General features: G+C 43.0%; 1 protein-coding gene across 2 annotated transcripts; it reads right to left on the bottom strand.

Moving 5' to 3' along the window:
* Positions 1 to 22,840: 22,840 nt before the first annotated feature.
* On the bottom strand, positions 22,841 to 51,149 carry KIF5B (kinesin family member 5B). Of its 2 annotated transcripts, none has more exons than XM_026048738.1 (26): positions 50,804 to 51,149; positions 44,174 to 44,261; positions 42,453 to 42,526; positions 41,875 to 41,979; positions 41,416 to 41,464; positions 41,054 to 41,109; positions 40,882 to 40,969; positions 39,372 to 39,496; positions 37,798 to 37,902; positions 37,526 to 37,671; positions 35,746 to 35,894; positions 34,239 to 34,432; positions 33,444 to 33,512; positions 32,192 to 32,398; positions 30,757 to 30,900; positions 30,287 to 30,475; positions 29,787 to 29,904; positions 29,337 to 29,398; positions 29,142 to 29,251; positions 28,668 to 28,769; positions 27,725 to 27,785; positions 27,559 to 27,630; positions 27,284 to 27,388; positions 26,559 to 26,775; positions 26,053 to 26,182; positions 22,841 to 25,085 (listed from the first exon to the last, which is right to left on the bottom strand). In XM_026048738.1, the coding sequence occupies exons 1-26, from the start codon at positions 50,927 to 50,929 to the stop codon at positions 25,079 to 25,081; spliced, it is 2,898 nt and encodes a 965-aa protein (XP_025904523.1). In that variant the 5' UTR covers positions 50,930 to 51,149; the 3' UTR covers positions 22,841 to 25,078. The 2 variants fall into 2 exon arrangements, with proteins under 2 accessions (XP_025904523.1, XP_025904524.1); XM_026048739.1 differs by having other exon boundaries at positions 30,287 to 30,472.
* Positions 51,150 to 72,089: the final 20,940 nt, after the last annotated feature.

The following is a 72,089-nucleotide window of genomic DNA, read 5'->3' as shown; positions in this document are numbered from 1 at the left end:
CCAAAGTGAAGCTCATTAACTACCTGTTAAGCGAAATTATGCGTCTCCTCTCTCTTTTTGAGCATAGTCTAGTTCTAAAATGTAGCACTTCTGTGTTGAGCATGAAAGCAGTTCACTGAGTCATGGCACAAAATTTAAAATAGGGGAAGGTACCCAGTGCTTTCCTGCTAGAATCACTAAAGCGAATAATAGGTGAAGGAGGAAATTTCTTTGCGCTACCTTGATGTTAAGACCTTCCCTTAGCACGGAAATACAAAGCTGAAACTTTGTCAAACCAGTCRGCTCTGCACAACTAGTTTTGTCTTGATTTAGGCAATGGCTTCTTCGAGCAGACAAAACATACAAATGCACAATTAATCCTTTAAGTCTCTTTCCTGGAGTAAATCTATTAAAAAAGAAAAAAAAAAGGTATTGACATTCAAAAGACTTCAACGTAAATGTCTCTTTGTAGCCTGGAGAATTAAGGAATTTGCCAATCTGTGTAGTTTCTAAATAGCTTCTTTTTTCTAAAGAAGGAATAATTATGTTTTTGTATTACAGATAAGCAGAAACAGAAGAAATACCAAGATAGTACATGTCTGTGCAAAAGGAATAAAATTAACCCTCTTGTGTTAAATGAAATTCTATTCACATTCAAGTTCCTTTTTTAATAAGGCACAAAGTCCAGTGTTAAAGGAACATGAGGTTGTTTCCAGTTCCCCAAATCATCCGAGTTCAAGATTCTCTCCAGCCCAGGGGCCCAGGGTGGCTGAGCTACCAATGTAGACACGTGGACCAGGCCTTTTGGGGGCAGGTTTCARAACAGGATTTCACCACTCTGATGAGCTTTGCTAATCCCATTCCCCAGCGGAGGGTTCACGGGGCTCTCAGCAAGTCCCGTGGGCTCTCAACACAACGCTGCCCACAGTTGCCCTCTGTTTCTCAGAAACAGCAGCAGTACATCATGTGGATAGAACGAACAGGCAAAGCTGAAAGCTCATCTTGCCTGGGTTTGGGTGTCTATTAGGATGTGTCTAGTCTAAGTTCCCTTTATAAACCACRGCGACCTGTTCATTACACTAGAAGGAGTCTGGAGATCTCCTCACCTTCAAGTCGGCGCCTACGTGTGCTCAGAGCAGGTGCCCTCTAGATGCTGCCCATGTAGTTAGCAGTGGCAAACGCTGCTGTGGAAATCGGTGAATGCCCCAAGTTTGCATCTTTGAAGACAATCAGACCAATTCATGAGAGTCTGGAGTGAAGGCCGTGAGCTACAAAGACACTGCTAGCTCAGTAAAAGCTGCAGATCAGCGAGGCCTGGGGCAATGTGCTGTAGAAGAGTCCCTGTATTCTTCACATGTTCTAATACCCCATTCTTACACCCTTAGCTTAGTGACGGTTTTGAGGGTGAAGGGGTTTGGCTGGCAGATGTGGCCAGTTTGCCTGGGGGCCAGAGTGCAGCCCTAGACTGTTTCATTCCCTGGTACAGACACAGCTTTAGGGTCCGGAGCTGTATATGTCACCGGACAAGATGCCATGAAGAGCAGAGTGGCTCTCCTCTCTCACTGGGAATAGATGTAAGCTGGAAATCAGGCTTTCAAACCATCATAGACACAGGAATTGAAATKGCTGGTGATAGCAAGGATGAAAAAAAATATATATCTATTTTTAACATTCAGCGTATCAGCCCATGAAAGCAACTATTTGACGTGGTGGTTAGAAGTAGTTGAGTGGTRCAGACCATCTCCTGAGAGGCTCCTAGCCAGGTTCTTTCTCCTGTTTGTAGCTGCAAGGGTAACAGCAAGGGTACCATTTCTCTCTGTAAATATGTAAGAGGGTAAACCCAAAGGGGAAAAAAAACACTGAGAAAAGTTTTTGTATTGAAGCAAAATGGATGTAGGTTGACCTTTAAATAAATAAATAAATAAATAAATAAATAAATAAATAAATAAATAAATAAATAAGTGTTCCTTGCTGTCAGGAGGGTGGAGGTTTTAAACGGCCTCCGGCTGGCTCGGGAAAGGCCCTTGGATGTAGGGGAAATGCTGCTGTTCTCCCGAGGCGGGTGCCGGGGTGCCCGGCGGCTGCGCCCTGCTCACAGGAGCCGCGCGGGCCGCCAAGCAAAGCGGTGGCTCTCGCAGCTGATCCCTGCCCGCGATCGGGTTCCCCTGCCCGTGGCCATGTTTAATTTACTAGYGTAGATGTCACCTCTTATTCTGGCTTCTCCACTTCCTTTGCACCCTTATAGCTCCTGCTTTATCTCCTGCCTGTTTAATTCTCTGCTTGGTAAAAGATAAACCCAACCTGTGCCAGCACATACAGAAAGAGGCAGGTACCAGGTTATGACATTTCCATGACTTTTCCATTTCTTTCTTTCAATTCTGTGTTTTGCTTCTGACAAAATAGTTATTTCCAGTCCCTGAGTGGGCTGGTATGAAGGAAACTATGTGCTGGCTCTGATCCTTAGTTATTTCAGCATTTCACAGCCATTCCCAAAGAGTCGCTGGAGTTCAGGCRCAAACCCTTTCAACTCCGTCGCTCCTTCCTCAAATAGGGATTATCACCAGGAATCCAGGTCCTTATTCTGTCTTGTGTTTGCTTTCCTGCAAGTTTCTCTGCTGCTTTTCCTTGCTGGTTAGGCTTGTCCATTTGTTTTCCACTGGAAATGGAAAAGAAACCACGTATCTCACTGCTCCGAGGCTGGAGTAGCCGTAAGTGATGCAGCCAACACTGCCCTTGGCTCTGTTGTCTCCGCTGGTTCTAGCCAGCAGTGAGGCACTCTGGTTTATCACTAGAGAGCAAACCATGAAAGAAAGTCATGCAAAGAGATGACCTGGGCTTTAGCCTTTATTATTATTATTATTATTATTATTATTATTATTAGATGTGATTTGCCATTAGAAAGAATAGAGTATTGTATTATTTTGACAGAGCAGTGCTAGTTTTGAGTCCTAGGCTGATGAGTAAGATGTGGGCTAGATCACAGCTTTATGGGTGCTGTGGTACAAAGAAGTGGGGAAAAGAAAGACTGATCCTCTTCGGCAGAGCCCCTTCCTGAGCCTTCTCCCCCTGCCTTGGGGCTTCTCAGCGCTGTACAGGCTGCAAGGGCCTGGACAGCATGAGAGGCAGTGAGAGGCACAAATTCCATATAACACAACTATTATTAAATCCCCAGACTTACTCACTTGTTATTAAGCCACAGATTTATGTAATTGTAAACTTTACTTTTTGAAAAATAGATTTTCTTTTAATAATCCCTAAACTTCTCTGCAGCTATTAATGGCAAATGCTCTTGAGCATTTTAGGTCAGGAAAGAGGCCTGTGCCTGCTTTGAACCCCATGAAATACAAAAAAAATGTCCCAAATGTGGTCATTTTTAGCCAGTTCTAATTAGCTCAGTGCCTAATTAACAAGTCTAGAAGCACCGTGCATAGCAGGTCATGACTTGAGCAAGGCACCACGTGCAAGCGCCGTGCCCGGCCTCACACGGGTGACGGGAGGATCCATCCTTCAGCAGAGGAACCTGGTGACGGAGCCGCGCAGCGTCGGGTGCCGGTTTCGATCCTGACAAAACCCTGTCCTACAGGGGAGGAGCCCGCGGCTGCAGGGAGCCGCCGAGCAGAGATAAAAGCTGTTCACAGCAAACCAAGTTTTCATTACAGGGAAGTAACAGCCCTTAGTATGTAAAGCGCAACTGATAAACAAATACCTCGAAGGTGCTTCCAGTTATGAAATAAGAACTGCACCTTAGGGATGAATAAACTGCAATGAGGCCAAGGGAGAGGTGTTCCCTGGCTTGGTGTTTTGGTCTCACTTTGTTTACAGTTAATGAAAAGGGGGAGAAGGCTGGTAGGCTTCCTGCCAAGGCAAGAAAAGGAAGGGGGGAAAGAAAACTAAAAACAAAACTAGCCTTCAATGTGGGTCAAAACAAATTCAGCTGTGATAGTTTCTATGCCAAAACAAAGACCTTGTAGTTCAGTTGAAATGAAGCAGAAACAGGATTTTAAATCCTGTTTACCGTCTCCCTCAGATTAGCATCCCAGCCATGAGACCAAAGCGGCCACCTTCAGTCTCACCCACTTTTTGAGAAGTCTCAGCCCACTTTTGGTTTGTCAAAATTATATGAAGTCGTTCAAAGACTCAGATACTTCTTAGCTTCAAATCCCCGGCTGCGACGGACGATATCTGAAGCTCGGTCCCTCCGGCATCGAATATTTAGTTATTAATGCAGAGTGAAACAGCAGCAACAGGAGAGACTGCAGGCACCCCCAAATATTTAATGGTGTGATGGGTAGTGTGTGAGGTGCTGAGAAGGAGATGATGTGGCATGAGTCCCCAAGTGGACACTGAACCCATCTTTCACATTCAGAGTGAGTCTTCAAAGAGAGACCAAACCTTCTCTGTCATTTACAAATGCTTTGGGAATGAATGAAACCATATTTTTTGGTGCTTTTACTATTGGGAAATCCTCCATACTTATTTGTTTAAAGAAGAGAGTTTAAGTGCATTAGTAACCACGTGTTATCACTAGTGAAACCGAGCATTTGTCCCCTGGTCAGAAGATGTCCCTGGTGTTTGTCCCCTGGTCAGAAGATGAAGCCCAAGATAGTCAGTCCTGAAGTGGGTTCTCCAGTTGTCATTGGCACAGGGTTCTGTGCTGGCTCTCACCTCCCTGAGCTGCCTTCTCTTCACTCAGTAATGAAACAAATGCAGAAGCAGCAACCTTGGCCACATGCTCCATCCATGCCACAAACAGGATGTCCCTGTAGGTGCTGAACACACAAGAAGTCAAAAATAATCACGAAACAAGTTGTTGCTGTGGATTYCTACAAGCTGTCATGTCAACAGAAATCAAACAGGTCTGTTAGCACAGCGAGGTGGGGGGAAAATAGCAAAAAATATTGTATTGTAGCAGATACAGGTCTTCAACTATTGCCCTTTCAATTATATAATTAGTAAGATCTGAATCATATGGCCACCAAAACCAATTATTTTGCTTAGCCCTTTCATGTGATTGTTCTAAGTAAAGGCAATACAATAAGGGAAGAAAAGTCTTTTCTTACAGGAATATCTCAGTGTTATTCCATGTACTTTTCTGTTTGCTTTGTTTTGAGTAAGAATTACTCACTTTTTCTTACACCTTTATTTTGCCTATTTTTAAGGGACTGAAAAAAAATAAAATGCTTTATTTTATGGGCAAGGCCAGTACAAGAAAACAGGAGAAGAAGAAATAGAATATCATGTTAAAGAGAAGGCAGATCAGGAGTTTCATGATTACTCTGTCTCAAAAGCAGCAAATTAAAAAAAAAAAAAAAAGTGAGGGAGGGGATATTCAATGATACCAAAATGTTATAAATTAGAAACTGAGAAGCACAGCTTGAACTAGTGGCCAAAATCTTTCACTGAGCTCAAGAGAGACAAAACAAAAGGAGCTTTGGACAGGTAGCCCTGGTACAACAGTGGTTATAAACTGTCAGGTTTTACCACATAAACCAGTCAGCAGTGCTTTCCCTCGGTGAAAAGAAACCCAGAGCAGGTGTCTTTCTTACTACATCTCCAAAACAACTTGAAAATTTTTGACTTTTAGAGAAGGAATATTGATGCAGACCGATCCAGATCTGCCATTACGGGACTGTATTTATGTGGGTTTCTGTAATCCCCAAAATAATTTTGAGGCTCTTGACAGCTGTTTGACATCTTGACAAATGCAGGGTCTTTTCTAGCCGCCTGGATGCAAGTGATCTATAATTCATTGGCTGCCTSTCCCTTCCCTGCTCCTGCTTCCCTGGGCACTGGGGGGACTGGGGCTGGAGGCGGCCACCCCACCAGCGCTCAGGCCCTCCCGTCACACACGCACACCCACTGTGGGTTGTTGCCACCTGCTGGAAACCGGGGCGGAATAACCGAGAGCCTGGATTCTGGGAACAGTCAGGGGTGCTGAGGGTSCTAAGAGCGGGTATTAACCCCTGCRGGCATCGCTGCTGCAGGCTGCGTGTCTGCTGGTGGCACCGGCCCGCGGGAGCCGGCGGCCGCGGGCGGATCGCGCGGGAAGCCCAGCGCCACGGACAGGATCGGCGCCCGGCAGGGCTGTCACGCAGCCCACGGGCCTCYGCAGGCCCTTTTCTTTCTTCAAGTACAGTTCTTGACACATCATCTGRTTAGATGTACGAAGAGCTGTTCATTTTTTTCTCTCCCAGTGGTTAATCCCCCAAACAAGTGAGAAAAAAGTCATTTAAACCCCTCTCAGCCAGCGGATATTCTATCAGCAATAAGATCTTTGACATCTTACAAGAACATTTAAAAGCCCTCCTGAATTAGGGATGCTCCGCAGTGTCCGGAGCTCCTCCTGGCTTCCTCCAGCCTCTGACACGCCATGAAAAGCCCCACAGGACACTGTGTGATCCAGGCAGGTCACTGACTACCAGCACACACCTAGAAGAAGCTTTTAGACTTTCATGTTGTGTATCTTTTTGCTGAAGCTCAACTGATATCACTCCCAAAGGAAAGTTAATTAGTCTTTTAATGTGAGATGAAATGACAGCTCCAATTTGCAGGGTTACTTCTTTTTTTTTCCTCATTATATGCTACAGTCATTTAATTTCCCTCACTGTATGCTACAGTCATTTAATTTCCCACAGAAACTTGTTTTTATAGAGATATGCAGATTGCTTTTCTGTTGCTTTCCTAGATCTTCATTTACTTTTTTTTTTTTACAGTTCTAAAAAAAACCTTCTAATTGGTTTGTCAGATAGCAGAAGGCTATGGCAAGGTACGCAAGGAGGTAATCATCTTGACCAAGGAAAACAGAATTCAGGCGGAGATGATTAAAATTACTGCATAAACCTATGGTGTATCATGAAGGCTTAGTTCATATTATAGACGAAGACATATTTCACAGTTTTATCTGTAAGAACTAAGCCCTTGTGATGCACCATAGGCTTGTCCAGTAAGTAATACTTCCCCTGGAATATTTTTAATCAAAAGTTCACATATTTAAATAGCCCCATTTTAGTTTCCTGAGTGCTTGGCTTAGTGTCAGTGCTGGGAAATCTAGGGAATTGCTAGACCACAGCCAGTGTGCAGCTAAGCCTTCTAGGCTGAGCAAATCTGATGCTCATTTGTCTCCAGGTAAATCACAGTCTGACAAGCTGGTCTGCTGGTTACTGTTTTGCTGTAAATTCTGCATTTTTAAAAAAATTATACTGCAATTACATAGCAAGAGGAAGACAAATGAGCTTGTTAAAATCAGTACTCCCAAAAGCAGAAGAAGCCTTTAATTTGTTCAAGATCTTGTTTCCACTTATAACTGAAGGCTACTAAAACTTCCCTGTAAGTATAAACTGATTTTAATCCTTKTAAGCAGGCACTGAAAACTGATTCTTGCAGGGGCTTCTGCAGGAGGTTGGCACTGAGGTTGCAGGATCTCACACTGTGATGCAGTAAAAGGGGGATCCCAGGCTGACAAGATAGTACCGGACATCTCCGCAGCGGAGATGCTGYGACGAAGAAACACGTGGCAAAGTGATCAGAGCTGCTGGGGGGACCCAGCTTCCCACTCGTCTCCTTTCCTTCCCGTAAACCTCCAGCTACAGAAACAACTAAAAGCACCGGGACCGAGTGGCAGCGTCGGCCTTGCTCTGCTCGCTTCAAGGGCCACTTTGCTGGAGAGTTTCACTGGTTTTTAGCAAGAAGAAATCAAGTAAGGGAGYGCAAACGCAAGAAGTCTACGTGTCAGGGCCCATTTAGAGCTATGGGGTGTTTTTTTGGAGGGAAATTATTGGTTTTAGAAATGCTTTAGGGTAGGAGGTAAGAGAGTGAAAGCAGCGCAGTGATTCTCGCCGTTTTCTCTGTGTTTTGCTCGATGCGGAGGCCGTCACGGAGCAGCGTTGGCACCCCCGGCTGCCCCTCTCTCCTGCCCCGGGCACAGAGGGTCCCACGCGCTGCCGTGGGGGCCGGAGTCACCTGCACTGAACCCCACTGCAGCTCACTGGGGTTCAGGTAGCCAAGGACCCTTCACGGGTTTGCGTTTCAGAACATGAAAGATTTTATATAGCACGGTAGGGATTTTTCAGTCTAGTCTAATCCAGGCCAATGCCATGCCATAATCTCCTAATTGTGCAGTGGGATCRGGCTGCCTAATCCTTAATTAGATCTTTGCTTGGAAAAGGTTTTATCTCACTAGCATCACGGGCTCTATGTGCCCAGGGAGCTTCACAATTCCTGGTAGTAGTTAACTGCTGGGCCTGAGTAGTTTCTTCAAGCCAAGGAGAAAATTCAAATGAAATTGTAAATTCTGTGCCAACCTGAACCTGSCATGTATCTGCCAAAGCTTTTCATGGAGATTGGCCCACTTCCCATGCTAATTACTCATTTCATTTGTGAAATGAAGAGAAAAACATCCATTACAGCAGAGCAGGAGTGATGTATATACGTTTATATATTTATTTTAAAGCAGTGGGTAGTAGAAAGGGGTATTGAACATAACTATTCCGTCCACAGAGACAACACACCAGGAGACTGCAAAGCACCAGGGACTGCTGGTTTTGATACTTCCCTGTTGTCATATATGCAGGTTTATGCTGAAGACTGTGGAGCAGTGAAGTCAAGGCATCCTGTCCTAAATATCCTGTCCTAAACAGTCATCGATGGTCACCTCAGGACAAGCACAACAGGGGAGCAAGCACAGCCCAGCTACGTACAACACTGCAAAAACAGCATCACACAACCCACCTCTCTGCAGGATGTCTCTCTCCAAAGCGCATAAAGCCTAATTAATAAATAAAGGCACTGAGGAAATGATAGTTACCAATGTAAAGGTACATTGGCACCRTGTCAAATTATTTGACATGAAATAATTTATCAAGGAAAGATGTTCTTGGCTTAGCCTCTACACACAGGTCGTCCTGCAAGTCCACGCTACATGTCAAGGTGGCTTCAGCACAAGCTGAATCACCCYTGCTGTTGCTCAGGCCACTTTACCTGACCACTCAGATACCCCAAGCACTTGTATTCCCTAAAACTGGGAAAAGCAAACACAGGGAACCAGCATCCTTCTTGGATCCCAAACATTCCACAGTGCTGCTCTAGCTGCCGTGTAAGGAGCAGAGAACAGGGGCAGCATGACCAGCCGGGCAGTGTTCTGCTGCACGATGCTTTAGCAATGGAAAATGTTATTGGTAGATGGGTCACACACTCAGTCACGGCACAAATAGCTCAGCTGTGAGATAGACACTCTGGATGTGCGAAAGGGAAGATAGCAAAGCTATGAGTAAACAGCACATAACTGCATGGTTTCAGTTTGCCCAAATAGCCGGGCAGCAGGTGAGGGCTGCCAGATTTGGCAAAACGCCTTATTTGACTCAGCCGTCAAGACAAGATGCTGCTGTGCAGATCTCATGCGCCGAAACCCTCCGGCATGACAGGCTTCAGAGCACAAGAGGTTCTTCCCGCTTGGTCTCCTCTCAGGCTGCTGTCAGGGGACACCCTCCCGAGTCACACATGTGTGACATTAGTCCGTCCTTCCAGTGACCGCAGCGGAGGGAAGCGGCACCGTCGCTGTCGCAGGGCTCTCGTGTTGGTCGGTGCCTCAGAGCCCGGTGTCCTCCTCTCCTCCAGTGTCTCCTCAGAGGCRGGAGAGGCTCACGATGGAGGGAGGGACGTCTGGGGGTTGTGCAGGAGATTTCAAGTAAGAAAAGCTTGGTGCAGGAGGAGCTTTAGCATTCACTGAGAGATTTTTGGGGGGAGAGAGCAGCTCTGGGGTTACCTTGTCACCCACAAATGGCTTCAATATGGAAAAATTGCAATCTCTTTGGAGAAGATTGCGAGAGTTCCCRAGAGATGCAAACAGTCATGCTGGTGGGAGGAATGCATTAATGGCAGAGAGGATTAACAACTGCTCAGGGACAATTTGTACAAGGTGAGTGCCATTTTTGGTAAAACAATTGCCCTAAAATGCTGGAATTCTTATTTACCATCAGATTGCTGCCATTGCTGACTGATACTTGRCACGTGAAAAGGGATTAATTGTGTATTTCAAATCAGAAGTTGTGACTAATGACTATTATTCTGACAAGTGCTTCTGCACTTCCTTGTGCTCACACGCGTAGGATTGATGGGTGTTAGTCAGATATTTGATCTGTTGAAGTCAGTCTTTCAGATATAAAATTACATCTTAAAAAATCTTAAGTAAAGGTAGTGTCACCAAGCAGGCCAAGGGTCAACTGGAGGTACCTTCCCATGCCATGATATAAAAGCAAAATTTGTGCCTAGTTTTGTCAAGTGGGAATAGTGCATTTGACCTCCTTATTTGTAAACGTAGTATTTTTTCTGGCCTCACATTTGACCTGAAGGTTAATCTAGTGAAACACTGTTATGAATAATACTTCTCCAAACAATTTAATTTCGTAACTTCTGAAGAGTTCAGAGAGCCTCGGGGGCCGCCGGCGCTCCCAGCTCCGGCCCTTTCCACTGAGTCACAGATTCTTTTTACGCTCTGGTGCTGCAGGCTCCTCCCTGCCCAAACASCCTCTGCAAACGTCCTCCATCATCCCTGGAGTTACTTAATCATGGGGCAATTAAGGGTATGGCTCTTCTCACAGGTCACTGTCATAAGGAGTGAAGAGAGCTCTAAAAGGGCTCGTAAAGCAAGAAAAACGTCCCAAAATCACAGTGTCAAGTCTGGTACATCCTTGTTTTACTTCAGGAACGGTGGTGTTTGCCAAGGCCCTTCCACCCGCGACCCAGGCCTCTGGGTTAGTCTAAACATGCCCATCGCTGCCACTGGAATCCATCAACATCCTGATTAAAGCTCAGGCTGTAGCTGCTGCTCACAAGCATCAAGGACGTGACTCACCGCGGAGCGAGTGAGCAAGCTGTCTCGCTCYGCAGTTCGCTCCAAAACACAATGCCCCTTCCTGCTTCAGGTGTTGTTTTCTTTAATATTCCCTTTCCTTCAGGCAAACGCAGGCCTCCTGTCCAAGGGGACATAGGGGTGGCCTTGGACACCGCTCAGCTCACGGCAGCCGAATCCTGCAGAGGGAAGCGAGACACTCAACTTGCCTCGGGGCTCCCAGGAAAGCAGGAAGAAAGCAGCTTAACAAGTAGACTCAATGCAAGGTACTTTAGTGTAAAGGCAGTCCCACTCCCCACATGCGCTCTCTCAACATCTTAATTAATTATTAAGGTTAATTATTTAATACTAATTAATAAAAGATAGTCTATCTCTTCGAATAACATTATGAGACTTTCAGAAAAGCATTCCATACCCCCATTTGTGACCTGTACACAGAGAAGTCTGGCCTCTGTGGAGCATTTCATAAACCACACAAAATAAAAATGTTGCTGCTTTATTCCCAAGGAGCCATTTTCTAGGTTTCGAACAGGAGTTTCCCAATATTCATTTGTCTGCTTTGCATTTTTAAAAGACAGTTTAAAAGTTCTAGTGTTAAAAGTAGCACTACAGAAATGAACTGCACAGGGTCTCTCGGGGACTCTAGGGCAGTCCCTGTGACAGCATTGCTCGCTCATTAGCACACTCACTCTTCACGTAAAATGAGGTTTTGGAGGGGAACGTGCTCCACATCACACCCCGCAGGAGTATTCAGAGGGCAGGAGGGACCTGCAGCTGCTTGGAAAGCGTTAGTGTCTGCAGARTGAGTCAATGCCTGGTGACATATATTTTTCCAAGAAAATCAGAGTATAGGATAAGATCTTCCACGTTCCTGATGCTCTGGGGGTGCTTGCGCTGTAGGAGCAGTGATGGCCAAGAACTCGGCACCCCCGTCCCCAGGGTGGCCGGCCAGCCCCGTGGTGCTGGTGTCACCCACCGGGYACCACGGCTGCCGGCTGCTCCTGGGGGACACGTGAGCGGGACGTGGTGCCGGATGGACCCTCCGCATGGCCAGAGCTGGGGCTCCCCACGGAGCTGGGAGCGGGCGCCAGGCCGGACCTCCGCCCACCCAGGCTGTGCCTCGGGGAGGCCGTGTTAAACGAGCTGCCCTCTGGCCCCGGGCACTGCTCCCAGGCTGCGCCCGGCTGCTTTGTGCAGCCAAAGCCCTTGCGGGGCTGGCAGGAGCCGGGGCTGCTGCTCCCTCCCCAGCACCCGCGGGGTCCTGACGTGGGTGCCCGTCGGGCAGGACGGGTCCCGCTGCAGGCTCGGACCACACGCGCAGGGTCCAACACCTCTGCCTGACACAAAACTCATGTCGTAGACTGAATTGGGTCATTGCATCCACAGAGCATCCCTCATCCTGCTGCTGTATCAAGGGATCAGCAACATAGAGCGATCTACTGGAACTGGAAATCCAAACATACATACATACACACACACACACCTACATATATATACACACAAACATAAAACACATGTATCAAAATGGGATAAATGCTGCTTACAACGTGTAGTGCTGTGAGTAGCTTGAGTTATTAAAGATAGCAGCTAGCTTCTTTCTGATCTTAATGAATGTTTCTTAATGAATGCATCTTGGATACAAACGCAGCGAGTCATGGAAGGATTATGTGCAGAACTTGAAACTGCCATCCCTATTAGACGCATTCCCCCACGCTCTCTCCTCTATCCTTCATTTTCAGCTCCAGGCCAAGAAAACAATCCTGCTGCCCAGTACTACCCTCCGGCAAGGAGAAGATTTGCACCTCGCCACAAGATCAAATACCAGTGCAGCCAGTGTGAAGCAGCCCCTAATAGGCTCTGCAATAGGGATGGGAGGTCCCAGCCCCTTTTCGTGCAAGGATTTAAACACTTCTGTCCAAATATTCTTTCTAACTATCTAATCCCATATTTTAAAAAGAAGTGAAAGGGAAAATTTCCAGCTCTGTGAAGGTATAGAGGAAGTGGGAGTAGGGAATCCTCTCTGAGGACCCATGCATGAATCATGACTTTCTGTTGTGGTTCATTTAGGTTCTGGGTTTTGTTTTCCTTGCTGCTACTTTCACCCATGGGTTTTGTGGTTAAAATGCCGTTTAAGTTGTGGGAAACCCTGGTCCAGCCCCTTCCTCCACCCAAAGCCAACTGTGCACTCTCACTGCCCTGCTGATGCACTCACTGATTTGTATGGAAGCCATAAATATTTATTGGGTTAAGTAAGCATGAATCTCTCAGCTGGAGATCACCACTCATCAGCAAACATGGAGAAGACCTTCCCCACCCTTGCTTGTRTAATTACAGGATACAAAATCCTGGAGCATGGTCACCGCAGCACGGACAACCACAAACTCTGCCTGTCCCCAGATGGGCTGAGGGGTGGCCTGAGGTGACCATCAGCTGCACCCCATGCCTGGACCTTCCCGTGGGGCACAAGGAGATGCTCTCCTGCGGCCATGGATGCACAGGGACTTTGGTGACACTGGGCATGGAAATGGCAGCAGAGCTAGGGCCTCTCAAGAAGAGGGCAGGGCATGGTGAATACACCAGAATTTTGGATTATGAATTGGCTCAGGCTCCCCTTGGATGCTAGGGGTCTTTGGTGACATGAATGCAAAGAAATGTTTGCCTCAGGTGCAGCAGAGTATTTGGCAAGGGCCTCTTCCTGGGATAGCATTAGGGTAAATATGGGGGCAGTGGAAAAAAAATAAATTGAGACAAAAAAAAAAAAAACCAACCAACCAAACAAACAAACAAAAAAACTATAAACCTTTATTCTTTTCCAGCCAAACACAACACACACTTCTCTGAAGAAGTTCCCATGACTTTGCCCCAAACCACATAAAGCAATTCTTATTTGAACTTATCTACTTGGTTTTCTTTACTCTTATGAACAAACTTAGCTGTTCTTCCTCTTCTGCTGCCAGTATTAAATTACAAGCTCTTTGCAGCAAGGCACTCGGCCGATGGAAGTGCGAGCAGCACCACCAGGGCAGAGACGGCTCCTCCCTGGGGGTGGAGGACCCACCACCAGACTGTTCCTCCTCGGCAGTGGTGGAACTCACCGCTTTGCCAAATTCCTACACATCAAAGAAGCAACCAAGGCACACTCAAACCAGCAGAAACTGATAACGGCAGGAATACTTTGTGGAATCAAACCTTTGGCACTGCAGTGCTACACAAATACTTTTCTGATCGCTATCTCCTTCCCCGAGGAGCTCTTTGGGCGCAGCACTCAGAAGACACGTCCCGTCCAGGTGGACGCTGCCACCAGGGAAGAGGAGCGAAGTCCTGAGCACATCTCTACCTCCCAGCTATGGGACTTGACCCGTGAGCAAACACGTATGTGCACACACATGTATACACGTGCATATGCATGCACACACGTGCACATGCGCGCCCCTTCACGCGGSTGAGTCCTGCAGGCTCTGCTCGCTTGCCTGGGCTCATCCCCGTCACCGCTGGTTTCTCTGCGCTCCTACCAGGAAGATCATGCCCATGATTTTTCTTACCCCTCGGCAGTGTGAATTAGGGCATAGCTAATTCGCAGCAGCTCATGCCGGGGGGTGGAGGCTGATGATCCCATTCCTGTGGGAGGAAACTTGCTCTTTTTGTCAGCAGCTACAAGATCTTTGAGTCCGAAACCTTCACGAGACGACTGGCYGGGATGGACTCCAGCCCTTGGCAAAATGCCCCCACAGGCACCCCCGCTGGCAGCACCGGGAGGGTGGCAGCATGTCCCCCGCTCCGCTCCGCTGCCTGCCCGGCTCTCCCGCCTCCTCCAGGAACAATCCTCGTCTTGTTCCCGCTGCCGGCGGCCGCGGGGACCAGCAGCACGAGCGGCCGCGGCGACGGCCCCGCTGTGCGGCCTGCGCCGCCTCAGCGCCGCCTCAGCCGCCGCGATGGAGGGAGGTTCACACTGACCCAGGGCAGACACCGCAGAAAACTGTTCTCGGGGACTCTTAAAACAAGGGGTCAGTCCATAAGGGCAGCGTTATTATTGCGGGGGTTGCTGGGTGGAAGGGGCTGGCCTAACCACAGGTAATGGCCGTGTCCTGGTGGGGCCGCAGGGCCATGGGCTGCAGGCTGGAGCCGGCTGCAGCCCAGATACACAGAGGTGCTCATCTGCTCTCCAGCTACTAACTTGTTTTCAGCTAATAATAAACATGAATCCTTTGCACCATCCAGCCAAGAACGTTGGCCTTGCCAGAGCCTCCACGTCCAGGTAGACCTCCCATTTATGGAGTGAGGATTTGGTAACACTAACACCTATTCAAGAGTGTTATTGAGGCCACCGGAGTATTTTGCAGTGATTACTGATTGCAGGACTGAGGGGAACAGCTTCCTACCGCTTTCATGGGGAGCGCCGGGGAAGGAGCCTCGGTTGCTGGTGCCACAACCAGGTATCTCCGGCAGTTCCAAAGGGCTAATGCTTTTTCACCTGCTCAAACAATGACTTAGAAGGGTAAATCTCTTGCAGTTTAAGAAAGAAACCATTTACACCCTTGGTTTCTTGCAGAGCTGGAAGACAGGCAGCCGTAGCTTGGTGTCTCTGCCCTGCTGCTTCCCACAGAGGCTTGGGAAGAAGACCTAATCTCGCTATAGGAAGCCCTTGGGGGCTATGGTGGCCTCCACCCACCACTTTGCTTGTCCTACTTAGGTTCAGGCCACCAGCACCACCCGCTTCCTAGTTCCAGCTACCTACAGCTACCGACCCCTAGAGCTTCCTCAGACTTCTCCAGATGTGCCCCAGTTCTCCTAACAGCCCATTCGTGACAGGGGTCTGTCCCAGCGTCATCATTTCCAAGCACTTGGGCAGTTAAGGAGGATGAAGCAGCAGTGCTGCATGTCCCCCCTGAGCCCGGCACCAGGCTCGGATGCAGAGCGGGAGGGAACCAGGTGCCAGGCTCCCTTCAGCCCCTGTGCGGAGAGGTGACCGGCGCCAGCAYGGGCACGTCTGGGAACATCCCTGAAAGGAAGAACACGGCAGGGCTGGCAGTGCCCAAGAGCTGCCACAGCAGACGGAGCTGCCAAAAGGGTCTCCCATCCATTATTTACTGCATCAAGTTAGAAAAATTGGGGCCAGCTACAGAAAAAGTGTGCTGTAGTTTCTCAATAATTTAAATGACCTGCTCCTCCTTACCTACTTTTTGTGGAGTTAGGCTGACATTAAAAAAAAAAAAAAAGTGTTTCTATAGCTACCGAGATCAGCTTCCAGACACAAGATTATGATCAATAAAACATGTCAGATGGGGCTCCAAGAGCTTTTGTTAATACAAAAAACAAGCGTGATGAGAAGCTTTATAATAATTCCAGGGAGACATGGATAAGATGCTTTAAAATCATCCGTTATTTAAAATRAATGTTCTGATCAAAAGAAAAAAACAACTAGAGCCTGTAATCACATCCCAAGCTGTGATTGAGGCATCGCCCTCCTGGAAAACATGTGCTGCGAAATATCTGTTGAGAAACATGCAGCATCTGCAGCTGGGCATGGGCTGAGGGGAGCCGTCCAGCCCCACTCTGCTGAGGGAGGCCTGCCCGCCCTCCCACTCACCAGACGGGCTGACGTTAGGATGAACAAAACCCCGAGGCACCTTGTAATGGTAGGGGCTGAATTCCCTCTCCTTGCAAATCTCTTCCGCTTCGCAGGTTGTCTCAAGTTCTTARTATCTTGTACCTTCTAGAGCGTCTACACATCAGCTGTTCTGTACCTTGAAGAGGAAGCTGCATTCACTGATGGACCTGGCGAAGCCCCATCCTCAGCTCCAGCTACACACCAACAGAAGGGGCAAAAGCAGCAGAGGAGCCGGGAGAGCAGCATCTCCGAGGGGCTGTCGCTGTTGTCCAGGGTCAGCAGCCTCGTTCCCAGGCAGCTCGTGGGCAGCAGGGGCTCAGGTCACCCTTGTGGTCCCCGCGAACCACAGGGTCTCTCTCCTGCAAATGTCCCGTTTGTCAGGGTGGCAGCTACAAGGACCTGATCCCTGCCAGCTTCATTACTCTGTACACGGAGGCGACCCTTTGGTTTGGCTCCAGGGACACTCACACTTCCCTGTGTGCCCACCCTCTCCCGACAACTCCAGGAAAGGCTCTAGCGGGACCTGGATGAAAAGGAGAAGGATTTTTTTTTTTAAATCAACACTTTTTTATTCATATCTTTAATCTGCTTAGGCCCACTTTTTACATCTATGCTTTCATTTCCCTTTTCCCAGCTCGATTGCACGGGAGACTGCAGGTTAATAAACTTGCTCGAGGCTATGAGCGTAGTTTTAGCCCCATTCAAACCTGTGTCTTTTATTAGCCCTTATGGGGCAAAGTGCTTTGCTTTCTGCCATCCTGTCATCGAATTATCCTGGGCTGCAACTGGATGCCACTGTTTGTAACCATGGGAATGAAACATTAATTTAAGACTATCTGCATTTATGCCAGACCAACGYCATTGTGTAGGGCTGCCCAGGGAACCTGACAGCCCTCTCAAGTAATGAACGTGGGAGGAAAAAATCCATTTATCATGTGGAATGCCTTTCCTGCTTCTCTCATGCTGTTTATGGGCCTGGCGATCAATGGGGATATGTCAGCTGGAAATGAGAGAAAATTGTCTACATTTCACCTATSAGTACGTTTAATAGTGGTTCATCCACTGCACAGATGAGAGCTGGCTTTTTTCTGCATCCCATGACACTGTTTTGCAGTTCAAATAAAAATCAAATTGCAGTATTTAAAAATTCTCCCTGAAAAAACACCAAAAAACCAAAACCCAAACATAAGAGTAGAAATGCATAAAGAGTAGAAATGTCTAGAAGAATATTATGGCATTTATTCAGACATATAACACGCAGCCTTTCAGAGCATTTTACTGTTGACATTCTTTTGTGGCTCCTCTATATGGCAGGGGAATTTTAGCACCACYGCTTTATATGTAAAGATATCAAAAGCCACACAGAGGGATCTGCTCCTGATGCTTTCCTTTGTAACGCATGGCACTGCTCCTGCAGGCCAGCAGTAGCTGGCTGCAAAAATAATGGCATTGAGCACAGAGGCCATAGCAGCCTTTACTCAAGTGCCTTGCAAGGGTCAAGCGCCAGGGCCTCGGCCCTGCCGTGAGGGCAYGGGGAAGGTTTCTCCGCGCAGACAGGGCGCACCATGAGCCCGAGCTCAGCGGAGGAGCCGCTCTGCAGGAAGGGCTGGGGCGATGGAGGGCGCGAGGTCCACGGGAGCCCCCAGGCGCTGCAGCAGCGCGGRCCGCTGCGCAGCTGCATGGGGGAGCACGGCCAGCAGCCCGCGGGGTTGGTTTTCCTCTCAGCTCAGCACGGTGAGGCCAGACAGGCGTCTGGAAACACCAGGGAATGAAAAATAAAAAAGAGGGAAGGGTCCGCTCTGAGTTCAGATGCACGGGGGATGCGTGCTGGAGAAGAGGTTGCAGAAAGAGCTCTTCAAAACATTGCTAAAACGTGTTCTAAGGAAAAAAAATATCTAGCAATGTGAAAAAAAAAAAAAAAGAAAAAGCTAACAAAAGCCCGGGCATCTGAGCGCACAGCTGCACCACAGTGTCACCCAGCTGCCGTGAGCCTGCTGGCAAGCCAGCGAATGTGAGAAAAGGCAGCTTTTTGCAGGGGCGAGGGAACAAAAATGAAGAAAATGCTGATAAGAAGAATGCAACAAAAGAAAGAAAAGTTCCACACGCTTGACACAAAAGAGCCAGGCAACCCTTGGAGAGAATTAACATCTGAAAGTGAAAATAGGAGATCTTGGAGAAGCGGCAGAGCCCTGGCGCGCAGGCTGCGAGCGCGGGGCCCGGCGGGCTGCCGCRCCATGGAGGCCGATTCCTCCCTCTAGCGTCGCTTGGGCCGCGCTGCTCCCCGGCACCGCGGCACCGGGCAGCAGCCGAGCCGGGCTGGGGGTCCCGAAGCGCCGCGGGCTGGAGCTGCTCGAGGGACATGGGGCACGGGGGAGGATCGAGCTGAGCTGCTGCCTTGGCCGTGGGGAACGAATGGCCCCTGGGCAAACACASGTCAGGTTTGAGGATAGCAGGGCCTTACTCGCCTGAGATGGAGATATCTGGGACTGGAAACGTCTCTTTTTGAAGTGAAACTCAGGTGCTGGGGCATGGCTGTGATTCCGCAAGGGGGTCGCACCAAGCGGCACAGGCACCTGCAGGCGCCCAAGCCAACGGCGCCATCCCCTCTGCGGCCTGCGCAGGGCACCGGCCCCTCTCACACCCGGGAGCAGCTCCAGTAGGGCCCCAGCTCCAGGGGCACCTCAGCCCCGGAAAAACCATCAGCAAAATCTTCCTTTTTTTGTTATAAACTGTATCTAACATCTGCAAAGCGTCATGTGTCAAACACGAAACCCTCCTCCTCTGCACTTCGTCCCGTACGTGCTCCCCTGGAGGAGCTGCATTTTGGCTCCTCTCCTGTCACAGGGCCAGGTGACCTGGGGTCCCACGTGGGGGAGGAAAGTGAGGCGGCTGTAGGAGCAGGAATAAATATTTCATTGAAGAGAAACAGGCAAGTCCCCCTTTATCCCAGCATGGGCAGAGCGCCCAGCAGGACACGGGGAAGGTGCCCGGCTCAAGGAGGAGGATGAGCCAGGGTGGGAAGGTCGACAGCAGCAGAGAGAGGCCCAGGCTCCTGCTGGCCTGATATGGCCAGACTGCACTGCAAACAACCCCCAGGCCTGGGCATCTGGCACAGCACAGCTCCGATGGCAGAAAACAGAACAAAACAGCAACATCAGCAACAAAACCAACAAAGTTGTGGTTTTAAAGACTCCTCTCAAAGGAACCCTAACCCTTTGGCGAGGGCTCAGCACTGCCYGCCTGCCCCAGGCCCAGCTGCAAAGCAGAACCAAGAGCTGGGCAGAGAGGCCTCCCAAGGAGGAGCAAGTTTGCAAGGAGCTTCCCTGCCAGGGTAGCATCTGTTTTCCCTGAGATGTCGCCTGACGCATCCAGAGGCTCTTTGCACCCCTCACAAAGAGACTGCACAAAACACTGGACAAGGGCAGGCTGCGAACAGGGATCCTGCAGAGCGGCTCTCACCGGCAGCRCAGCCCAGGGCCCCCAGCCGCATCTGCCCAGCGCTGAACAGCAGGTAGGATAACCCAGACATTTACACTCTGTTAAGGCAATTTGCTTTAACTCAGCTGCTGTAATAAAGCCAATTCAAGCACCCACTGGCAGCTGCCAAGAGAGCTCCAGAGTTTTGTGATCAGCCAGGAAGCCTGTTCTTCTCCAGCTGCTGCCTTCGCTGAAGGTAAACGGTGCTCGTTACAAAGGACCACGGTCCCCAGTGCTGCTTGCTACTCGGAAGGGTGCTGTGAAAASACCCGCATGAAAGCTGCCTTTGCACCTTTCGCCAAGCCCAGTTTCGTGGATTCAGGAACGCTGAGAGCATTTGGGTTATGCTGCTCACTTTACTTGCTGGAGATACATATCAGACAAGCACTCACTACCCTAGGCAAGCAAGGCACTTGATAAATTCAGTTTCATTCAATAATGTAAATGTCAACACTTTGTAAAGAGTCTATGTATAAAATGTAAATATACTGCTGAAATACATCGCTGCAAGGTTTGTTTCTCTTCAGGTCCTGATTTACTTGCAGTTGGAATACACAAGATGCAGACAGGCCATGCTCTGTATACAAAACCTTTTTTTTTTTTTTTTTCTTTTTCTTTCCTAGTCATCATATAGGCTAAATATTCTCTGTTACAATCTCACTTGCGGGTTTTTACATAATAAATTTAYAAAATAAATATAAATTTTATATTTATTTTCCTGAGCTTCCTCTCCCAATTACACTGGGTAGCCTGGAGTTGATTGATACTCTCCCCATCTTCAGCTTCCGTAATGAAACATTAAAGGACATTGGAAGCTGAAGTTACTCTCTCTTCCCAGTGCCACTTCACTTCTCATTTCCTCCAGCAGGCATCGGTTAAAAATAAAATAGTGAGTTGAGTCCTGAGGGAAGTCCTGAGGGAAGTTGAAGAAGATTTGTCTATTAAAAACTGCATAGGCAAAAAGTCTGGCTTACCAGCCTCACAAAGCCAGTCTGGCCCAGAAACATATCATCTCAGTAGCACTCAGAAAAATCAAAATCGAATGTTTCTGTTTATTGAGAAAGGAAAATTAGTCTTGAGAATGAAAGAAAGACCACCTAGGATAGAGATTAAACAAACACGCAAGCAAATAAAAAGCGAGTTTGAGGCAGACCGAAGTCTGAAGCRCAGGCAGACACGTTGGAAAGGGATCAATCAATCTCTACCACAAGACTCAGGGGTCACCAAATCAGGGAACCAAGTTAGAAAACAAAATGAGCAGTTGTTTGGTTATTCAGGGGAAATCCTTTCCAAGGGCCAGTGAGATAAGTGTATGTGGATTCCAAAGAAAAGCGCCTGAGCGCATGGAAGAGTAGCTCCTCAGGCCTTACCAGGCAGACAAATTGCCCTAGGCTCAAAAGCCACCGAGCTCAAACCCTGCAGAAGACAAGTGAGAAATCCTATTTGTTTGACTGCTTTAATTTTCCCGAGCCCTTTTAGCGGACACCTCTGGAARGGGATTTAGCTGGAAGAGCTCTTGAGCTAAAGCTACTGCTTGTCAGCCTGGCAGAAGGCAAGGCCACCGCTGCACTTCCCCCTCTGCTAACCAGGACTAGATTAAAGCCCAAGCCTCCTAAAAACCCTGTGGAGGCAGAAGGGCCAGAGCGCCCTCAGGAACCGTTGTTTGCAGGCTGAGCTCCATTGTGTGGGCTCCAGTCAGGTGTGTTTTCACCTTGAAGAGCCTTAAAAAGAGCTCTTGAGGTTTCTCATGAATCAAATGCCTACCATCATACCCAAGCACTGGCAACCTCCATGTTAAACATTTTATTTTCAAAGATGGGCATAGAGCATGAGCTTTCCCAAGGCTCTTCCCTTGGCCATTGCCTCACTTCCTTAGATTTTATTGACTGGATTCCAATTCACTCTCGAATTCTATCACAAAGAAGCAACCGACCAAAACAACCCTTTGTGAGTAGGATACAGTTATAGGCCGAGTAGGTGTTTCCCAATTAAGAGGATGAATGAAGTTACTTGCAGACATATCTTAAAAGGTTCAGAAAAGGTTGTCCTTGATTTTTAGGTTTTCTTTTTCATGCTGCTGAGGGTTTTTTTTCCTGCTTTCGCAAAGCATTTGAGTAAGAGGGAAAGAGAACAGCTGCTGTGAGCAACAGAGGACATCTCTGTTCRGAAAGAGGGAAGGTCAGTGCCTACGCCCCATGCCAAGGAAGAATTCCTTGCTGAGTACGTCACGGAGCAGCCTATTCCCTATATTATACAGGCCTTCTTACTGCACTCTTCTTCAAATAACATAAAAATGAAAAGAAGCCATTAAAAAAGTGATTAATTGGGCGCGTTCACAGGAATTGTTTGCTTTTGTCATGAGTCAAAGAAACCCAGACTGACAGAGTTCAYGTGCTCAGGACCCGGTCAAATTCGGCACATTTTCACAGGCATAAGCTGGTTTTCCTCACGAACAATCTTTTAATAAAAACTACCCATATTTGTGCAGAAAGGACTTCAATACACTAGCAAACAGAGCAATAAAATATTAAAGATATTAAATGACCCTAGTTTACTTAAAGATAATGTTCAGGAATCCTGTCAAGGGAAAGATATTTATCAAGACACTTGAATACAMTGGGATCAAGTCTGAATAAATACATTAAGTTCAACTTTTTTTTTTTTTGTCTCTTTATTTAAACACAAATACATTTACAGCATGCAGGTAAGTTAAAACTATACGGCGTCTTCCCCAAACCAATTGTTTTAATGCATCTTAAGTGTACTGAAGTTATATTCCACAGGTAGACTTGTCCTCTCATGTCAAATTCAGAGATACACACAGCAGTGAGTCAGCATTTAAATTATGTAAATAATTTAGTTGTTCACCAGAAATAAATATTATTTCACCAAGTTCCTACCCTAAACCGTCTTTTAAAAAATATGATCTAGAGGAATGTAAAAAGAAGCCAAGACTGCAGGTTGAAAGAGCAGTGAACTGAACATTCCCCCTAGACTATTTTAATTTACAAAAAACAGTAATTGTCCTGTCCAGCTGACATATGACAGCCAAACCAACAAAACMAAACCAAAAGAAGTTTTATTTAACATTAAGAGGCAGTTCTCAGTAAACTTGAAAGGTCTTTAAAAAAAAAAAGTTTAAATATAAAAAGGTGATGTACACTTCAAGAGCTACAGGCTAGATTTTTATTTATTTTAAACACAGCAATTTTCAGCACCAAAGCCCCTGATCATTAGCTACAGCACTGAACCTCCCCACTCACAGGCAAGAGAAAAAAAGTCCTGCTTCATTTAAATGTAGTTTCAAGAGAGTTAGTTATGATTGCAGCTTAAGTAGTAAAGGTCTGAAGACCTGTGGTTAACATCGAGGGAGATAATGAGCAGCCCTCTTTCCATTATGTGATATTTCATTTAAACATTTGCCATTATTTTTCTTTTCTGTGTGTGCAGTCTYTAATCATGCTCTAAAACAACTGCAAGTTTGGAGTGTTTGGCAGCCTTAAACAAAAGAGCTTTTAAAAGCTGAAAATTCCAAAATAGTGACATACCTGACTGATACATTCAGCCTTCAAAAATCAAATTATCAAAAATTCAGGCTACTGTAGTTATAGAAAAAAGTGAATAAAGGTCTAAAATTGGACTATGTTCCATCACAATATAAATATTTTGTATATTTATAATATAAAAGTTAAGTGATTTGCCCTCTAAAGAGTCATAGAATCTCTACTGCTTCCACAATAACTGAATACCCAGCAAAAAGTGGTATAATTGTATAATACACAAAGTGGTATTAACAGCCTTTGAAAAGCTATCTGATTTTTTTTTTATTTTTTATTTTTTTTTTTTAAGTAATATTAAGTTCCTTCTCTCCAAGATCTGGTGACCGATTTTTTTTTCCAGAGGAAGGTTGTTCTAAAAAATGTAGTGGCTAAACCCTAGGAATAACTTATGCAAATTCTGCAAGAAAATTTTAAAAGTCAGGTTCAGGAGTCCTGGAGCTCCACGCAAACACAAAAACCCGCGTGTCACTTCAGCCACTTGACAGGACTTTATTGCAAAGAGAAGAAAAATATTTGACAACTACTACCTTGGACATTTCATATACCTACTTACAAATGCATTACAAATACAGTTCAGTGTAGCACTTCTCTTTTAATTAAACACAAGCCCTTGGGATTTCYAGACATGCCAGCTTTAGAAAGACACATCCTTTATTAGCAAACCTGAACTCATCACCCAGCTGCTGAAAGGAATCCCTATTTTCTTCCCCCAAACCAAAAGGTGGAATTGTAGCCCCAGCTCCAGGGCCATTAGAGACACAGGGAGCATGGAGGACAGTTCCAGTTGTTGCTCTCGCGTTGCCGCTCCGAGCGCGAAGCCCGAGCGCGGCCAGCACCGCTCGGCACCGCGTGGGCTCATCCCAACGAGGCAGAACCTTTTCACCCCGCCGCCCTGCRCGGGCTGCACACCCGGGAACAAGACACACGAGACGCTCCATCGCCAAAGCCTCTTTTGTAAACTTCGGTTTACTCTAGTTACTGTACAATATTTCCAAATAACCCGATTAACGGGCAAGTTATAGATAACAGTTAAATAGCCTTGTTCAAGCTGAACTTTGGAGTTCTGTGGTGTGGAGGCTGCAGTGCCTGATGGCAGTTGTCACACTTCAGGGTTCTTACACTGTACACACGTTTAGGTCCGATGCTTTGTGTAACATTCCAGGAGGACTTCAATGCAGAGTGCTGTTCTAAGTCAGAGTGGAACATGTAGTGTTATGCAGAGTGACAAAAAAATGAACATAAACATTGTCGCACATTCCCTAAGACAATAAAAATGTACACAAATTGAGCAAAAAAAAAACAAACTAAGATTTTCTTAACGTACATTCAGCTTGGCACAGTGCAGACTAAATTTAAGACATGAAAGACAAACCATGTAATGAACAGAGCTACACTGTAAGTAATGTGTACTTTTTCAAGACGCCAAAATTGCACTCTAGTTTTTGGGGGGAATCAGCAGAATTTGTTGAAGGGGGAGACAGCTGTACAGGCCAGGTATAATTTATACATTTTTTTCAAAAAAATAATCCTACAATCCCCGAAGGGAAAGGTTATTGTCATGGAATGACTCCCTCTGTGCGATATCCAATCCTCCTCACAGAGCAGTTTTCAGCAACTGTAGAGAGAGAAAAATAAAAGTGGTTACGTGCAGGTACTCTGTTAGAGGGTGATCTCAGCATGTAACCCAGTGCATGATGCTCCTACTGTAGCAGGACTTCTACTTTAACCAGAAGTTCTCAATTGCTTAGCATCTGCATTAACCCACAAAACAACTGGTATAAGATACCACTGACTGCCTTGCAAGTTGTGCAGAGAAAGCAAGTCTGTCGTTCTACTCTTTGGTAGTACTGCAAACTCACAAAAACAACTTATAGAAATTTATTAGTGAAGAGGAAGATTTTCAAAGTTTTGTTCTCTTCTTTCCATGTACTTCAGGAATTCTTCCAAGAAACAAAATAGAAAAAACAGAGTCACTACGGAGTCACACATGAAGAGAATCATACAGAGCTTGTACAGTTCCTTAGGGGACTCTGTCAGACTATTGCTTTCGGGGGCAATAGTCTGAAAATCAAAGTGCTACGTGACACTATTTAAATTCCTCACTGACCAACACTGAAAGCTCCTTCTCTAAAGTGAGATGCAAGCTCAGATTTCAGTTACTTATTGCTGATTAWATTAATTATGGGTATTCTCAAAGCTGTGTGAGACTGGATAGCATCTCTTTAGTCAGAGTTCTAAGCAAGAGAGTTTGAATACAGAAACTCACCCTACAGGAAGGATCTAAAATCAATCAGGTGACTTGCATATTATACATGTCTCTCCACCGACTATAACTRCAACCTGGGAAACTCGAGTCAGCTGGCCAAAGTAAATGGCTGAAAATTAATCTAATCTTGTCACCATCATCATCAAGTTTGAGTTACTAGCACCATGCTCACTTAGAGTAACTATTACARGAGAGTGAAGCACCTATCACTTCTTCCCGTTCTTTACTAACGGATCCCATTGAACAGAAACAGGTTTTTTAGCAGCATTAGGAGGGCGCTGGGCCRCGGCTGAGGGGGCTGCCGGCGCTCACTCACCCTCTGTCCTGGCGCGCTCCGCCGCGCAGCACGGCCGCCGGGCCCGTCTGTGGGAACGCGCCGCCCCCGCGAATTGCACTTGGATGGGTGGGAGAAGCAGCGGGATGTTGTCCGGGACGGATGGGCTTAGCTGCAGGAAAGGAGACACCACTTAAGAATACATAGGTCACGGCTCCGCTGTTCGCCTTGACTAATGCTTTACTCTGTGATATCCTTGGAGGAATCAAGATTTTGTGTTTTCAGTCACAGGAAAACAGCTCAGAGATGGAGTCCTGGGGAGGAGACCCCAGCTGCTCTGCGCTGCAAATGGCTCCACACACTGGCTGCTCCACAGCTCACTTGGCTCCAGCAGCTTCTCACCCGCAAACTAAGAAACAATACCGGCTGTCCCAAACTAATAAAGCAAGGCTTTTTTTGTAGCACACAATTCTGCTCTTAATTAAGACATAACAGCAGCAATGGGGAACCGAGGGGTRTTTCAGAAGGGAAGGGTCTCTTTCACTCACCAATCTGTGCCGAATGGCCTCGTCGGGCCATGTTCTTGGATCTCACAGCTTCCTTTATCCGGTCCACCTCCTGCTGATAGCGCTTGCGATCCCGGGAGGCGTTCTCCTTGGCCTCCTTCAGCGCCGACTCCAGAGCCTTCACTCTCTCAGCTGTGGCCCTAAGGCGCTTCTCCAGTTTAGGAAGTTCACAGCGAAGATCTGCATTATCACGTACCAGCTTAAAAAAAAAACATAGTAAAAAAAATGGATTATTTTCTTGTTGAAGAAGTTCTGGGAGAACCAAACAAAAAAAGCCACCCGAAACCAGGCAAAGCAGTACGACTGCTATATATATAGTTTATTTCCTTAAGCTTTTATCTAAGGGTTCAGCAGCTAAACTGTCATTTGGAAGTTGGTCACTATGGAAGCACATAGTGTTCAATACAGGTGCTTAAGATCAACATTCTTTGGCCAGGGACAGTCAGACACTCCCCCCCCAGATTAATACACTAACTCAAAATGCTAACCTGGGTCTTCTCCAACTTGAATTCAGTTATTTCACTACACACCCACATGCAGTTTAAGTATGTATTAAGCAACACTGTAAGATTACTTTAGTCTGTTGTTGCATGTTGAAAACACATTCAAACATGGAAGGACTCAATTATATAAAGATTATGAACAATATGTATTCTAAAACAATTCACTTCAAGTCACTTTTTTAATTTAAAACTCAAATCTCATACCTGTTTATGGACCTTTGTGAGCTGCTCGAGATTATTCTCAAGGAAGGAAATCTTCTGCTTTTGTGCAGCACTGCCTCCCGTATCATCCGAGTCAATCTCGGCACTCTGTAGTAGCAAGGGCAGGGGGAGAAGAGCACAAATCTGAACTGAGACACAGACCAACCCTGARCAACTGCACTACACGACAAGGAAAGAGACTAACTCCTAACCCAATTTTAAAATGAATTTTATGTAACATTCTCCGAAACAAGAAGTTTTACCAAAGCATCCATTACCTTCTTCACTCTAGTAGCCAGATCTTGAACAAACAGCTTCCGAAGATTGTGAAGAGTCTGAAGTTCTTTAGCCTATAGGTAAAAACAGTATTTTTAAAAACAATCAAAACTAACTCGGGAGTGGGGGAGAAAGCATTGGCTTTGGAATACATCCTGMCTAGCTTACCACAGTCTCTTCCAAACCCTTTAAATCTTGTCTTGCTTGTTCCCGTCTGTCCTGCATAACCCTAAAAGAGAATACATGAATCCTAAGACATCTGATCAAAACTGAAAACGTAATGTTCTAAGAGGTTAGAGTGGAGGAAGAAAGACAGTATTTTTAAGTCCTTAAGTAAGGATATAGCCAACAGATGACACCATCATTTCTAGAATACATAAGGATTCTCAGAATCAAAAGTCAGGATGAATACTTGGGAAAATCTTATCCTACAAATATTTTTATCTTTGATCAGATGAAATGTTAAGTGAAAGAGCCTTGGACTCTCATTTTATCCTCCCTCTCTGCTAATATGTTTGCCAAAGCTTTTACCACACACAATGGAAACTCAATTTCCAAGAATAAAAGCCACTGGCAGCATTTTGCTTTCAATTTGAACAGGAAGACAGAAKCTCTGCCTGTGCTTTGCACTATGAAAGCTCATTTTTTGGAATGATCTTGAGATTATGGTCAGATTTCTAATGATTAAGAGAYGTTCTGAACTAGCTGACCACTTGCTGAACTAATGGACAATGCCACAGCTATATAAAACCTTAAAAGCTACATACTGACTTGAAAAGCAGAATTTAATTCTAAATTCTGCATCAACTATACAGCCTCTAACTCACTATGATATTGTATTTMGTTTTTCCAGAGAGGTTGAATCTTAAGTACAGGCAAGCTACACCAAACCACTTAAATCACAGAAAAAAAGAGTAGGGAGTTGCTCAATTARGGTGAAACTTTTACAGTTTTAGAAAAAACAATACTTAACTGAAGGAAAAAAAAACAAAAAACAAAAAACAACAACAAAAAACCACTGCATATCATCAAATGATATGCACCACTTCCCATATCATGCCAGGTAACTAGTTTTTAAAGGTGTGATGTTTCACCCGCTGTTGACACCTACGTAAGCTCGTGCAGCTTTCTGCTTTTTTCCTGATCTGTTGCCTTCAACTTCTCATGTTCGACTCTCAGACGCTCCTGTTCAAGCATCATCTTCTGATTTTGGCTGAAGAGAGAAAGTAAATATTAGACGTCRGTACTTCATAAAAGGAAAGGAAAGAGTAACAAACAAATTGGCAGATCTTTAATCCTTTTAGCTTAAACTTGCTAGACATGCTAAAGACTTCTCTCCCTGACAAGATAAAAGGTCCAAAAGAAACTCATTAAGTTACAATCCAAGTCATATCAGCAACAAGTAACATAAGCTTCTGATATGYTGACTCAATCAGCTGAACTTGTTCCATGTGACACCACAAAAGGCAAAACTCAAGTTAGAAACAGTGCTGGAGGGAAACCTTGTCATCCCATCCTACCACKCTTCCTTACAAAGCTTAGGAATACATGGCTAATAGCTAACAAAGTAACTGCAATTACTTACTCTTGTAGTTCAGTGATAAGTTTCTCCTTTGCATCAACTTCATCTCTTAGGCTGCTGATTTGTTTCTGATGTGTCTCACGATGGCTCTGAATCTGCTGTTCCACAGCTTGCTATTAGGGAAAACGTACATGTTGTTATATTTGCTAAGAAATTGTTATACTTCACTTTAAAGAACACACACAAAAAAGGACTTACTTTAACTTCATTTGCAGTCTGAACTTTATTTAAGTGCTCTTTCTCCATTTCATGGACTTTTTCTAACAGGGATGGGGAAAGAAGAAGAAAAAAACCAGAGCATTTTAGCTGCCAGATAACTAGGTAATCACAAAGAAGATAGGGTAAGYGTTGAGCACATCTCACCTGCATATTCCCCCATCCCTAATCCCCTGAGGATATTTTTCCCCAGAAAATTTATCAATTAAATTAGTCACACCTTCAATTTAACCCTGTTCTTAGCAGTTCTTTCCAACAAGACACCAAGCATGGCTCTCTCTTCATTTAATTCTATATGCTCAGGCAAATGAAAAGCCATTTTGCAGATCTACCCTTCAACTTAGATAGTATTGACCAATTTCTTAGTTATGACTACACATTTAGTAGATTAAAAGGATAGGAGGGGAAATGATCACCAGAAGGTATTCCTACCCTGTGCTCGAAGTTGGACTAATTCTTCATTAAGGGAATCTACAGACTCCTCCAGTTGCCTCTTCTTCTGTTCCACATTCTGAAGATACTCAGTCAATGACTTGATCTTAGCTTCATGCTTTTGGAATGGAAAGAAAAGAATCATTTACTTTAGAACCAAGTAAAACAGAACTCTATCTGCACAGTGACATCACATTCATTCTTAAACAACCAACCTGATCTCAAAATAAAAATGCSAACTAAATTCTCTCTAAAGAAAGAAAAATACAAATGCTACAAAAGCATTAAGCTACACCCATATTGTGGAAGTTCTGACAACTTCTCACTCAGCCCATTCACTCAGAGACATTCAAATTGAATAAAGAACTAAGGACAGAGCAAGAGTGCTACRACTCTTGTGAGGTGTCAAATGCATTAAGCGACTGCAACATTTAACTTTCTTGCAAAAGGCCTGATAGATAAAAAAGAAGATTCAGGAAAAAWTCTAGAGAAACAATTACCTGTGAGATACGGAGCTGACAGGCAGCCAGCTCCTTTTCGTTCTCTTCCATTTTCTTATTGCTTTCAGCTTGGGTGCCTTCTAACTGTTTGCAACGTTTAACCATTGTTTTCACTTCTGATTTCATTTTACTAATGTACAGTCTTGCAACTGTGAACTCTTCATCTATCATGCCAGTTCCCTCAGGCTGCTGAAAAGTTGGAAATTGCACATTGAGAAAGTTTARAGAACTAAAATACTTATTTGTACAGAGAATTAAGTATGCAACTTGTATGAATAAACTAGAAGTATTACATGCTTTCTAAATTACCTCAAATCCTCACTCCCACAAACTTATTCTATAGATTCTATAGATTTCCAGCCTTTTCTACAGTGATGTTAGTTATCTTTACTAAGAATTCTGATCCTAGATACTCAAAACGTACAGGTGTAGTAAGGGTCATTAAAAAAAATACACTAACTGAATTTTACCTTGACATCATTATTTCCTACTGCAATTCCTATTTCTGCAAGATCTTTTAGTAAGGAGGCCATCATCTCTGTTGCTCGCTTCTTCTGATGGTTGGTCATTTCTTTCAGTTTCTGAAGCTCCGCATCTATACTGGCTAAAGTAACCTAGAAAAAAAGAAATGATATTTTATAAAAGAAAACACATTTCCTAGAACTAGCTTCATTTTTTAAAATAATATATCAAGATATAATTGCCTACTGAAGTGTCCCAAGCAAATGATATCAAATCATTTAAGTAAACTACGGAATAAAGAGATTTGTATATTTTCATGTTCAAGACTTCTTGGAAAGAAGAAAGAGCACTGCATCCTCACAGTATTCTGCTTCTAATGCCTACAAATAAGCATATCCTTTCCATTAGCAAGTATTTTAATGCTAGGCAGTATTAGTTGTCTTTAACTGTTTGAAGTCTGCCAAATATTTGGCTACCACTGGTCCACAGAGTTGTGCAGATATTTGATGGTTGGTGGTATGTTCTCTGTGGGACCGATGCAAGGCATGTATTGAAATACGGGCCCTCTCTCAGAATCGGTCCTCAGCATTTTACTCATTTCAGAATGTAAAATAAACTGCCTCTTCTAGACAACATCAAGATACAGCACGCAGAATACCCCTTAAATACAGTAGTGTGCGAATACAGGTTTCTTTCAAGGAAGACTTGTATGTTCACTGCAATTTTCGGACTGGGGACAGTTTGGAGCAGACTGTGTTGCTGGTACAGCACAGRCACTCCTCAGACAACAAAACTGGAACAGGCAACCAGTACGTAATAAAAACATGAGTCTCTAGGATTTTTTTAAACTGCTCTTAAGGTGGGGAAATGTCATAGATGCTACATGGAAAGCTGTCAGGTCCAATATTCAACATGGATTTTACTGTCTTTAGCAAAGCCTCCTCTGCTAAGGCTAGTGTTAGAAACCACAAACTGAGAAAGCTTCCAGATTAACTACCTGTTAGTATTCAGGCATTTCAGAAAAAGGCAAGACAAGAGTGAAATATATTAACTCTTACTTCATATTCAACAGTGGTGACTCAAGGCCCAAAGTTACTTCTTCACAGGGCAAAACACTTTCATATTTGCATCCCAGCTCTAGCTCAGCATTACAGAGAAGACTAACATTGTTTCATGCCATCGAGCTCTACAGATCTAGTGACACTGTCCATGAAAATTGCCAAAACAACAGACTAAAAGCGGAAAAGTCCAACACATTGAGAAAAAAATTCAGATCGTCTCTGCCATGGAAGCATTTTTAGAGATCTCATATGGGGGGGGAAGGGGTGTGTGTGGAGAGAAAAAGAAAGCCATATAAAAAGCAACTTAAGGAATGCAAGCAAGGCAAAAAAAAATTTAGTTGAAGACAGTCAGTAATTCCTTTTTTTCCCCCCCGTGTCCTACCGATTTTTGATTGAGTTCATCACTAAGCAGCTCATACTCCTTTGCCTTATCTTCTACTTCCTGAGACTTCTGGTCATAGTTGACTGCTAGTTCTTCAAGGGCTTGCAGCACTTCTTTCACTTCTTCTTTAGACGCATCATTTTCTGCTTGGAGGCGATTCAGCTCTGCTTGCAGGTTGTCTTGGTCCCGTCTGGTAGAAGCGAGAAGCTACAACAGCAATAGTGACATATAGTTAATAATCATCATCAAAAAAATGATGCTTTCACTTACTGTATTACTGTGAATTCCCAGTGCCCAGCATCATGGACTAGGTATGCTCAGGATGGATACAGTGAGAGCATGATAAAAGTTCAACTGCTCATCTATAARCAGAGTCTGTTTTAAAAGTTCTCAAAGCCAAAATGATTATTCATCAAAGCCTTTCCAAACAGCAGCTGAGAAYGCACATGAAACACAGCAAGCTTTCAAAAGAGAAGCTGAACACGATTCACAAGTGTTTGAAGTTCCCAATAGGTAGGCAGTACATTTTTCAGTAGCTAATAGAGTTTCAAATACAGAGAGGAACAAAAAAAAGCAAAATAAAGATTTGCTAAAGAGGTAGATTTATTTATATAAGTAGAGCAAATAAGAGCCCTAACTTCTCAAGTGCTCAGAAACCTTTTCCTTCTTTCCATGTACAAGAAGGACCTCTGTTTATTTGCTTTTAGCATGTTTTTATTTTCTCTGTCCTAAATGATATAATTAGTTTCATCACTAACACACATTACTTCACAGCCAACACGTGCACACAAATGGTTTGAATATTCCAGTATGTATGATCTGAAGCAACACATAAATACTTCTCATTAARGACCATTACACATTTGTTGGCCTTTTCCCCTTGATAGGCCTGTACAGCAATAACGACCAAAGGTAAACTTAACACAGTAACCTTCAGTAAATCGAGGTATTTTGACGAACTGCTGGCTTGCCTGGCTGAAAAGAACAGCCAATGGCTTAAATGTAAAACACTGCAATGTTTCCAATTTTCACAGAGGCTTGAGTAAACAAGCTTAAACGCAGTTGGCTCCGTTACTACGGTGTAGGAGTGGGGAATGACTAGGAAGAGCATTTAGGTTAGGAACSAGAGAACTACTACAGCAATAAGCTGCCATCCCACTCCCTGATCATAAAACTGTGACTCATTTGAAAACATGTCCATTTTAAAAAATTTTTATATTAAGAAAAATAYTAAGATACAAGACAAACTCACCTCCTCCTGATCCAGCATTTGTGTTTTTAGTTTTTCTACTAGCTGGCTCTGCTGATTAATCTCTTCATCCTATAGTTGAAATAACAATGAYAGAAAATAGATGATAGGTAGTCCACTTCCCATATTTTGCAATAAAATTAAAAATATATATATCCTTTTGATTCACTGGCTTATACATTGGCCTCTTCATCTGGTGTGTACTTACAGAATATTATGCTTCTAAGACAAAATTCTTATACCTACACTTTGCAGATCCTCTCAATTCTTCCAACTTTCCAAGAAACAAGTAAAAACAAATTCAAAGATTCTCTCTCTCCAAACTTAGGGCATTGCTTAAGTTTTACAGTATGTTCAAATCAACTATGCATAAATCAAAAACAGTAGCTTTTTCCTTCTAGTGTTTTCTGCTTACTCATTTCCCTGACTCTGGTACAATATTATTCCAAGGAATCTGTCAGGAATGTTCTATGCCCAATAAGTAGAAATATTATTAAAGATTTTCACAGACTTTTCCTTCTCTTTTATTTTTTTAAATTATATTTAAAAAATATTTAAAAAAAATGAAAGAAAAGCTTTCTGCCTACTGSTAAGTTTATTTTTGGCAATTTTTTGACAGGAGAAAGCAAGTGAGACAGTATACTCACTCAGCACCAGATAAGGCCATTTCTCTTAAGCAGACTTTTAGAACTAAAGCACTCCAGATACACGTTCAAGCAAGCAGAGTAGCAAATTAAGTATTAGATAATGCAGCTCAAGATGTTTTTCCACGAGGTCTTATATTAAATAAGAATGTACCTTGTCATCTAGTTGTTTGTACAGCTTAGCAATTTCTTCCTCACATTTTCTTCTCTCAGTATCAGTGAAATTGCCTGTTACTCCAATTGTGGCAGCTGGTTTATCATTAAYAACAGTAATGTCCTTGTCCACTGCGAAAGCTTCTAAATTGGCCTTCTCTTTGTCAAACTGCTCATCAACTGGTACAGTCTCCCCTTAAATAAGAAATACGCTTATGAGGTATTYTTGGTACTCATGGATTACCTTTCAAAAAGTTAGCCTTAAAAAGCATTGCATATTTGCTAGGAAAAGCACAGCCCCACGGTTAAACCACCACCACGTTCACAGATTTCATGACAAAAAAATAACGGTTAGATCATCCAGACTGACCCCCTATTTACCACCAGCCATTATATTTTCATACAGTTATTCTGCTGTAAGCTTCACATCCCACATTAAATCATATTTTCTAGAATCCTAACTTCCCCTGAAGACATTAAAGAAAATCATTTCTCTCCCCTCAGAAATMTGTTTTGATAGCGACCCATATTTACTGTGAAAGTGCTTTACCTCCAATTTAAATACTGGACGAAAATGTAAGTAAATAATACAGTTAAATGCATACTTGCTGTCCTTTTCACATTCATGAAGCCTCTTCTGGTGAGAGTACTTCACTAACTTCATATKGAGAAAATACCACATGCTAATGAAAGCACTTGGCAGTGCCCAAATTCCTAGCACTTTACTACAAAGCATTTTGTGGGCTCTTTTCAACACTCCAGCATCTTATGTCAATATTCTGAAAGAATTAAACTTTTCAGGTGCGGTCTCTCAACCACCTCCAAACGAGGAAGAATATGGAGAATGGAAGAGTACAAATCTACTTCAATAAATATGAATTATATCTTACTCAAATTATTTAAATAAGATTTGTCTCCCTCCCCCCCCCAGATTTACAGCAGGAGGTTGTGCAGAAGTTGTCTGCATGATTGCAAAACCATCTTCAGCTGCCAAACTCCAGGCTATATCTACTTCTGTAAGCACAACCTATGCTCTCTTCTCAAATATAAGACTTCACATGTAATTTACCTTGCCATATCTTGCAAAGCAAGAGAATTCAAACACTCAGAAAGAAGCGAGGGTGCATGTTCTGTGCTGGCAGCAATTTTTCATGCCCATTAAAGTGATACATAATTTTAGATGAGGACAGGTTCTTATGATACTGATTTGAATTGGAGAAAAAAAAGCACTGTTTGTTCAACTTCTGCATTTACTTCCCATTTAACCATGTGTTAAAAACTTAGCCAACAAACTTTCAGACATTTTTCCCCACTGTGCAATTACTTAGAATTGTCACATCTGAAATTCAAGGTGGGAAAAATGGTAAGCTTCAATGTCAACCTGATATGCAGCTTTAAATATCCTAAATAAGCTTTCACATACAGTTTTTAACTACTTTCAGTATCGTGGAGTCTAAATCAGTGTCTATGTCCTTRCTTAAGTCTGCATAACAGTTTTTTTTCCTCACCATTCCGCCATCTGTTGAGTTCATTTTCTAGCCACTGTATGGTGTTACGCAGAGTCTTGTTCTTCTCTTTTTCTTTCTCATATTTCTTCTTCCACTGTTCTGCAGTGAGCTCCACATTGACACAGACTGTGTTCTTAATGGTCTTTGCTCTGCAGAGAAGGAGCAAGAACCTCTACAATTGGTTCTTTTTAAGATGTACAGAATTTTAGATATAATCTCTCATGTATCATAGGTGAACGTGTAAACAACTCCYACCTTTTCCACAGCTTCTTCCTACTCCCTGTCAACTTACTGTTCTTTCAGTTRTGTCAATGCAACCATTAGCAGAAGTAACTATCAAACAACCCCTGATCACACTGAAAAAAATCCAAGCTGTCTGAGCTGGATACATTCACTTGAAAGAATTTAAGTCAGGACACCACCGTTTCAAACAAAGAGCAGTAAGGTTAACGCTTAACTTAATACACCTAGCAAACATATTTGCAATGGTCAAGGGAAAGCATCCACATACTTTCAGATTAAAAGAATAATTCATCATTTCATGCTGAACAGGCTCCGATTAAACCCTCCCTTAACAAAAAAGGCGCTCAGGCCAAAGTTCAGACACAATAATCTACATTTAGTAAGGAAAGCAGGAGTTAGCCAGAAGCTAACTCTTCATCACTCTTGTAAGTATTTTTCTGCCAAGTCTCATTGTGACTGGCTATTACCAAAGGCATATTATTTCCTACTGGATTATGGGCTGAGATTCAGCCTAAACTGAACAAGCAGGTTAATAAAATTATTAAAATATTAATAATTCAATATACCAGACTAAGGTATGCTTTCTAGAATAAAAATCTCTGAAAGATCAGTTGAAGAATTTCCTGTTGAACAGTAGCAGGAGAGGCAGGCTAACACAGAGGAGACGAACAAAGCAAAACCCTGAGAGCTTTTAGTTTACTGGAAGAGGTTACAAAGTGATTCAATCTAGAGTTCAGAATCTACAAAATTATGCTCAGACATTTATAACAGAGCAGCAGGGTTCTGAGTACCTCAAAATTTCTGTGCAACTTATAATTGAATTCATAAATATTAACTCAGAGAGTTAAATACAGGAAATGGAACAGAGGATAAGATTAACAAGCTACTAAAGAAAGGTTGTCAGAGGGCAAGCTCGCTCTGCAAATAAAGGTTTTGGCTTATCTGTAGAGTACCTCCTTTCTCCCTCCTCCAACTTCAAAATAAGAATATTGATTCCCCTTCCCAAGTCTCTAYATTAAACTTCATTTTGACTAGATGATACACAGTTCTCTTGAGAATATATACTGTCTTCAGGATCCAGACAAACTAAGGATTTTTTTATATAAATACCTTAAAAATGTAAAGAATTTATATGAAAATAAAATTTATATATTCACATATATTATTTAAATACAAAATATATAATGGATTATATCACTTARTGTGCTAACTGTGCACAGCAGAATTAGAGCAAGAAAAATGAACATTCAACTTCATACAGAATGAGAAGTTACTAAAATTACTTCTAGAGGTAGTAAGAGCAAAATATTAACATATTTGTATATATTAATATATAACTAAATAATCACTAGCATTTACAATCTCAAGTTATATGCTTATTAAAAACAGATTCCTTCAATGTTTGCTTACTCTTGGAGATTTACTTGCATCAAGTAGTAATTTGTTGTTAGGCAGGAAATATAATCTTAGAAGGCACTTAACAGGGACAAGGAGGAAAATTTAATAGGGAGAATTACCTTGCGAGTCATTTACTCACCTTTGGCCAAACAGAAGAGTAGACTTCGTTTCAGATTCATTGTATGAAGATGGAGAACAGCAAATAACAATAGTGGTTCTGCAATTACCTCCTAGCGAGTCCTGAAGGATTCTTGTCATTTTGCTATCACGATATGGAACGTAAGTCTACCAAGAAAACAGTTGAACAGGATTTAAAGCTTCCATGCACAACACTGCATAGCTCAGTAAAGAAGTTCTGTATATTACAGCACACTGAATGCAAGCCTTTAAAGATCCCAAGAGCACACTTACACTGCTTTCAGCCAATGCCGAAATGACATTCCCAAGAGCAGACAGAGACTTGTTGATATTCTTAGCCTCATCCAGCACAGCACCTTCTGCTCCAGTTTTACTCACCTAGGTAACATTTCAAAAGTTATTAAATGCATCTTCAGAAACACCTTTCTCATTTAATGCAAAACTTAAACAACTTTCTCCCCTTAAAGGCAATTTGGATGCAAGAGGCACATGTCAACAACTTGGGTCAGAATAATTAAAACCCTCCTCAGGCTCTCTATTTTTCCTTCAATTTTCGTAGAGAACTCAGGATTTGGAGATACTTCTGTTACGTCAACAAAAGTATTTTCCCTTAGAAAGCAAGTCTTTCTATRAAACATAAAGAGATAGCTAAAAGCCTGCATCTACAAATTGAAGCTTTTTCGTAAGTTGTTTCATTCCTTAAAAAAAAAAAAAGAATGGCTGATTTGAAACCACAAATCAATCACAACCCAATTTAGAACTATAAATCTTCATAAGAAGGTTTACAGARTTTGTTTAGAAGCCACTCCAGAAGCCAGGAAAGCAAAGCAGCAAGCCTATTTTAACAAAAGTTCTTGAAAACACAGGTTTTAGAAGGCAAATTTGACCCACATGAATGCCCTAAGAATCAAAGTTGATATTAAAAGATACTGAGGGRGGAAATCTCATCTCATACCATCCCGACTTTCCTGCCTGGGGGTTGTTTGATGTATAGTTCTGTAATTCCCCTTTGATAGCCTTCCTCATCAAGATGCCATCCTGTCTGTAACTAAACAATTCCACTTGTATTTCAAAAGACTGAAAAGCAGAACAGAGCAGAATTTCTGCTAAAAAGCAGAAGAAACCAAAGTACCCCGAAAAGAGACCTGCAGCCTGACTTGCTTTTTCAACTTTTTGCTCATCCTGCCTTTATGCTTCCAGTTTGACTCCGATTAAAAGAGACAAGCACTAAGAAATATACTCTAGAATAAGAACAGGRTCAGAAAGAACAGAAAAGACACAGAACAATGACAAGCACAGGCAGCGCCAGGCAGAAATGACTGAAAAAGCTGGAGACAACGATGGAGATAAGCCCCGGGAGGAAAGATTAAAAGGGCAACGTCAGAAATCCAGGTCTTAAAGGAGTAAATGACAGTGTATAATAAAGCTGCATAACACTAATATAACAATAAACAAAACAAAATATGATGTTTCATTCCTTCTTTTAAGCACTGATTCAGGAAAGAAAGTTGTCATMATTGTGATAATGCTGATAAGAATTCAGAAACCTGGTACCACCACATAAAAAAACTTCAGATACTCCACATTCAGAAACACTCTGATTTTATTATCTAACTTATCTAATATACCCATATAGTTTTTACCTCTCTTGGATATTGAGAATGAGCCTATTGCTTCATCCTATTGCACACATACAAACTACCTGCAGAAACGCAAATCAGTTCAAGGAGAGAGTATCTGAAGTCAGAATTAAAAACCTTCCAGAGATGATGGCTGCTCAAGTGTTTTAAATAAATGTAAAAATTATCTGAGATTTTCAAAACAGGAAAAGAGAARTGAAAAGTTACCTTTTCACTACCTGCCAAGTCCACAAGGTAAAGTTTTCCACTTAGTTTCTGTTCTGTTTGAGTATTCTCTTGTTTTACATTAATAAGAAAAATACTATGACTTCGGGAGCTGTGTTCATTCATATCTGTAATCCAAAATATATAAATTGTCAAAAAAAGTRCAATAACATTAACTAATACAGTATCTTCCTATACTGAATTGACAGATCTAAAGGTAACRCAACTATACACAGCTGTCTCACAAAACAGTACAATTAGACACAGCAAAACTAACACCCAGGATCACCTAATTGAGTAATGAAAATGCAGTCTCCCTTGGGCTTCTATTAATACCACATAAGCTCCCTGATAAGATTTGTTAATATGTCATCTGTAGATTTCACACATTTAGTTCACTATGCATCTTGACACCAGAGCACACTTTTAAAATTTAGTCTATCACTTTCTGAAATTTTGTGAAAGCTTAAACTAGATGATTAAGTCATCTCTCATCCCCTTYTTCTTGAAGTACATATTGCCACCTGTGCTGTGAAACACACAATGTGAACAAGACTCAGGATGAATTTAAAGAACTGTTTTAATTTATTAACAAGTCCATTTCTTCTTCCTTTGAACCATAAATCCCTTACAGACCTAAAAGGACCGGTCCATTAATTCCACACATGATGCTCAGCATGACAGAGTGTCTCTGTATCCAACTTTCTGTTATTTCTCCATTATTTAGCCCGGACCCCATTTCAGTACTGTGCCACCTAGAAGTAATGAAGCTGAAATGCAGGACTAATTCTTTCCTTAAGACAATTTTTATTTCCGCTTAACCAAAGAAATGAAAAGGAAAAGCTTATGTTTTCTTAAAGAATGTGTGTTCTCTTCCTTAAAGGAACAACTGGACAAACACAAAACACCAAATTGCTCCTCAACCCAGCTCACAGATTTCCAACCAAAAACTGAAGTATTATTGTGCATGAATCTTATTTCTCCTTGTCATTTTTTGCCTTTTTAATCCCACTATCCCATTTCTCATGGAAACATGGACACTAGTGTTATTGCTCCTGCAAACCCACTTGTCTGCCCCAGGCCAAAAAATGAAACTCAGGACACTGGGATGCTGCTTGGATCTGCAGTGTGTCTGAATACACCTTTGGACAGCTTTTCTTCTTAGAGACATCACACCCAATGCGCACGTGAGACACAGTGGCTTATTTTTAGATTCACAGGTTAACTGGAGCAAATTCCACAAACCGGAACTCGGCATTATTCCTAACACACAACTACACCCCCCTCACCCCAGGCAAGAGCTCCCCACTGATCACTGATCATTTTCTCTTCCTAATCCAAGCCTGAGTAACATCTAACAAGAAATGTACTGAGAGTTGGTTCTAAAAGACATGCTGGAACGTCTTACACTAAGCCTTTAAAAAATGTTGGGTTTTTTTTTTTTTTTTGGGTCTTTCCCATTTTTGAATGCCTATAATAAACAGACAACACGCCAAGAGGGGTAAATACTTACTTGTAACTGCTACATGTCGATTAGATTTTCCTTCATCTATAGTATCCATAACTTCTTCTGGACTACATACAAAACGCTCTGTGCAACCCTTTAAAAAAATATCGACAAGCCAGAAGTAAACAGTGCACATGACAGAAATGAAAGATCAAAACAACACCAGGTTATCACTCACCTTTACATAGGGAACTCTATTTTTATCTTCATGAACAGAAAGATTGGTCTTTGAAACTGGAAGAGAGAAAGTTCTAAAGCTCAAGTACATATCAACTCTTTGCCAAAGAAATTAGCTACTCACAACACACACCTCAGGAGGTGGRGATATTATTTCACAGCAACACTGTCTATACAAAATAGAGAAAACAACTGCTAGTGCAGTTTAAATGATTTTGTACATTTTAGCTCCATGCTTTCTTATTTTGATGCATCCATATCATGTAAAGGTTATTATTAGTATAGTACATAGCTACATATCATAAAGCTTTTATTTTAATCTCTCCCTCTAGAATAATTTTTTTACATGAATCAAAGACTTACCATCCAAAAGGTCCCTTATTTTATCCAAGTATATTTCAAAATATGACACCTAAAAAGTAAGTAAGAGACAGAGGAAAAAGATCATTAGAAAGCAAAAATACAAAGCTTTGGCATAAAAAGAATCCACTTGATTTAGACTTCTTACATAAAACATCTAATTCATGTATCAGAGGCTGAACTAAAATTTAGCTTTAAAAAAAGCAGCCATTTTGATCAAAGCTTCAGGTACTATCAGTACTGACAGGCACTGTCAGGATAGCTACCATCAATGTTTAATGGAAACAAGATTAAAGTGTTAACTTAATTCTTCTTTAAGAGATAGTTACTTCTGTAATAACTCATTTAGATTTTTCAAGTTACAGGCAATGGACTAGATAAAACAAACACTTAACCACAGACTACCTCCAGATTTAATAGTGAAGCAAGTTTCTTAAACAGGTAGCAATGAAGAAAGCTTACTTTAATATGAAACTCGAGATTCTCATCCATAGAGTATATATAATTAAAAATATCTTGCACTATTCTTGGAATAATCCCCATTCCATCTGGGTCATGAAGTTTCCCCTTATTAGAAAAAGATACAAAATGAAACATTACATTAAACACTGTTTGAGATGTTGAATTCAAAGGCAAAACAAAGTCAACGGACAACAACCTAGTTTTAAATACATCAGACGTCACGCTTTTATTTTACCTATTAGAAAAAAAAAGTCTTAATCATTCACTTAAGCCCAGTATTTACCTAAAGAGAGACACAGAGAGAGGAGAAGAAAAAAGCGCCTCAGATCTCTCTCAGACAACTAAAAGTGAAAAACTACTATCAGAAATCTATGTTACTTCTACTACTGAAATATAAAAGACTACAGTTATTGTCACTTCCAGGCCTGACATACATTTTAGTTATCCAAATATTGCAGTGTAAGAAAGTTAAAATATAGGATGAAAACAGCAGATAGATCTTATATCTAGAAGAAAAGTAGTACTGTGGTGAGAGGAAATCAGTGACAGTAAGAGATAACTATCTTAACATTTCTTACTTCCATAGTGTGCGTTTTCCCAGATGATGTTTGCCCATAAGCAAATATTGTACCATTGTATCCCTCAAGTACATCTAGAAGAAAAGAGTATTTTCATTAGGGTTCTTCTTTTTCTACAGAAACATCAAGTGTAACAGAATTCAAGCAAACAATTACAAAAAGCTTCAGCAAATTAAATCACCAATTGAATGGATCCACCTGCAGTAACTCAGTAGTAGGTTTCGGGTTGGGGGGATGTAATTACATTTCAAGTTTACTGTTTTTGAAGGAGTTTTTCCTTCAACCAGAACACTAGACCTTTAACTCAGCAATTCCTTTCTGTTCCCAATTCTAACGTCCTAATACAACTGCCAGGTTGAACAACAGATGGTCTTCAATGACTTAAGAGGAAGAAATTGTGCACAAGAATGTTACAGTATCATCAGCCTTCCCAGCCAAGTCCAAATGCATAACTGTTAAGAGAAGGGGCTATGCCATAAATTTCAGCAGCTTACTCTTCACCCACAAGGAGAGTCTGTTGCATTTTAAATTGCACATGAATCAACTTGGGATTGCCTTTTYATCAAAAAAGAAAGTTAGGGTGGGGGTGTGTTTGTTTACCAGTGTGACTGTTGACTATCATCTTGAAAGCAAACTTTTGTTTTCTGTAAACAGCCACAAGCTACTCCTGAATGGGGAGGTCTTATCTAACCCATCATACTCTGAATCCATGTGTACCAACATTACAGTCAACTGTCACAAGATGCATCACAGCCTAACACACATTCAGGGGAAGGGAAAAACAAAGTTTGTCAGATGCGGTAATGAGGGGGAGCACAAAGAAGGCAGTGGGAAAGGATTGCAGTTCATGGTCAACTCCAATTCTGAATTGCCAAAAAAAATTTTACTCTAATAAAATAATAAAAAGGAAAAAATCTTTGAACTAATCCTAATCTCTACTTAACTCCTTTAAGATTTAAATTCTTACAGTAGCATGGATTCTTCACAACAATTCTCTTATTAAAAATGTATTTAATCAACTTTTCTTTCACTTTCCTTGTCCTTTTATTAATAAAATTTCCCTAAAATATCAATTATTAGTGGGTTGACTACAGCAATGTAGTATTTTTAGTATTTTGTAGCATTTTGTAGCCTTGTAGACCTTGATTTTTAGAAGTTACTAAGCCAATTTTGACAATTCAGATTTGAAACTGCACATCCTAGAGATGCACAAAACTCATATTTAAACTTCTATTTGAAGCTAAAAATCACATCACAATATTAATCCTTTAACTACATAAAATCAACTTAGAAAATATCTCCAGGATACAGATGCTTTTACAAATTTCCTTCTTAAATCCTTTGAACAAGATAACACAACTGCAGAATACTTTCTCACAACAGATAACGCAAAAAAAAATTTTTTTAAACTACTCAGAAGAATTGTTTTCAAGTAGAAATGTTGGCTTTGATATTTAATTTCTGATAAATTGTTTAAAACTTTTTTTCAGAAATCAGTAAAAAACCATGAAGGTAAATATTTATGAAATATTACAAATATCTGAATTCTAAACCTGCTGTTTCAGCTCTTTGATCTACCAGATTACTGGAAGATTTTTACACTGCTATGATCCATGCCAGGTCTTACCAAGGTAAGAAAAAATAACAGAAGTTTTCACCATCAAAATCCAAATAAATATGTAAGGCATGGCCATATGGGAAAAGCTATTCTCCCACCTTACCTTTGACAATCTTTTTAGCACAATCATTGTATACTTGTTCCTGTGATGTGTTTGACTGGAATACACGGTCAAATATGTATGGCTTGGACTGGAAAGAAAGAAAAGACACAAGAGTTACTTAAAAGACAAATCCTAGAAACACAAGTGAGAAGTTTTTGAATACTGCTTTGGAAGCCATCTTTGTCATCTCCATATCTTATGTTTTAGTTTCTTTTACGCTAGTAATGTGGAAAAAAAGCATACACATAGCATTGCCAAAGTCTTCATATGTTTGCCCAGAAACAAGGGCTTGAATTCAATATATTTGGTTACAAAGTGCAACATACAGAGGTTACCAAAACTACTCTCCCACATGACCTCAATCTATCCGAGTTGCAACGTAAACTAATACTTAGGCTATATTCCCCAAGAAGCCTTTACTCCTTTCCATAACCCCAGCAGACTCATATTATTAAAAACATTTTACAACACTTATCCAGAATGTTTGTCTTGGCAATGCTTCCTAAAACAAACAAACAAACATTCAGATTACCTGCAGTCACGTAAGAACTATGTCCACCCTTCCTCCCCCAAAAAACACTATCCATAAGCAGAAGGAAAGTGCCAGTTTTGGAGGAAAAGAATCGATCACAAAAGACTTGAGTCGGAAGACGCAAAAGGCAACAGTTCTGATATTAGCAGTAGTAGTAGATTTTTGCTTTAAAATACAAGAGATTTTTATAGCAGTTCTAAACAAGCGAGAAATCGTTAGGATATGAAGTATTATACTCATTTTAGGAAGTTAAATTTTTTGCAGCATTTTTGAAGCTTGATTTAGCATCTTTTGCAGATAGTCAAGAATAACAAGGGACCAAGGTCATTTCCCATGCCTAATCTCACGACAACTGTTAAGTGCTCAATTTTATTTAAATTTAGTTATCATCCCTCCCCCCAAGGATATTCTTAAACAGCACCCCTGGCAGAGCAGCCAGTCCAGCTTCCATCCTTCACCCAAGCTGACCTTCCACGTGCCTTTTAGTAAGGTCTAAGACAATATCAAACAAAGCTTTCTAGTTCCAACACAAAGCCAACTGCTGAGGGCTTGCATCCAGCTATATGACTTCCCCTTCAGGAAAATAAATAAATAAAACAAATAGATACATAACCTCATTACAGCATTCAGAGTGTAAATAAGCTTAAGAAACTACAAGACTTAGCAGGTAGAAACCATCCCTAAGGTCCTAAAGTTTGTTAGATAATGCACACTTTCACCTTAGGGAAATCACAAGTCCTCTCAATTAGTATTTTTTTTTAAACCTTCAAATATACATCAAATTCTTAAGTTGCAAAGGAAGAACCGAGACCATTGTATTGACTAAGTACWCCAGGAGAAACTAACAATTCAAGTAACATTAAGGTAGGAGGCTGAAGACTGAAAATGCATTATATAAAAATGTAAGTCACTGCAGATCAGAGAATGCTGGCCATACATTTTCTTTCTCACTAGCAGCTGTAATTTTAAAAAGCTTCCACCCACACAAACATCAATCAGCCACACTATACTCTGCAAGTCAACTACATCATACAACACATTCATCATATTTCTTACATACTCAAGTTCTTCCATTTGCGTGCACAAAAATAGTAGTGTTTAGGCTGATCATATTCACCATTACAAATTGCAAGAATATTGCGGGAAAAGTCAGAGTCCATGCTCCATCCAGTAACCATTAACAGCACCATTTTCTCACAGATTCCCAACATCTGATCTTTGCTATCCCCAGAAGAACTTGACAACTATTTTTACCTCCTCAGAGAAATAAAAGTACATTGAATTGTAAATAGCATTTTGCATAGTATTATGCTTTCACGAATTTATACACATTGTACACACATATTATTGCAAAATATCGCTAATTTAAAACAGCAGATTTTTAGTTTCTCGAAAGAAATCCAACTTGGAAAAAAAAAGTTTAATTTCTGCTACAGAATACCTTGTTTAGAAAAAGCATCTATTTTCCAACAGCATTTAGGGAAGAATGCCTTTAATTCTTCTGCCAAGCAAAGTCTGATGAAAAAAACTATTAATCCATAACTATGTAAAAGCAAAATTATGTTCACTATCTTCCCTGAACACACCATATTTGCAGATTTTCCACTCTCCAACTGGCATTCTGATGCCCTGATACTACAATTCAATTTTGCTCCTGTATCTCACATATCTCTATTTGTTCACAAAGTTTAATAACTTTGAACTTAAGATGAAGAACTTAAGATGAAGAATAGATGAAGACATGATGAATGTCATGGATTAGTAAGAACAGAAAGCTAAGCTGTAAGAACTTTACTCAGGCCATAATGCCTTTAATTGATCTTGTTTATTTATACAGTGAAAGCTGGTAGGCACATGACAAACTCCAATTACCCTCAAATAATAACTGCAGCCAGCATACCACAAAATTACTAGAGTCCCCTTCATACCACTTGTAACATCTCCATTCCATACAGGGGAAAAAAAACACAGTGAATTCATCAAGACGCCCTCAATATCATCCCTTTCCAGATAAAGCTGGAATGCAACTTCAAAGCTCTCAAAAACCTAATTAAGCACTGCTCCCCACCCACAGCACACTTGTTTATCACATTTGTGAGAATCCACATTAGCGACTGTCCCTTTTCCATCATCACTGAATATCTAGCCAAGTGGGTTTAGTCCAGYGTCTTCCACGATAACTATGATAATTATGTTTAAGAAAGGTTATTCCCACTCAGTACACTCAGTATGTTTTTTTTGGCACCTGCAATGCTATGTCTTATCACTTCTCTTACAGTCTACTTTCTGATGCAGACAAAACCAAACCCAAACTTACACAATTACCCTGTCCCAGAAAACCTGGCCATTACCTTTAAGAGATTAAGTAAGAAAGATTCAAGTAAAGAAAGATACTTTTTTGACAATCAGATGCCTTTTCTTCCCTAAGAATAACCATGAGGYATTATGTTAGAACTGCAAGAACAATAGATCCAAGCAAAATGACTGCRGTCTGCAAAAGTGAGGTAGTGTCACTTCTACTACCTACTATTCTGGGCTGCAGATCGAAAAAAAGTAACACTGAAAGAAGACAAGCACTTCAGCTACAGGCTACAACAACTTCCAGTTTATGCCTAAAGTTTCACTTTAAGAATCAAGCAGAAACACACCGCTAAAAATCCTTCCCTCTAGTAAAATAACATCAAGAACTCTTGTTTAAGAATGCACCTTGTTCCGTGCACTTGTACTTTTGTATCTTTCTGCAATACACAGGTTACATTTTCTTTTGAATAATCTGCAAAAAGCTGYGGTAAAAACAAGTGATCTTCTTTAACTAGATTCTAAAGACAGCTTAAACCAAGTTGTGCTTTCCTCTATTATCCTGTAACACCTTATAAAGGAAATGAAAGAAAAGAAAGCAAAACAGTCTCTGTCAAGAGTATGAGACTTGTCTGAAGTACAGAAAACACATCTCTAAACACACCCTAAAATACAGGCAGATAGTCAAGAGTTTTTCTTGAGAAAAGACTACATTATGATCTTTGCTAGAAGTCTGGAGGAAAGGAGGACACTGCCCATTTGTGCATCAACACCCAGAGTGCCTTGTCATTTCAGGCATTTGACGGTGCTGATTTCAGTTTAGGCTGCTGTCTGAAACGGTTAAGCGGGACTGCTTTGAATTACATCTCTTTTGGACAGCTGTATGATGAGCAAGACTAGGGAAAGATGTAAAAAAAAAAAAAAAAAAAAGTACAGATACTTTAAGCAGAGCTATCAATCTACCCAGCCACCAGCAGTTTTAAAAAATAAAGGACCTATTTTATAAGCTTGTTGAGCCACACTGAAATCCTGAAGTAAGCCTCTTTTACCTGCTTGTCCAACAGCATCAACCTCTTGATATACAAGGCTCATATATCCATAGTGAGCCCCATGAGTGAATTAGCTATTTTAACAAAACTTCCATATTGTTAAAAATTATTTAATGGCTCTTTTTGTTAAAGTGTTAAAATGGAAAGAGATTACCTTTGATTAATAATCAGAATTTTAAAAGGACAAGGTAAAAGTGGCACCCTGTAAAGCAACAGCCGCTTTCCAAAGCCTGCAYTTTAGAACAGGCCAACAGCACTTGCCCACTCAGATTGCTGCTCTATACCAACTATAATTAAAGCAAGTATTTTATCTATCACAAATCAAAACAACTCACTGGTCCAGAATGACAACCATGCCAGTAATTATACAGGAAGAGATGGGGGCGGGAAAGGAAGGGAGAAGAGATAGTTCAGAGACCACAAGGGAGCCAAGAGAGGAGGAGAGTTGGGCTACAGGGACTGCTTTCCCTCCCCTACTTCGATCAGGGGAGTCAAATCTGCTACAGGGTCTGCCACGAGCTCTGCTTCCACTGTCTCCTGATTTTCATCTCCTACCTATCATTTCAAGCAACATCTAAGTATTATTCAGAAGCCTCCAATGTTTCAGCATAGGCCCAGCACACACAGGAGACATAATAATTCCATCATGTTGCTCAAAAAGGTGATAGCAGAGACACACTTTATATATATTAAAAATAAATTATCATAAATAGGTGTCTGCAAGTATTACATGCAAGTACAGAAAACCTAATGGATAGCTGTAAGCAACCAAGCATGCAGCTTACCGAGAAACATTTTTAGAAACTGTTTATGAGAAGAACGGCTGTTCCTTTCCTCCCCGTGACAATTTCACAAAACACAGGCATGAGGTGGCTGGCTAAACTACACCTTTGGGTTGGAAGGTCACTTGGTAAATCCGTTATTAAAAAAAGGTGCAAGTACTGTCTCTACTCCTGTAATCTAGTAACTTGTTTTCTGCTATTTTTTCAAGGTCAGATACAGCAAATCTTGCATTTGGTCCGAAGATCGTTTTGTTTTTACCCACACAGAAAACACTAAAATACAGCTTTAACGATAAACATTAACTCCCTACCAATTCCCAGCACAGAACTCCGCATCATCCCTCACAAGCATGACATCACATTATTCTATAGGGATTTAGTGAGAGCCCAGCCCAACTCTAGACGTTCTAAAGAGTTTTTAAAGCTATAGAAACTTCAACTTGCAAACAATGAGCAATGCTAGTCTCAATGTTTGCTAGCAAATTACTTAAAAAATAAACTGTAAAGAACTGTAACTGTGAGAAGCAGAACAGAGAYAAAAATGCAGAAGATTCTATTCAACTGCAATACAGAACAGAAATATTTTAAGTTCACTCCAAATTATCCTTCTTTCCGTTATTTGAGGTTTATTTCACTAGAAATAGCTGTAATTTAGCTTGGGAACTACTGAAAGAAACAAGATGCGGAAAAATGCATCATTTAATTATTTTTTTYYKKTTTTTTTTTCTTAAAGAGGGGAAAAAAATAAATGTTTGTGAACTTAATCCTGGATTTTAAACAGAAAATACACCATCTCAATTCATGGCTACTCACTAACGGAATGAGATCGTTTGTTCTAGTTAAATTTTCCAGCTCCTACTTTGGTTCCAGCTTAGGCTGTGGAGTTTACCTGTATAACCTCTGTCAGAAAAGATCTATTCCATGATAACAACCTGTCAGCTGAAAGTGGCCCAAATGCCCTCATTTCACAAGCACTCTAGCTTTCTTGCAGCTAGAGGAATTCCACATGTTATTTGCAAAATCAGTGGAATTCAAATAGAATAAAGCAGCAGTGTTCAGCAGGTCATATTTAAAATGTCTCTTTATATATATATATATTTTAATGTCTTCTTTGAAATTCAGATATTTTGAAAAAAAAAGRTAGTAGTGGCTGCCTTAAGAAAGAGGATAACACAAGCAAATTCACAGAAAAATCAAGTGACAATTCCAAGCAGTGCAAGCAGCAACGCAGAACCAGAGGCGTTTCTATGCAGTGATTAAAAGTTAGCAGAGATAAAATCCAAACATCAGGAACAGGGGGCTTGTTTGCAGAACACCTGGCAGTCAACTACTGTACTTTATATTGCAGCTCCACTACATAGCTGAAAATGACAAGGCTCAATATGAGCAAGGCCTGAATTATCCTTGCTCCTGAACATCTAGATTGCCTTGTAAAAGCTCTTGTAAGATGACCTAGGTTAAAATGGACTTATGGACTTGTAGAAAAACAGACGGTCTTAGTTCATTCCACTTTACATGAAGTTATCAGCCGATGAATGATTTATAGATCATAAAGCGCCAGTCAGATGGGGCAACTCGCTGCTTTTCCCTTCCCAAGCCTCTCTGGCGATCCCCGCAGTTTGCGGGCCCCTGCACACCCCTCTGCGAGGGCTGCGTTTACTCGGGGCCCAAACTCACCGCGGGACCCGCCCGCCCCTCTCCGACCTCGCCCGCTGCCCGAGGGCGCCCCGGGGCCTGCCCGGGGGCCAGGCCCGGCCACGACGGCCCGAGCTGCGCCCCGAGCCTCCGGCCAGGGCCTTCGTGCAGGTTCCCGCACCCGGCAGCCCCCCGCCCGCCCCTCTCTCTCTGCCGCCCCGCGCCCGTCCCGTCCACGCTGCCCCTCGGCTCCCGCCTCCCCCGCGCCCATCCCTGCGGGATCCGAGCCCCCAGCCCGGCCTCCCCCCGCCTCCCTCCCGCCGTGGCCTCTCACCGCGATGACGACGGTGTCCTCGCCCTGAAACTTGGCGACGTACTTGTCGCCGCGGGTCACCTCGGACTCGTTGAGGGGCCTGAAGCGACACATCACTTTGATGTTGCACTCTGCCGGGTCCGCCATCTTAGGCCGCGGCCACCGCCTCCGGGGCGCTCAGCTCCGCTCCGCTCGGCCGCCGCCCACCGCTGCCTCCGCTCGGAGGGATCGCGCAAGGCGCCGTCGGGAGGCCCCGTGCCCGCCCAGGGAGAAGGGAGAAGGGACGGGCTCCTTCCCGGCCGCCGCCGCCTCCCGCGCTCACTCCCTCCCCAATATGGCAGCCATGGCGGCGCCCGCAGCCGGCGAGGCCCGACCCTCCCCGGCGCGTCGGCGGGGCCGCCAGCGGTGACGTCACCCTCTGCAGAGCCCAAGCCCCGCCCCCTCAGCTCCGAGGTGCCGCGCAGGCGCGGTCCTAGCTCCGAGACCGCGGGCGCTCTACTGCGCAGGCGCGAAACCGGCGGTTGGGGCAGTGAGAAAGACGCGCCGCGTGCGGACACCCGCCTTAGGCATGCGCGGCCATAAGGGGGCGGGGTCAGAAGGGGCGGGGCTTTGGGTGTGGCTGGGGGCGGGGCTCACGCCGTGGGGTGTGGGGCGCGTGTCTGAGGCGGCGGCCGCGTTCCCGCCATAAAGGCCGGTCCCGGTGCTACTCCCGTTGAGAGACATTGTCGGGATGTCGAGACAAAGCTTTTCTCCCTTTGTTTGGCAGAACTAAAGGGGAAATAAAAAGTATGAAATAAAAATTGTGAGGACCTGCAYGGTGCTTTGCCAGAGTGTTGCTTTGCACAGGTTAAGTGCAACTTAAATGCTCACCGGCAGAAACTTGCTGACTGTGCAAAGGTGAGAGATGTTGTCTGCAAGCAGCTCGGACCAGAGGCTCTCAGGAGACTTTCAAGGTTTTCCCTGCTTTCCTCCAGGTGTAACATGGACTTTCAGGATGGGCCAAAGGGCAAGTTTACAGCTCAGCTGAGCCAGCTTCCCGCAGACGTCACCGCGGTGCTGGAAACCTTTAACGTGGCCTTGAAATGAATTAAATATGAGGGAGTCAAATCAGTACCTTTTAGTAAAGACTCCAGATAGCAGACATTGCTTTAAAAGTATTCTCATTTTTCACTGGAAGAGGAAAAATGACTGTGAATGTTAACAGGGACCACCTGAAGTCAGCGGCCCCGTTTTGAGGCCCTTCATACGGCAGGGTTTCGAGGATGTGTTTTCACTTTGCATCGGTGGATGTTGTTTCAAAACGCCTCCTTGCTAATCCACATGGCAGCAAAGCTACGTGATCATCAAATTTAATCTGCAGCCTTTTGTTATTTCCTTACTGAAAAGAAAATAATACTTTTGCACATTGTTTGATGTTATGAGGCAAGCCCTAAGTCGTCTTAAATTGAGCTCGTGTTGTGACAAGTTTCTTTTTCTGCTGTAGTTAAACCTTCCGCAGGACTGTGCTGCCTTGATCAGAGCAGCAACACTTCTGTTCCCACCTGCCAGTGCACCCCAGCTGWTCGGTATCTATATGTACAGGCTATATTGGCTATATGCTCAGCCTCTAAAAGGGGCACTGCTGCCCCACAGCATCTAGCACGTGATGTAGGGGCTCCCATCCAGAGTCCTGTTTAACTGCTTTCGATACAACATTTTAAACATACTGATTGTTCTCCTCAAAAGGTGAGAGCAGTCTATTTTTATTGATTTCTATTTTAGAATTTGTGAATTTCTATCCCAGTCAGCAAGATATATTTTTATGTCTAGCTCAACTCCTGCTTGGGCTGTTCATGAGCTCGTGGGCAGGCGTGTGTTTGTACAGCTGCTGGACTCGAGTCCTTGCACACTTCCGGAGACAGGAGGTTATTATTTTTATGAAGGGGACATAAATTATTTACTACTTTTTCAATTAATTTTCTTTAACATATGAGGAAAAACAAGTCGTATCTGCTAGATCAACAACTTCATGATTATTACTCGCAGCTGAAGCACTGCTGAGATATCCTTTGCCCCAGTCTGTTTAGGAAACTTGTCATTATCATTATCCACAACCAAAGSGGATATATCATTAGCTACATTTGCTGACACATGGTACTCAGAGTAAGAACAAGCTGGTAAAGAAAAAAAAACTCAAAATGGTTCTTAAAAAAGCAAGTTCTTAGGCGTGATTATCTTTAAACTGTCCCAAAGAGCTTCCAGCTTCCAGAAAAAGAATTTTAATCAAAAATTATTTAATTTGAAGATTCTTTGATAGGGATTTCTTTGATTTCAAATTTTTGATTGGAAATTTATCTTACCTCTTCTGTWTTATGTAATTACCTGTCTATACCATACTCTTTCAGTCATTAAATTGGAAAGATTGTTTAAAAGCAATCTGTTATGGTAAGAAAATTTTATCAGTTTTCATTAAAAAAAGAATCTTCCCATCTGGTATTGCAGCTTAGTATAATAAATAATAAAGTATGCTAAATAATAAAGGAAATATATTTTCTGAAGAAATAACTCATTTGACAAACAAGTATGGCAAAGTTTCTCAGTAAAGACCAATGTCATTTATTAGAAGCAGCTTGTCTAACCAATTTATCTCTGCTAGTTCACTAACCGTRTTTCTTCTCATCTATGATCTATGCAGTAATCCTCTAAAAATTCTTTTACGAGTTGCAGTTCCTTTAGACCTCTGATATTTTCCTGGCATTAAGAGATCAGCATGTTAAGCAAAGGGAATTAGCAAACCTGACCCTTACGGTGAAACTCTACCTGGATAATGATGTATTCAACCATGGAAATTATTTTGGCAGAGTGACAGTGATCTTGATTTGATCTTAAAAGGAATATTGCATATTTGAATAAAAATTTAAAACAGGTGTTTGTGGGGAAGCAAATGAAAGCTGCTTCCTTCTGCCCTTTAAAGAATGAAGTCTGAGATTGTAGGTTCATCAGTTGATTGCAGTTGTTGAAATGCAACGTTCCTGATAAAAACACAAGTGCTTTTTTTGTTTTAATTTGCACAGCTGGAAAAATATAGCATGTGACTTTTGAGAGTCTAATGTGTATTKCAAGTCAAATTTGTTCTGAATTTGCAAATCCATTTGTAGGATAAATGAGTGATTAGTTTGCTTGATACAAGATTCTTTGCTGCTTGTAACATCCTCTGTCAATAAAGGCTCAAGAGAATTTATTAAGTCTGGTATCATTGCTTGACACTGGAAAAGCCTTCATTAAAAGTAGCAAGATTTTATTTCAGATAGATTATTCAAATACATTTTAAAGTCTGCCAAAAACAAACTGAGTGTGCTCAGTTAACTCACTTTGGTGAACTCAGTAACTAAACTGAGATTAACAGAAGGTTGAATGGGTGAAATTCAGTGACCTGAGATACTACCGGAGTCAAATCCTATCAAAATCTAGAGGTCTCATCCAGTTATGAAATGAGGAAATAAGCTTAGTTTTGCCTCAGCAAACAATATGATGTTGGAATGAATTTCCTGTCTCAGTCAAGTTTAGGCCTTTGCGCGACCTGGCAGGATGAAACATGCAGTGAGGATGCAGCTGCTGATGCTCATCAACTTCTTCTCATAAATATGAGTCATTATAAAACAATAACCTGTTTTTACTTCACGCTGCGGCCGGCCGAGCTGCAGCCAGCGCCGTTGCGGGCGCCCCRAGGAGCCTTGGCCCCTGCGGGCCGTGGCCTCAGGCGCAGCTCCCCCGCTCCGCCATTTCGCGGGGGTTTCAGCACACACGCACGTGCTGGCTTTAAAACGTGTCTTCACTTCTAAGTGTAGTTCTGGTCGGAGTGATGACCATACCTCCTTTTTTGCTTAGTAAATTTGAAACTTGTTCATACTGAAAATCATGTATGATCTATCAGCAAAAATTTATTAATTTCTGCTTACTAAGCTCTGCAGAAATARTGCTGGTGGAGAGGAATCCCAGCCCTCTTCTAGCTCTTTCATCCACAGAATTAACTAAATTATGCCATTTACTGCTGGTGACAGCAAGCAAGACACACAGAGCACAGCTGATTTGGAGAATCCAGTTTGAAACTGCGAGGCTAAAGCCCTTTTTAATGTCATATGCTGAAAAAAATTCCCTGTCAAGGGTAAACACCCCAGTCCTATTGGAAGGTGGCAGGAGAGAAACTGGGGGAGCTGTGCTTCAAAATGAGCTTTCTAGATTGTCTTAAGCTCCCGCTGACCTCACGTAGACTTGTCAGCCTGTCTTCCCGTAAATGGCTGTGTGCCCTGAATGCAGAAAAACAGAAGAGTCTTCATTAGCTGGAGAGCTGCCACGAGCGCAGGGTGCGGCGTCTGCCATCGTGTTCTTCATACCCTTTTCTCCATCTCTTTRGAGTTTTATTTTCGCTAAGCTCGTTGATCACATTCTCCAAAAGATCCGGTGAGGAGGTTTCGTTTCTTTTTAAAATCTTGGGTGGAACTCGTCCTTTCTTGCCTGGATTCTGCCAGACCTTGTGACCTTGAGTCGCAAGGTGGGAAGCAGCAGCTCTGGGTCGTTACTCAGCAGTTGTGGCTCCACAGTGCTGAGCTGGCACTCTAAGGAGCTGAGAAGAGACAGGCAGGTACTCAGATGGGGCAGGTACTAAYCTCTTTCTGGCAACATCTGAAAAGCCTTTTCATCCTAAGTAAACTTCAGTCACGTCCATATTTCATTCTGGTGAATAGCACTGATGTAGCTCTGCGCTGCCTCTCCAGCCCTCTCATGGTTTCCCTTGATGCCCTGTTGTCTCGCTTTCCCAATGCCCAGCAGGTACCTCAGCTAGTTCAAAAGCAGCAAAGCTCCTGCTATGGCCTTTCTTGCCCCTTGCTCTAATCACATTTAGTCTTCATCGAGAATTGTCCTTATTTCAAGATCACTGGCTCAGAGCTTTGCCTGACATTGTCACCATTCGTTCAACTTTCTTGTCTCCTCCATTCATGTCTTTCTCATTCTGTCTTCTCTGCCGGTCATGCCAGGGTAGTTTTTCCTTTTCTAACAGAGGTGCCACAGTGCTTTATACTATATTCCTCCAGCTATATAATATTCCTTCAGCTATACTATGTTCCTCCTCTTGTGTGGCCTGTAGTCTCTCTTACCTGCTCTATCTCTAGACAGTCCTGAGTCAGCAGTAGAGTCAGTGTGCGTGGACATCATGTTGTGTCAGGTGGCAGCCCGCTCCAAAACAAGGTGGTTACGCTGTGAACTTCATTTGTATAAAGACCATCCTGTTTTTCTCCTTCCAGTATTGATACCTTGTGCTCCTATTAACTCCCATAGAGATGGAACAGTATGGAGAAAAGCAGGACTTTTTGTTTGTTTGTTTGGAAACAGTTTTCTCTTCTTTGTAAACTTGGAAAAAAACGAAGTGGAAATCTTAGAAAAAATCTGAAATGCATCTTTGAAGGGAGATATTTTCACTCATTAGACAGTGAAATAGCTTTAGAATAATATGTAAAATGGTTTTACAAACACACTTTAGCAGCCTCATAACAATTATCCATATGGATGTCAGGTTCCTTCTGCAAGTGTTTTCTCTTGCAGAAGGGAACAGACCCTTCTGTGTCTCTGCTATGCATTTGTTCCTTTGGTTACCTATCAATTCTGAGCTTCGTCTCATGATGATCCAATCAAAAATGCAAGATTAATTGTATCAAYCTCTTATACATAAATTTGCCAGATGACCAGCTATTTGGAGGTGCTGCCTTTGCTGCATGAGGATGTTTATGGGCTACAGCAACATTGGTCCCACTTCCATGGCTGGAAAGTCCAGCTTTTCAATGGGTGCAGGTGCAGGAAACCGCACTGCTTGCTATGGATTTCAACTTAAGTAATGTTTAATGTTTAGATTTCCCTTGGAAAAGATAGACAACAATAGTACATTGTTGTAAGAAATCCAAACAGTTTTAAGATCGACTTTGATAAGTTCATGGAGGGGGGTCATGCAACAAGATAAGATTGACTCTGAAGTTATAATTAAAGACTGAATAATTGTTCTTTTGTGTCCAGTTTGTTAGCAAGGCTAATCCCCAAGTGCCTGCTGCAGACCAGACTTCAACATGTTTGTGCTGTGCTTGGGTTTCCCCTCATTTGCAGGACTGCAGCTGATCACCTATGGGACTCAGGTGGGCTGGGTTAGGTGCTTCCAAAATGCATTGGCTGCTGCTTTGGGTGCTAGACATTCTCGGAACATCTTTTGAGCAATTTCCTTAAATAAAATTCCTACTATTGTAAGCACACACTGAAATGAGCACTCCTGCTTTTSTTTTATGGTACACCAGAGGCTTGGATTTGTCCTTTTACATCTGGGGCTAAAGTCTGGAGAGCTGTGTAACCTGAAGAATGGGAGCATGCACAGAGTAGCCGTATGGATATTTTGGAATTAAGTATCCATTGCTGTGATTCTTGTATCACCTGGGACTTCATTCAGTGACTTAAGTGATCTTCTTCAGTTCTTTGTGCCTCTTGACTAAACTGTGCAAGGGCCTAAGTCCAGCAGTTGAGAATATTGGAAGACTATGTGTAACTCCGAACTACTTAGACCTTTCTTAGCCAAATGAAAGATTTCTTAAGAAATCCCAAATGGGCATTTGCAGATGTTGAGTGTGTAACGYGAGCTGGTTTTGCTTGGAGTGGACATTAATTTTTGGGTTCTGTCATCCGCGTGTGGCTGAGGGAGGTGACACAGCTCGTGCCCTGGGAGCCGGGCATTCAAGTTCAGCTGCAGCCCTTGTCTTTAAGGAGAAGGGAGGAGGGCAAGCAGGCTGCTTGCATCACGTAGGAATTCCTCAGCAATTCCCATGCAGGATAAATCTTTGCTAAGATCATTGAAGACCTTATGAGACATAAAAGGCTGTAGTTGGCACTCACTTCATGGCCTTAATGTGCCATGGGATCAAAACTGTTACCTATCCGCGCTGTGCAAAGAATGTTATCAGTTCAAAACTTTGCGGTCTCCATGAAGAGCTCTGCCCTTAGTCCTCAGAAGGGCTCCCTACCTCTGCTCTGGGGTGTTAGAGGACGGCGGATGCCGCTGCCGAACCGTGTTAGTGCCGGCAGGGAAGGGCCCAGGGCCCGGCTGCGGATCTGGCACCGGACACGGGCCCTCCCCGACCCCCATAGGCCCCAACCCTCAGGTGGTTCGTCCGGCCCGTTATTAGGGCCTAATAACAGGCTGCATTAAAACCAAAACAAACAAACAAGCCCACAGAGACCGTGTTTGAAAAAAACAGTTTAAAATAAGCATTTTACTTCCATGTCAAAAAAGCAGATTTGGCAAATACCGTCAGTATATTTGAAAGAAAAGTAATGAACAATCAGCTTCACAATATTATTCTTTACAGATTAACTGAACAGCCAGCCAATAATGGACTATTGTGCACCTTTTCCACAGCGTTCCAGAGACATTATGATCCATGCAAGCACATTAAATTGAATGATAAATGGAGTTAATTGAAAGAAAGCAAATCTAAATACAAAACTGCGTATTAAAATCATCTGCCTGGGTGGCATTAAAAAGTTTTGATTTACTGATGCATCCCTTGTGTTTAATTAACACTTGCAACCACCAAAATCAGACATTTGATAGGCAAAGCACAGCATACAATGTTCCTGTTGGATTATTTGGTKTTGTGTATGTGGGTATGAGAGAGAGCTTTTTTTTTTTTCTTTTTTCTTGGTGGAACAACAAAGACAGTCACATGAAATATAAGCTACTGTGTGCTATTTTAAGGGACATTTCTGCTATTGCTTTTTGTCCCTAAATGTATAGATTGTTCTCCTAAGCATCAGCTTATGTAGGTTTTAAAATAGTCTTTGTCGTAATTTAATGTATTTCAATATTTTAAAGTCAAATAATAAAATTCTCAATGTGTGCACTCAAAAATGAAGAGTGGTATCTGTATTTCACTGATTTCTGTCCTCTTTTTAACTTCATTTGTCCAGGTAAGACAATCTTTGCAGTGCTGCAACTTAGTTATGAGTGAATGTAATGAACTCCACAGAACTGAAGATCTCAGTTTGGAGGATATGAAAGGGTATGATATGATCTGGTATGAATGATTCTAATACCAGACTGCTGAATCAAGTACTCACAGTCTAATTAATCTATAAACAATATTTCTCGTTCAAACAATCTACATGAATATTTAGGCATTTTCTCCCTGCCATAATGCATGTGATTTCCTGAGGAGCATTAGGGAGGGGTGTTGAAAGCTGTTGAATAAAGCAATGGCAATTTTATTTGCTAAAATCAAAATGTGAAATGATCTGTTTTGACTGAGCTAATTTCCCCTCTGATTTTATCTGCTTTGCTRTGCTGTGGTTTAGGTGAATCAAATTGATGACCAGTGAATAAACGGCATCTGTTGAAGTTGCCTGCGTGTGATAATACATTGCCAAAATTCAAGTTCTTTGACTGCAGTATACTTGGCTGTATTTTCAAGTACTCTTAATGGAATTTCTTTGCTGTCATAAAAACAATCAATGAAATGATGGATGATTTGCTTTTCATCTGTGCAGATTACTGCAATGCATGACTATCATAAATGTTGTGATGCTTTTGAGCTTGGCACAGAAAAAATACCTTTTTCAACAGAATGTCTTGTTTTTTTATCATAGGTACAAATATATTGTTGACAAAACATGACACATTTGTCTTAGCAAGCTATATCATTTTAAATCACAAACACTGGGTCAGCACAAATGACATATTATTTTCACAACATTGTCTGCTCCTGTACTGTCCAACAATCTATTATTCTACAGAAAGTGTGGAAAGCCTGTGGCAGTTTGCAGAAAGCTGGGAAAGTACAGGTATTTCCCTTCCTTCCATGTGGTGCTTTTATTTTATTCAACGTGAAGTTATCACTGTGTATCTATCTCAYGCACAGTTCCAATTGGAAATGTAACCAGATAAAACTGCATAAAGAATATGTACACTCGGGTGAACTCAAGCCCTGTTTGCTCTGCAGACACTGCCTTTTGGGCCAGCAGACTCACAGTGTTGGCTTTATACAGCTAGTGGTTAGTTTGGGATGCATATATACATATATACACACACATATATAAAATCTCTCAATGTTGAGGGTTGAATAATAGGGTAATCTTCACTGCAGACCTTTTAGATCAAATGGGGCTATTTTGCAAATGCATTTTAATCTTAACTGGTGTAACTGTATAAACTTTGTAATGAAATGCGGAGTCCTCCAGTGTTGAGCCTGGTTCATTATTCCCTGAATCTTTAAAAAAGAAACATCCCAGTGCCCACACAAGGCAGAAGGTGGTATTTGCACAGCCAGGAAGCCACTCTCCCTGAAGCTTTCTCCTCGCATGCCATTCCTCTGCCTGGTTACAAGTGCAAAGGCAAAGCCCAAGAGCAGGGCACAACTGTCAGCGAGTCACACAGGGAGCCACTGCAGCCATACCCTCATCTTGGTTTCAAGATACAATTCATCTCATTTTAATCCTCTTACTAACAGCCTGTGCTTTTGCGAATGAAATCTTTCTTCTTTTATTTCTGTTTCTTGGCTGTTTTCTGGTCAGGAAGATAATATGCAAAAACATAAGCTTTGCAGAAACAGTGGCAAATCTGTGCTTTGTCTGCAAATACAAGCCCTTAGACATAGGGCTCGGTTTGATTTCTTGCTTTGCTTTGTTTTGCTTTGCTTCCCATTTTCTGACTTTTCCCTTGGAGAATGAAACATCGGTATAAGTTGAACAAGGCATGAACTGTTCTAACCGATCTAACAACATCATTTTCTAGTGGTGGCAGGGGCTGGAAATCTTCGTGGATCAGGAAAGCCAAACACTCCTTTGGTGTCCCCCACTTCTGAGAAGGGTGGCAAGTGAGTGTCACTGCCAAGAAGAAAGTGTCTCCTACTGCACACGTGTCCTTCCACAGAGTGCAAAGTTGASTGAAGAATGCTGAGAGCTGCAGAAATCCTGCGTCTCCCCAGGGAGAGGGAGCACTCAGCAGAGCGAGGACAGGGATGCGGGCCAAACACTCCAGCTGGACCCACATCTCTCCTAAGGCCACTTAGCAACCAGCCAAAGTTAGCTGGCACAAATGCCGCCCTTGCCCACAGCTGGAGTCTCTTGTCCCACCCATGGAAAGGAATCCTGCCTTTGGCACCACATTCCCAGGAGCGCAGGGCAGCTCCTCTCTGCCTATTCTCCGTGTGAGCCAGAGCAGCACCCAGCCTATGGAAGACGGATTTTGGAAACTAAGCCACAAGGCAATATTTTGTTCCTAGCCCCTTGCAAATAAGCCTGCTTTCCAAGACTCCTCTCCTCTCCTCTCCTCTCCTCTCCATGTCTGCTGAACAGTACATTTTATCTACTCAGGATCTCAGGAATCCTGTTTGCCCTCAATCAATGCTTTGAGGAACTAAGCAAATAAGTCTCTAAGACTTTGCCATCACGTGAGTATATATAAAGTGGCAACATATGCTCTGCTAAAAGGGGCTTGGAAGAGCTKCTACATGCCTTGGTGTCCTCTTGGATCGCTGCTGCCATTCCTTGTGCGCCGACATTCCAGAGCTGCTGATTCACGGGCACGTCCGGCTCCGCACTGTTGTCGCCAGCCCGAAGCCGTGCCCGTTGTTTGCACAGACACTTGGCTTGTGGCGCTCATTTGCCTGCTGTCGCTGACTCTTTAGCATCTTGCGTGTCATAAATGTTTCTGCGGGGCTTTTCCTTGTTRTATTTCACTGGGTGATTCCATTTATAGTCAAAAATGGAATATTTTCTTTCATTCCCCGGGTGCAGTTAAGCAGTTGAGGCCATGASGACAGTTGCTGCTGCACATGTGGAGCCCTCATGACTTTGGGAAGGCGTGGGATGGGTGAAGCAGTATGTTTAGGACAAGTGGTGAGGCCCAGGATCAGGACACCGTGATCAGTTGCCATTGGTGGGGATGAAACAAAGCTTTCCARATATGTTACTAAGGGATTTTGGGGATTTTATCTCGGGATTTTTGAAAATGAACATGCAGGCATTTATAGACAGACTTATACCCCAGTTTTTACGTTGAATTACAGTTGTGCTAATCCATTTATAACTATTAATGAATCTTAATTATTCAGTCGGGTACTACAACCCTGGCATCAAAGACAGCAGGTGAGATTAAAGACAGGGCCTGAGATTTCCACCCAGTTAGTGGGGCTATGGAGAAGCCAGGAGCAAGAGGAGGGCAGCGATGCTCCTGCATCCTGCAGGCTCGTAAGGAAGGGTGGCTCTCACCCTGCTACAGATCCCATGGTGAAACTGAAAGAGGATTTAAATGCTTTGCCTTTCTGCTGAGTTCAACTCCTCTCCATCACAAGTGAACAAGATCCCATCTTACTGACGTTAATGGGGGGCTGCCAGTAGCTTCAGTGGATCCAGGACTTCCTGAATTCCTGTTTTTTTCTTCCCAGCAAACTCCATGAAGCCGCTCTTTAAAAAAGCTGCYTTCATATAGGTAGCGGATGTTCAGCTCTCTTCATGAGTGCCCTTCACAAATCCTACTTCTAGCTTAGCTTGGAATAAATCATTCCCAAGGTGGGAATGGGAGTTCAGTCCCCACAGCCCTTCAGCCCTTTTGTCTTTCTTTGGAAACCTAGTTGTCTTCCAAGGTGGTGATGCCTTCAGGGACAGGGACACTGGCAACAGGATGGACACAATCCTAAGCCATTTCACTGAGAAAATGTCTGCTTGGTGCTTTCCTTACTTTGTTGAGGGATTTGGGAAGTCTGAGTGGCCTCCCTTGTGGCCTCCCAAAAGCCACAACCAGCAGGAGAGCCAGTGCTGACTTCTGTCAGGGGTCACTTTGTATTTCAGGTGGGCAGGACATTCACTGCAGTGGGCAGAACCACTAGCACTAATGAGCCCAAATCCAGGAGCAGCCAGGCAATCTGCATGTTCTGCTGGCCCTACTTTACTCCAAGTTTTGTGACACTATTTTTTTTCTTTTCAAATCAAGATTCTTGGAGTCTGACAGTTGTATGAGAGTCTTCACCTTCAGAGCTCTTCTTGCTAACAAGCATGATTCAGGTCTTTGAAAAACAGAAAAATGTGCACTTTACTGGCCTGGGGGCAAGGTCTGGGTTTTTTAAATTCRTTTTAAGCTTCTTGTGATTTTTTTAATTGCATGGGTTCACAGTCTGAGGAATGAAACAGCACAAATGCAAAGCAAGATCAGAGCCAAAATAGTCAAAAGGACTATTCTTCACATGCAGTTGCTTATAGCAAGTAAAATGGGTTAATTAAAGCAGGAAGCAGATACAAAAATCCTTGGTCTGGTTCCTGTGAGGCTTGAGTGTGTATGTTGGCCTCCCTCCTTGCTCTGCTTTATCTACAGCCGTACAATCAGCAGCTGGAAGCTGGTTTGGGTCTGATATCCTGGCAGCACAACAGGCAGGGGGGCAAAGGAGGAGCAAATCTACTGAGCCCCGAGCACCAAAGCTGGGCTTGGGGCCGGCTCCTAACCAGCTGGGCTGAAGTTAGCCCAGAGCTGCTCTGCACTGCAGGCAGGCCCTGCGGGGCTCAGTTTCTCAATAAATCACTGATAGACTTTATGCTTTGGAAGGATAGAAAGAGGGAGAGAGGACCTCAGGTTTTCATCTTCCTTCCAGACAGATCAGGATGCTGCAGGAAATGTTACAGTTTCTTGTGGAGAACTCTCCTGTGAAATTCATCCTGAATGTTTCCAGCCTAAATTATTTAAGGCAATAGTGACATTACAGCCAAAAATAATGTCTCTATCAGCAGATGGAGCAGAGCTGAGCTCACCACAATCCCATTTGGCATACCCAGAATAAAAACCTTTATGCTGAAAACAAAAACAAAATAAGCACACAAGATATTTCTCGAGGGCTGAAAACAGACTAGTTTAATGCTGGCTTTTACTAGTAAGACAGCTGTGCTTTCTGAACAAATACTAAATTACAGAGCTTCACACTGCTACTCTTTGCAATATTTGAAATGTGCTGGCATCTATTCTGGCATCTAATGATAACTCCCCAACACCTCTTAAAAGTCCTTGTCGATCGCCAATCCTCTGCTTTCCATGAAGCATCTTCCAAACGCGGGAGCTCTGCTGCTGCCCAGGGAGAAGTCAGTGTCCTTTAGCAGCAGGTGAGCTCCAGCTCACGTCTGAGCTGTATTTTGAATCTGTTTTTTTTTCCATAGATTTCCGGGTAGAATTCTTCCCTGTACTTCCACAGAAGTCTKCCCAATCCTGAGGGCTGGATGAACAGCCGTGTTCCCAGTGAATTGCTACAAATTTGTAGCAGCAAATGGACTGGGAAGGATGTAGAAGGACAAAATGACTACCAAGTGCTTAGCAAAGAAAGGCATAAAAGCCAGACTAAGTAAGAGAGATGAGGCTTCCRTGTTCCAAATATCTCATCACTACAAATCTGACATTTATTGCATTGGCATATGAAGACATTTGAGTAGAAAAGAAATAAAATATACGGAGCTAGAAACTAACTCATTTTAGGAATATAAAGTAAGAGTCATGTGCTGAGGGCCACTAAATCCAATGGCATGGATGTAATTCACTCCCAGGCAGTGTGCCAACCCAAAGCCTAATCTCTGCCGAATTATTTTTGGGCTTGGTCTCTTTGGTTGTTGATGAATCTGTCGTTTTCCATTTTACTATAACAGGGTGTTCAGCCCCAGCAGACACAGGAGGCCATTTATTTTGGGGAACAGGCTCAGTGTTCCTGACTCGATGGAAAGTCACCAGCAGGGTTATCTTCTGTCTCTAATCCAAGTCAAATATTTTCATCATAAAGTCTGCTAGACCAAGTATAGCAGAAAGGTTGATTTTCCCAGTATCCACAAAACTCTRTAGCAACAGAGAAAGAGGCCATATATTGTACACATTTTATATTGAGACAGTCCGTGTCTAGGAAAGCACAAAGCGTTGGCAGGTTTCTCTCCTCTGGTGAGTGTGAGTTTAATGCAGCTTTTGCAGCAATGCTCTGATCATTGAAGATGATTTATTCAGCTGCTCTGGCTGGATGGATACATCATAGGAAAAACAGTTGGGGGGCATTTCGATACAGACACCCAGGTTCTCTCAGGGTGCTCTGCACTGAGCTCATCTATTTGGAGCAAYGTAAGGTGCCCAATATAAGCCCTTTTTGAAAGAGGGTTTCAAAATTCTCATTACAAATTCAAATGGAGTGGAAGGTCCTAATCCCAATTAGATTATTTTATTTTCCAGTACTTCAATATTAGGCAGAGGTTTTTTGCGTGTTATTTTCCTATAGGTTTAGTCCTGTTGCTTGTTTGTTTCTGTGGTTTTCTGCTGAGACTACAGCTTGTCTCTGTGGAGGATTTAATTATCTTGTCACTCTGATTTGCAGTCTATGAAAGGAGTTATCCCCTCAGAAATCACCTTTTTCATCATTTCATTTACTCTGTAGGAAACTTTCTTTGAGACTGTCAACAAGRTAATGTACATAGCTAGAATCTGTGTATCTGATCAACCTTTTTGGTGCTTTTGCTTTTGTAAAATACTATTTTTCCTATAGCTGCTTAATGCAAAAGTGCAGGGTCAATTTGCTACCATKAAACCAGAGGTGGGAAATCCCTTTCAGATTCCCAGTGAAAGGGATCTTTCAATACAAGAGAGATGTGACGATGCCTCCTGTGTTTCTCCATTAGAAACCTAATCTTCAAGGCTGAGTATCAGTAGCACATGTTTGTTAGTCTTGTTCTGGGTTTTCGGATTGCATCTCTTACCAATCCATTCACCTCCCTCACGAGGCCACTTACCCAAACCCAGATTAATTGCAGCTGTGGTGATTGGTTTCATAATGATAATGATCCATGTCTGCCAGGACCTGGCTCGAGACCAAGCGTGCACTCTAGGCGAGCCGGCAGCGAGGAGAGGCCTTCTGTTAAATTGGGCTCTGCTGGAAGCAGGAGAATGTCCTCAGTGTCTGTCTGTACGCACTGCAGCGCCTTGGAGCCTTCAGAAATCCCTAAACCGGGCAGTTTAGCTGTACTGATGAAAAACAAAGTAAACTGGAGGGCAACACTTAACTAAGACGCACTGCAGGAAAAATAAGGCCGTGACTTGGTGGGCAGCGGGGAGGGCAGGCCTCTGAACCAGACAACATGAGAGAAACAAGGACGGCAGTTTGACAGGCTGCTCTAGATAAATAAATGCTCGAGAGTGGCCTGGCGGCTGGTGGCTGTCAGCACCCACAGCCCGGCCTGGCTCCAGGGCGCGGAGAGCAGCCGCCTAACCGGAGGCCATGCGCTGAGGGCAGAGCCCAGGGGGCTGGCAGGGGCCTGGGCATTTCCTCTCGCAGCGTTCACCCGTGTCCTGGGGTCCAGCTCTCCCYTTGGCACTCCGCACAGGGACACCAGGCTGCTGCGGGAAGGACTCTCCGTTTATTCGGGCCCAGCAGCAACAGCCCTGAGGAGCAGTGATGGTCGTGGCCACCCTCATGGGCGCGGGGGGGTCAGTGCTGTGGCAGTAGCTCCCTCCTGCCAACACATCCCAAAAAAGGTGACTGCTTATGGAAAGGGAAAACTAAGTATGTGTTTTCCTGGTGGGTGCACTTTAATGCCCCGCCTGAGTCTTACCATACGCCCTGCTCTCCAAAATATGAATTGTTCTTGTTAACTGTAGAGTTCAAGCAAAATGTCCAGTGAGACCAAGCTGGGGAAGTTACGCTTCTGAGATTTTTAATGCTGACCATATTGGCAACAAAATGGTAAAACACGCTGCTGATTACCAATAGATGTGTCAATCCTCCTTGCAGTTACTCCCRTGGTAATGATCCAAGGTTTTAATGTTTAAACTGGATGTTTTTTGAACAATGAAAATTACAACCGTTGTCCTGGTGCTATTCATGTACCACAAACTAAAGGCTCTAATGAAGGAAACAAGCTTCGAGCTTAAGAGAGATTCCAAATGACAGATTTATCTCATGTTATATAATATCCCCGTTGGGATGTTCTGGTTTTTGGTGTGGCTGGTTTTCTTTATCTGTGTATATGTACACACTTTAGGGCACTGAGGCACTGAGACACAGGCACGAGTCCTGGCCTGAATCATGGACCTTGAGCTCAGGCCTAGCACAACATTAATTTTACCTTTCTAAGAAAGGTTTCTCTCTTCAATTTCACCAGGTAGGGCCGGCTGTTAAGATTTCAGACAATATTTTCAGTGAACTTGCTGTAAAAAGCTTAACACCAATGTTTCCTTAGGTTTCCTTGCCAGGTAGGTAGGAACTGACACTCAAAGATGAAGTCACAGTAAAAAATATGTTGCTATAAGCAGTACTGGAAATTAGTTTTAGTGACAGTGGCTAAATTGATTTTGATCTGGGGATTGAAAAAAAAAAAAACTTCTTAGTCAGAACTTTTGGCTYCCCTGCATCTGCTACAGCCCGAAGCACCATGGCACTGTGGGTCCTTTACCCTCCCCAAAATACCCCTTCCCTTATGGTGGCACCACACTTGATCCCATCTCAACCAGTAGTTTTCCACTRTAGCCCAGTGAACATATTTACAGGGATGGATATTTACTTCATTTATTATGTGAGGGCTTGAAAGGACAACTTGAATTTTCAGTGCATTGTATTATCACCCTCTAGAGACCAGCCCACCATCCTGTTAAGTGAAGGCTAAGTCATAACTGTGGTCAAATTAATGCACATTATCTGCTGTTAGTAGTGCACATTGCACTACGAGACCCATTATGCATCTAAACAAAAGCTGTTTGTTTTAAAACAACTAAGAAACTATAATATTATTAGGACTGTAAATTTTAAATATTAAACAAGACCAAAATCTAAACAGAAACTTCCTTTTCTTGGACCTGATTCAATTTCACTGAATTAATTTTATATATACTAAATACATATTATACATCTTATATAATAATATATTAAAGTTAGATATTATTCTATAAGAGCAAGATCTGCAAACCATTGGCTTCCTAATTTGACAGATAAAATATGTCTTGTTTTCTAAATGCTTTTAAAATTACCTTTCACTTCTGCAGTCAAAGGAATCAGTTTTGGAAGTGATTTGTGCAAAGCTACAAAGTCAGCTGAAAAAAGGCTGAATTCATGCCATGTTCTTTAGTAATCCTTTATGTTGCTGATTAAGGTAAACTACAAGGACTTCTAGTACATAATGTCATTAGCAGACTGTACCTGCAGTCGTGGACGCACTAATTTGCTTTTCCTAAGATTTTGGTTTTCACGCTTGGTACCAAGACTGATTATTCAACTGCACTTCAAGCATAACACAGTAAGGAATAAAGACCAACTTAAAAGCAGCAATGGAGCAATTTCAAGACTAAGAATATTTGGAATTAGGGAGAACTAGAGGGTAGTTTTAGGAAATCTTTTTWTTTCCAAAATGCCATAAAATCTGCGCTTCATACTAGACCAAATTAACTCTTTTCTACAGACCAAGTAAGACAGTATTTTGTTCCTTATTGCTTGGACATTCAGCTTGCAGTTCMTCTGTGACCATTCACAGTTTGGGAMATAAAACATATGGACAAAAACCAGTGCTGTGCGTAAAGCCTGGACTCCAATGTCGGTGGCACTTCCACTCTTTACCCACAGGAATATTTGGTACTAAAATAGGAAAGGGATTTGGCTGCAATACAATGGGTTATTGAAAGGCTTTTGCTGAATAGGGATTAAAAGGTTAATTACCTCCATTACATGTACCTGAACATAATCCAGGGGGTAATCTCCCATGTGCACAGCACAAATCCGCGCACAYGAAGCCCTGCTGTGCAGAACCGGCCTCATCTTGGTCTCAGCCCCTTGCCCCTCGCTGCCCAGGCTGCTGCAGAATGGGCATCTACTGGGGATGGCTAAATGGAGAGAATGGAAGCTGTTGCCTTCAAGGCAGGTGCAGATTAAAATATGAGCACAGCAAAATATAGCAGTTGGAAATCTGTGGTTTCCATATCGCACTGCATTTGTGGGCTATATTCCTTGGTACTCTTGGGAGAACGATAAAAGTGGTTGTCCAGAAAACAGCTGGAAATAAGACAAAAACGATGGGAAGCCATGAAACAAGGCAATAAAGACAACGCAGGGCAGCAGCTACCACTTAGGCTGAAACAACTAATGTTGTTAAAGTCAATGCTGATATTAATGGCTGAGGATCRATTTGGCCTCAAGTTCTTTCACTTTGTTATTCTGCCAGTAGTTAAAAGCACACGTTGTACTAACAGGACAGCGGCTGCCCATGCCACTCTTAAGGCTCATTTCTTGTTGGCCTTTCTTGAAGAGCGTGAATTAGCCTGTGGCCAGAAACTCTTATGCCTTCTAATGCCATTAGCTCATTCGCTCTGCAGCTGGGAAAGCGAGGCAGGGAAGGGAAGGGAGCCCAAAATAACTGAAATATTGCGGGGAAAACAGAGAAAGTTTCACCAAAAGGAATAGTGCACGAAGAAGGGATGTGTCCCACAGACTTTTCTATGGCTAGAACTTGCATTTGATGGGTCATTCACAGTATTAATAATTCACAACTTTAAAGGAGGAATTAAATATAAACAATATGGGTTTTCTTCTGACTTTGCCAGAAACTTTAGAGATGAAAAGAAGCTGACTTGGAATAAGGACCAAAATCTGTGAAATAGGAAAATAAAGGTCCCATAGTAGATTTTATGGGAATTCTGATTTAGTTATCCAAACTGTACTTCGTATTTTATTATTATTTTGACTTCTTTAAAAATCTGGCAGAGCCCGTAATTCTTGCTGTTGATTGCTCTTTGTGCTTCTCCTATTTAAAAGCTACAAGCAGGGAATTTATTTCCTAGCTCTGGTAGCCTTGGGTCTTTGAATGTTTACTTGCTAGCCAAGTATCACGTGTAAATATTTCTATTCTATTATCACCTCATGCTTCCAGAAACATCACTGGACACCCAAATACCAAAGGGGCGGTTATAACCTCCTAACCACGGCAGAGGAATTCACAGAGGCTTCCTCGCCAGGTTAGTCTCCCTCTATGGACAGGAGAAAATCTCCACAGTGAGGTTTGGAGCAGAAACATAAGGCTTCAGTGCTCTGGATCACTCTCTGGAGTAGTCTTCTTCTCTCAGCTATGGGGGGTCTAAAGAAAGAGCTTCCGTAGGTCATGGGTAGCCCTATGTTCTATCCCTTCCTCCCTTTTTTTTTTTTTTCCATTTTAAAGAAGGGAAATGTCCATGCATCAAAACAATCATTAGTCATGGCAAGGACAAAAAAAAAAAAAAAAAGAAAAGAGCCACAGGAGAGCGCTGCTGATCTCATGCTTCTGCATGGAGAAAACGAGGAAAGGGTGGAGAGTCTGCAGGACACGGACACGTCCTGGTGGCCCCAGGGGACAGGATGGGGACAGGAGCGGGCGATGCCGCCTCCTGCAGCACTTTCCCTTTGGCTCTTCAGTTACCGCTGGCAGCAGTTTCCTTTTTAATGCTGATATTATGTGCACAGCGCCAAGATCAGCTCTCCAAGTCACTCAAGTTAATTGATACATTAGGGATGCTGAATGGGAACATTATGTCCTTGATGATACGTAAACGTATTGCAGAAACAGAGGTTGCTTCTGGAAAAGGGATCAGAAAGACCCAAGTGCACTAGGAACAAGTGCTGGCCGCCCAAGAAAGGGGTGGCTTCACTGCAGCCATTTCCTTTAATGTGTGTCTCTGGTTGAAGAACYGAGAGGTTATATCTTCTGTGGAGCTTCTGATGGGTCAATACCCTCCTGCCTCCCAAGCTGTGCTACATCTGGGTCTCATCTGCGCTATTATATAGTTTGATACAGAAGAACAGAGTCCTTTTTGCTCTGAATTTGCAGCTGCCTGTTGCAATTCAGCCCTGGGAGGTGGTTGAATTTGGTGCAAGAGCTCATTAGTGCAGAGACAGACTCATTGTGCTTGTGAGCACAGACAGACAGACAGTTGTGACCGTCAGAGCAAAGAACCCTGCTAGCAGCGTCAGGACGCATGGTCCGCCGGCGCCCGCACGCTGGGGCCGAGCACGGCGCGGGACACGGTGCACGGACACAGCCACATCCTCCTCTTCCTCTCCTGGGCAGTGCGGAGGCGCCCGGCGTGGTGRCGCGAGTGGGGAGATGCTGCCGCCCTCGCAGTGGGTCTGGGCCGCCACGGCCCGCGGGCTCCATCCGCCCAGGCCTTGGCCACGTCACACTGGGCCCAGTCTGCTTCCCACATGGAGACGTGACCGTGTGTCCGTGACGGAGCCGCCCCCGGCAGCCGCCGCCGCTGCTCCCCGGGACCCCACGCACCTTCCTGCCCACGGGGCCGAGCAGGGCGGCCCTCGGACACCGGGCGTCCTTGGGCCACGCGGAGCTTCCCGGAGCCAACAGAGCTCCGCTATCAGCACACATGTGTTGACATTCTCTGCTGGCCTCCAACCGTATTTAATTTTTAATCAGGTTCATTACCAGAGGGTTGGCGGCCAAGATCAGCCTTCCAAACACAGTGGGATCCCATAGAAAGGTCCAGGGGCTCCAATTGCTGAGCAAATATGTGCCCAAGAAGCGAGCTTTGATAGTGTTGTTTTCACAGTCAATTGATTTTTAACCTTAATCTTTACTCAGTTGTAAAACATATTTTCYTTTTCAGATGTATACATTAATTTTTAATGTAACACATTATATGTGGCAAGACCTGTGTATGATGCTAATGTAGGCRGCACACTGGTACAAGCTCCTACAGCTTTTCTAGTATGAATTTCACTTTTTTATTTTTTCTTTTTTTTTTGCGATAAATTTATAAATTTATACTACATTGGCTATATAAAGAGGCCTTAAAGAAAATGAGATTAAATAGTTTTGATTGCACAAGCTCAGCACTAGGCATACGTGAAATAATTGTAATTAGAGAGTTTGCCCAGCCGGTGCCCTGGATGCAGCGCCGTTATTGAGCACGTGTCCGGGAGCTGGTCGTTAGCGGCGCGCGACCGGAATAACGATTTTGGGGTGTAATTAGCAGGCGGCCGGGAGGCTGCTTGGAGCGAGGCCGGCCCCGCAGGCCGCGTGCTGCTGCGCGAGGAAGCGGCGCTGCTGCCGATCCCACAGAACCAGGCTGAAGCTGCTGGCAGGGAGCGACTCCTTGCACAGGCTGCTCCTGAGGAGAAGCTAAGCCTGGGTTAAGGCCGTGGTCTGTTTAAGATCAAAAGAGAGCAGTAGGCAGGAGGGAAACCACCGAGGCCCAGTGCTCAGCAGGAGGACGGGCGGCACCAGGGCCGAGGACTGGGCCCTGTGGCGCTGTGAAGGGACAAGTTCA

This window comes from Nothoprocta perdicaria, unplaced genomic scaffold, assembly GCF_003342845.1.
Source record: "Nothoprocta perdicaria isolate Ctin4 unplaced genomic scaffold, notPer1 scaffold_57, whole genome shotgun sequence".
Lineage (NCBI taxonomy): Eukaryota > Metazoa > Chordata > Aves > Tinamiformes > Tinamidae > Nothoprocta > Nothoprocta perdicaria.
Note: the sequence above shows the minus strand (reverse complement) of the source record. Positions and strands in the feature narration are given on the sequence as shown.